The 72089-nt window shown below is 38.4% G+C and overlaps 3 protein-coding genes across 3 annotated transcripts; 2 read left to right on the forward strand and 1 right to left on the reverse strand.

Moving 5' to 3' along the window:
- Window positions 1-8282: 8282 nt before the first annotated feature.
- On the reverse strand, window positions 8283-32318 carry LOC140323237 (aldo-keto reductase family 1 member C1-like). The gene is made up of 9 exons (XM_072400139.1): window positions 32194-32318; window positions 22675-22842; window positions 19601-19717; window positions 18545-18625; window positions 16845-16967; window positions 16322-16431; window positions 15326-15491; window positions 12211-12293; window positions 8283-9557 (listed from the first exon to the last, which is right to left on the reverse strand). Exons 1-9 carry the CDS (start codon window positions 32278-32280, stop codon window positions 9515-9517), a joined length of 978 nt encoding a protein of 325 aa, XP_072256240.1. The 5' UTR covers window positions 32281-32318; the 3' UTR covers window positions 8283-9514.
- Window positions 32319-42047: 9729 nt separating this feature from the next.
- Window positions 42048-52045, forward strand: LOC140323238 (rho crystallin). Its single transcript, XM_072400140.1, has 9 exons — window positions 42048-42199; window positions 44045-44212; window positions 45263-45379; window positions 47857-47934; window positions 48312-48434; window positions 48942-49051; window positions 49843-50008; window positions 50956-51038; window positions 51799-52045. Exons 1-9 carry the CDS (start codon window positions 42113-42115, stop codon window positions 51839-51841), a joined length of 975 nt encoding a protein of 324 aa, XP_072256241.1. The 5' UTR covers window positions 42048-42112; the 3' UTR covers window positions 51842-52045.
- Window positions 52046-56451: 4406 nt separating this feature from the next.
- Window positions 56452-66529, forward strand: LOC140324978 (rho crystallin-like). The gene is made up of 9 exons (XM_072403085.1): window positions 56452-56559; window positions 58680-58847; window positions 60218-60334; window positions 61223-61300; window positions 62333-62455; window positions 64381-64490; window positions 65531-65696; window positions 66038-66120; window positions 66318-66529. The coding sequence occupies exons 1-9, from the start codon at window positions 56473-56475 to the stop codon at window positions 66358-66360; spliced, it is 975 nt and encodes a 324-aa protein (XP_072259186.1). The 5' UTR covers window positions 56452-56472; the 3' UTR covers window positions 66361-66529.
- The last annotated feature ends 5560 nt before the right edge of the window (window positions 66530-72089 follow it).

Genomic DNA, 72089 nt, shown 5'->3' on the forward strand with positions numbered 1-72089 from the left:
TTAGTCTTAAAGCGGAAATAAGGGCTTATTCACACCAGCAGTGAGGTTGTGCTGTGTTTACCGCTCCCTCAGGCCAGGAAATACTGTATGATGAGGAGATGCTACATGTAGCACATTCCACTATAGGGAATTAACAGCGTGATTTTTGAATCAGCGCTGCCATATGAGTCCTCAAGCAGATGTCAAGTGTTAAAGTGCCAGAAAGGTTTAACTATGCCCTAGACTAGACAAAAACACACAACACTGTTGACTACAAGTGTTTTTTTATTGCTTTTTTCAAATAATATTTACCTTTGCAGATTTAGTGATATTCAGAAGAGATCCCATGTTGATTTCAGCTTTGGTTGCTCTTCAATGCAGCCTGCAGCCAATCTAGCTGTCCTCCACTGCCCTGTTGCTGGACTGGCTAAACACATGTAAGCAAAGACATAAGCTCCCCTCACCTACAATAAAGTCTTGTATTCTCAGTCATACAGAAATGTCCCAAAGTGTAAGGTGCATTTAAACAGTAAAATTAAGCCTTTTCCAGGTAAAATTCAGGTGGAAGCAAGTTTTGCAAACTCAAAAGTTTTAAATTCTCTTTACACAGTGGAATATTGTTGTAAAATATGTCAATCAGATCTCAAGACCTAATTGTACTGAAATTCTACTTGAAATAAGCCTAATTCTACTGTGTAAATGCCCTATGGACATTAAAGTACAATTCAATTTGAATCAAGAAGAAACATTTTTGCCTAGCAGAATATTTCTTTTTTATGTATAACATTCTAGTGTTAATAGAGTGATCATTTGTAGTCGTACATTGCTGACCTGATTCTACCAAAATTATACTTTTTTTGGGCCAATTTAACCACTTTCATTTATTACTGGGGTATTTTTGCCACCATACAGACTCCAGTTACTTAATGCTACTGTAATTCAGCCTGAAAAATGGTAAATACACCTAATGATTAACGCTTTTATTGCAATTGGCACAAAAATTGAATCACCTCAAAAGTTTTCCTTTACATAGACTAGGGGAGTTTTTTGTCATTTTCTTCTAAAGTAAAAAGAGTATTGAAGTTCCTCTACAAAATTGATCTTAAGGCCACATCCCCAGTTAAAGCCATAACAAAAGATAACATATACGTTCGGGTCTTTTAGGGCCAATTCAATTCCAACTTTCAATATAAAAATTAGAAAACCTTTATTTAAATACAAAAAAACAATGATAAACACCACATAAAAGCATATACCACATTGGTCAATATCTCCTATATGGGCACCACATATTATGTTCAAGCTGTCAACACGTTTCGTGAAACATAGGTCTGCTTCTTCAGGACAAACAGGAAGATACTGTTATAGGATGCTTATAATTGTCCATACACCTCTTTCATAAGATGTGGTAAAACAAAGAACAAAACGAACAGGCAGCAGAGACAAGCACCAACTCCAAGGGGATCCACTTACAAAGAGTGTTCTTAAATGAGTATGTTTCCAAATTTCCTTGACCAGGAGGTCCAATTGTAATAATTAGTCCATCAAACAGACTATTGATATTGCCTTATGTTGATGCTAATGCAAGTACTTCTATATCTAGAACAAACCATCAGTTTATATTAAACCAAAATATTATGATTAGAACCTGCTGCTGCCAGCCATAAAATAGATTGTCCTGAGACAAATTCAAGAGGAGGTGCCGCCTGTGATGTCATTTGCATCTAATTAGAGAGATTTACCTTTCTTCATGTGCTGAAGACTGGAAGTAAGAGAATATCTTTCCAATGTTAAAAAAACAGAACATAGAACATATTTCCTATAAATGCTCTGTTGACAAATACCATTTTGGATTCAACCTCATTTTCATTCCTGGAACAAAAGTTCCACTTTTAAAAACTTTGGATCAGGCAAGGCATTATTGTAGAAAGGGACAGAGAATGTCCCCTCTGAAATAAGCATTCTTCACCTGCCTGATCACTCAGTGGAACTGTCAAAAATGCTGACCTGTAAATTTGCAGATCAGTGTTGGTTTCTAGGAATGGAGAAGTTCGCTATGAATTGCTTGCCAGCATGTGTTACTGGCAGAGGATCCTGCTTAAAATCCTGCTCAGATTGATATCTGAATTCCCAGTATCGTGGCACCATTGTTTTGGAATTGTGTTAGAACTTCGAGTGACAATATGCCATCATATTTGTCATTGCAACATTTTACCTGAATTACAAATGTCAGTGTTCCATTCTCCTGGAATCTCAAACATTGAATCAATATCCTAGAACTCCAGGTGTGAACATGTTATCATTCCAAGTATCTGTAAAATCTCATGCAGTAGTCCAACACATTTACCTGATGGCTATGAGAAACACCATATTACCTGACTTTTTATTCAGCTATTACAACCCTTTTCATTTAAGATTAGGATTAAGATAAAAAGAAGATAAAAGCATAGAAATTATTTTAAATGATTTGATTGCAGCATTTGTCCTTTAACTTTTTTTATTTACTTGCACTGTTCCACTAAACAGCTAGCAAATTTGACAACATTAGAAAGGGTCAGTTTTCAAACAGCCCCTCCCTTTTTGTAAATCATGTGATAGGTGGAAGTATTTGTGGGACTTCAAGTGTCAGGAAGGGTTAAAGTATGACAAAAAACACTCAGGCAATGCTTTATTAAAAGGGAGTACACATCTTTATTGGTTGCTTATAACAGTCCAAAACAGCAACACTTCCAACAGAAATATCACAGGACTCGGTTTACCCCAGGGAGCGCCCATTTTCATATCATCTAACTGTGGAGAGTCAGGAAGTAATAAGCTGGCCTTTATGTATCCAGATAATGTCAGCCTCAGCACTCAATACTATGATATCTGTAGTTAACAATTATACAGCGATCGTAACCATTCAAATTATTACGTGACCTTTGCTAGCTCACTTTTGACCAAACCTCCTTGTTACATTACAATGTGAAAAAAAATGTTAAGTTTTAGTATGATGTTATATTTTGTATATTACCAGATGCTCTCTTTTTCATGACCCTCCCGGGAATAACAGCCATAACTTTTATCCTATCAGATCACTCCCACCCCAACAAGTATGGGAAGGAGGACACAAGATGTTCACAAGGGCACAGACTACACAAATCCACCTGTATATCCACAACACATGTGTTCAGTGTCCCACGTTTTTATATTTAACTTGCTAAAAATATTAATTCTTAGGTGGCTCTCCAATGGAATAATCAGAAAGCTTCACCATTCCTGCTACACATTATAACCATCTTTTTTTCTGGGATTGCCTTATTCCATTTTCTTTTTTACAAATCCACCCTAACTCACGCTCCCTCTCTACATTTGTCTGCCTGTTGTGATCCTAAAGGCCATGGTCTGGTATTGTTTGCATTTCACTTCCACGTCCTCTCTTTTGCTAATCCCCGTGCCTTTGACTTTTGTTGGCTTCTGAGGACAGGTTGGCCTCCATTTTTGGGTGAAGACAGAGGCCTGATATGGTTGGATGGTGGTCTTATCTATTACCCCCTCAAATAAAGCCAGACAGATTCATTTTTTGCTTTTGGTAAATTATGAAAAGCACACCAAGAAAAAATGTATCCACTTTGACTTCACTTGTCTTTGAGATTTTTAATGTATTTGTACAGTGTACTCGATGTTATCTGTATTCTTTTTTTTCTGCCAATAACGAAATATAAAAAAAAGAAAAAATGTATCATGTTACTAACCACCCAAACCCATATTGCAAAATATTTATTGTGAAATATTTTTATCCTACAGGTACAGATATGCCCAGAATTTTGTAAATATACGACCTGCAGGCATTGGTTACCTCCCCCAGAATTCACAACTTCTCTAATCAATGTGTGCTTTTTTTCTCTTGGTTGGGGCCAACTTTGTTTCAAACAAAGTGAGGCTGTTATGAGAATGTTATGAATGTTAAAGAAACCCAAAATTTCTTTAGTTTTCCTAAAAAAAATGCTTTGGGATAGTTCTTCCATCATCAATAGACATGTACCCACTATAAACCCATTTAAAGATTATCAACAACTTTTACCTAGGTTTAGACCAGCAAAACATGGTGATCCTGGTCATTGGGGATGTGATTCCCCTATTTACATGATTGCAAACCAGGTTGTTTTGTAGGACTGGTTTATACAGGATCGGCTCCAGCTGTGAGCGGTTAAAGTTGGATACTCCATGGATTTGAAGAGTCCAGCATCTTTTTACTGTTCAATGTGCTAAAAAAGAGAGGAAATAAAGAGCCCCATGGGTACTGTAATTTGTTGCCCGCAGCTGGACGTGGCTTCTATCCAAGACATCTGATTAACTTGTTACAAACATATTTCTCTTCCAATACAAATTACTGAGAGTATATTTTAGTTTTAGGTAGAATGTGAAAAACACAACAATTAAGAAGGTATTGTATTTCTAGACAGCCAAACCCATCATATTGCCAAAAATAAGCTCTGTGATTTTCCACTTAAAGTAAACCTAGTTATAGATATTTTTTTTCATATTACCCACATGTATGCTCAGTAATGTATAAACTTTTTTTAAAATTATTTATTACAGTATTTATTATGACTCATTACTAATGCTGCACTGACAAACAATGCTACACTATACATGGGGAGAGAAAACTAAGGAAACATTTTATTTCTTGCCTGCAGCAAATTTATGACATCATCAGTCAAGCAAAATCAACAGATTAGAGCTCAAGAACATTCTTTTAATAATAAAAGGTAGAACCTTGTTTTAGTGATACTATCAATTTAGAACACACCAGCATCTCTTGCCTTCTTGTTCTGGTGAAAACCAATCAAACAGAGCCAAAAAGTAATCATAAATAAACATATTCACTTGTTGCCTCTGATACCTCTGTCTCAGAATCATCAAATCTGAAGTGAGATTTGGTGGGCATGCATTTCAAACATCCCCCTGCCCTTGCTTCATTTTACGGCTTTGTCTACCTCTTCTGTTATCTTACAGTCTTTACCTTACCATTTTTTGATTCATCAGCCCTGACCTGAGGAAGCACAGCCTTTCCTCAACCAAGATATAGTAAAATGCGAGTGGCCTAGATTGCGTTTTAACCTAAACCCTACTAAACTCCCTTTGGATGAACTGGAATGGAAATTGCAAGCCAGATCCTCTCATCCAAAATGTTATAAAAATCTTCCCAGAAAAGTTGAGGCGAAACATTGAGGCTGTGATAACCATGGAAGGGTGCAGGACAATGCCATATTACAGCCAACAATTTCCAAATAGGATGTCTAACAAGCTCAAATAAATGTGATTTCAGGTGTTTCAAACTTTATATAATAGTTTCATCTCTTTATATAATATTACTTGAGGAATTATTTTAGAGATATTTTGGTGTCAGGGGCTGCACACCCACTGTGGCCATTGTTAGGGCTTCCATATACTGCAGGATTTTTTGTATTTACTCTATTAAAAGATTAGGCTGGAACACATAAAATTAGGCAGAAACACTCAAACTTTCCAGGCAGACCAGAAAAAAATTGGAACATGACAGATAGAACTTCGAAGATGTATAAGAAAAAAGAGAGCTGGTATAGTCTACTAGGCTCTCCCTATATTACCAACTTTGGGTGAAACGACCCTTTAACAGCTGACCTATAACAAAAACTGTTTCAGATCATGTTTCTGATTTATGCCCAAGCATGCCAGGGCTTTTTCAGCAATATTGGAGGGTCCAAGAATAAGTGCCAGTCGGCACAGATTGTTTGGAGGGAGACACATGAAGAATCTACTCTGGATGAAATCACAAAGCATGCTTGTGCGACAAAGTCAGAGCTGAGCATTTTACTTTTAAAGCTTAACAATCTGCCATCAGACAACTTTGAGGCACCATAGACAGGTTACATTCAAGAGCCATCTTCTCTGATTCTAGGGCTTACTTGAGCATTTCAAAGGAGTAGCAGAGGCTTCTGTTATTGCTTTAAATTTACAACGTATTTTCTGCTCTTTGTGTGTCAGGGACACGTAGAGAAGAAAGTGAGAGGAGAAAATGAAAGTAGAGGAGAAAAGAGATCCTGGTGGGTTTGAAGAAGGCCAGATGTCTTCCTCTTGGATGTACTCAGTAAACATCTGTGTGCATATGGCCAGCCAAATATCTTTGATGATAATAGCAAAAAAAAATCTGCATTCAGAAAAATTAAACTAAAAACGAGCTACATTTTAAATTCTGCATCATAATATATATAGTGAAAATAAATAGATCATTTGCAGCTTGTCACAAGAGGTCAGTGTAAAACTAACCACACAACTTACAATCTGTCTATGAAAACTTCTTTAGATTTAACAACTATTAGGTTGGAGGGGTTATTAAGGTACCACATCATTCTTCTCAGCAGCATATTCTTTCCTTTTTTTACACACCATTGATATTTTCATCCACCAGCCTTGATTTCAGTTTTGCTAAATGCATACTGTTGATAATTTTGCCAGGTAAGGTGTCCATAGTGGGGGAATAACCTTAAAACATGAGAGGTAATGCCAAAGCACTTTGGTTTTTAAAGAGGTACAACAAAAAATTGCTTTGAGTTAGTCTTTAAAAAAAAAAAAAAACACATTACAATTTTTTTTTTGTCAAAAAAAGAAAAGAAAAAAACTTTTCTCTGGCTACTAGTTATTTTGTTTTCTCATATGTTTAGACTGTAAAGTACAATAAGTGGGATACTGTAGTGGCTGAAGTGGATAGGTAATGGAAGAAGTTGCTATAACAGACAAAGCAGCAACCTGATCCTTAACCCACAGGAAAACAATACAGTCTCAAGTAAGTTTACCATAATTTAGTTAGCTGTAAATGCTGCACATACCTGTGTAATAGATTGAGAATTTTCATCAGCCATGATACGGCTAGTAATGACTTATAAATCTTTTTAATAAAATTGCAATGTTATATTAGGGTCTTTCGTAGAGTCCCCTTAAAACATGAATTATGAACTGAAACAGCCCCTAGCAAGTATTTAACTACTTCTGTGGGTACATACCTTAGAGGAGAGGAAGAGACATTGAGCATTGTTTTTCTTGGTCTCCATACTTGTTTGTCCAAATTGGTCCCTAAACACTACATCCAAACTCCCTAACTACTAATATCAAGCTAATTCACTTCCCCACAATCTACTCTTCTTTTATGACCTGTTTAGTTTGTGTTTTCATTTTCCCATGCATTCATCTGAGGCCTCTTATTGAGTTCTTTTGGATGACTAAAACATTATCATAATTTCTTCTCCCATCAGCAAATAAGGCAGCTCTTGCAAAACTAGTTTCCCCGAGAAACCTTATATATGCCATGTGAATGCATACAGACAATCGATAAATCACGCTTATTATACATGCTTATTTTTGCCATCACCCTTGCTTCAGGGGTGATGGCTAGATTAGGTAAAACTCACACAAATAACAGTTTCTAATTAGGACATCATTTTCTGTGATTTTGACTTTAAATAAATTGCAAAATTAAGTTTGAAAATTTAATGTTGTGATTGATATGGAGTTTGGGACATTGCCCATAATTCCATCAGCATGGGTGTGGCAAAACATAGAATAAAAGAAAATAGGTTTCACCCATCAACTTCCAGAAGCATCAACTTCTTATGAGACAACAAAAACTTGTCGATAATACAGGTATCATTGTTATGATTCTGGATGAGTCCTGTGTTGTTTCAGCTAAAATTATTCTGACACAATTTTACAAAACTCAACTTTACTGCTTAGAAAACAATTCCTTCTTTGTTGCATTAAATATGTGATTTTTGTGTGTGTTGTGTTTTTTTGTGTTGCAAAAACACACTCTTACAATAAATGGAGTGGCTTCTTGTAAGATTTCACCTGCTTATGCTATAATACTGATGAGGTCAAGACCAACAATGTGGTGGATGTGGGTAAGGTAGAAGGAAGAGAAGGCAATACTTCCTTGTAATAAACCTTTACTAACAATTCAAATCATAATATTGAGATATTTTTTGCCTTTCCTTGTTATTTCTTAAATATTTGTTTTCATCACATTTTTTACACTTGAATAATCTAGAGAAAAAGCCTCAATGGAGCTTAAAATCATAAATGCATGAAAATTTCCAAGCATCAGATGAGACGGCAGATGGCTCACATGGTGGTGATTAGTATTGGCAGGAAGAGGTCATCTTCTAACTGGCGAGTTTAATGCTCTCGGGTCCTCCCTGGCTCTGATTCTTGATCCGGATTTGCTATGATACAACTCTAAAAACAAGTATAGATGTGATCCAATGTGCCCGCAACTACACTTTTACTTTTTTTTTTGATTTTTTAGCAGTTTATTTGTACCAGAAACATTTGTGAACACTGTAAAAATGTTTGAGTAAACATGTACTGTTACCCACTTAAAAAAATAAGGACACTTAATGCAACATTAGAATTGAGAAAGTGATTTTGACAAGCTTGTGTTTTTTTTTTTTTAGTAAATGGCGTAGAGCCAACCCTAATGCTAATCATGGTCACCCTAACCCTAATGCTAACTCTGTCTAACACTAACAAAAAAAAATTCTGACTCAAATACCCCTAAAAAACTCTAACCTGGAGAAGTGGGAGGCTGTGCAGGTGTGAACTATGACTGGGCCAAAGGCTCAAACATTGAAGTGTGAGGAACTGATAGCTTATCCAGCTGCGTCAAGACTGCATGAAGCTGATGGAATTTCTGGACTATACAAGGTGGCTTTATAGCGATCACGTCTCTGGTTAGAGTGAATGCATGACTGGGTTTTTTGGGCATGTCACTCACTGGAGTCAAGATCCACTGGACACGGACTTGTCCAGGCAGTGGTTGCTCAGTATTGAAGCTCGAGTTAGCTGCCGCTGCTGTTCATCCTGCAAGGGGTGATAGACTTTGCTGGGAATATCTCCTAGGTTGTACCTCACTGGTACACCAGAACAACACCAGGGATCAAAGTGTTTAAATGCAGTGGAGACCCTTCATATTCCACATGTTTACAGACTAAAAGAAGTTGGCTACACACTAACGATCAGCCTGTTTTAATGCTCAGGAATCTTATGTTGGACTTTTTCACCCAGAAATGGGCTTAAATAAAATGGTTAGTATGTTTAGGTCAATTGTTCATAGCCTTTTATAACTTCCTTGCTGTTATAAAATTTTTTCTATTTGAAAAAAATGTATAAAAAACCTCTACTCTGTTCACCCAGATAGTAAAGCTGCTGCTGCAATAGATACTTGCCAGTGCTGTTCCTGCCTCCTCTTTGTGCTTAACTTTCACTATGACTGTAGCCTTCTTAATAACATTGCTTTAAATGTACAAAATCATTTTTCTGTTAAAAGGGATTGCAATGTATCAAAAATGTATCAATACGGTGTATCAAATCTACCCCCATCCAGCCCAGATACAGTACATGAGTGTACAAAACAGTTTCCAGTGTCATAGTAGATATGGCAGTACTTCGATCCTGTCATACTGGCTTAAAATGTTCCATTATACATCTTCATGCTTCATATTTCTTGTGAAAATTTCCCTCAATACTCATCATTCAGGGGGTATTCTGGATGGTCAGCAAATCTATGGAGACAGATGAAACATTTTTGAGAAAGTCAAGTAGCTGTCAATGAAATTCAATCACATTACATGGAATAACGATTAGCCATTTTAAAGGAGACTGCATGTGTGAGGTCCAGTAAAGGAAAAAAATATTCTTTAATTGGAATTGTGTTTTTTTTCATATTCAAATAAGTAGAAGTAGTAACTTTCACTCTCATTTCTTGTCCATATCGATATCTAACTACAGAAACACGTACTATCTCAGATTATATCTTTAAAGAGTGTGCATGGCCAAATAGTTGGAAAAAAATGGCCGCATTCTTTTAACTTTCTGTGAAAAGAATATTTTGTATTACGTTTTTATTGCTGAAGTAACATTTAGGAGACACTAGAACCTAAGTAATAAAAATCAATTAAATAAAAGTCCCAATCTTTAGGGCTTTTTGGATGTGATAAATCTGTCCTAGTTGTGCGGTACCTTAAAAGGTTCCTTACAACTGCAGTTCTGGAAGACAGATCTAGGTCATTTTTTTCACCCCCTAAGGAACCCTTGAAATACCCTCATGTGTTGGTGGGTAGACTATTATCAGTATAGATAAATAAAAACATCATTAGATTCTTGCATATGCCCCAACTAAGTGGTGTTGACCCCAAAACTATGCAGATATCATTAAATGGGAGGTTAACCAGGCACAGTTTGAGGAATCTTGAGAAACCCTGGTTGAGAATGGCTGTTTTAGACTAAAGTACAAACAACAAAGAGTTCCCAGCCAAAAGTAATGAGTTCTAATCCAATTTAAAGCGTACCAAAATTCAAGATTTTTACTTTTCATAAAAGGGTAGACAACAATGCGATCAAGAATTAATGGGAGCACAGAGCCTCCCGGGATACCTAGTTCACACATACCGGGAGGCTCTGCGCTGCTCCTTTTGCACATGCCCGAGCATCTCGGGCATGTGCAGAAGGAGCCTTTTTTATCAATAGGGAAAAATGCGCAGTGAGATCGGGGAGATTTTTCCCAATCAATGTCACCCAATGTCACACGTCGGGTGACGTAAGAACACGGAGGAAGAGAGGAGGAGATGTCGGCACCTAGCGCTCCTGCATCGAGCCCAAGACGGATACAGGGACGCAGCAGGACCTGATGGAAGAAACCTCCCGACGGCTAGACTGATCTCTGGAATTGAAGGTAAAGTGTAATTTTGTTGTTTTCGGTTTGTTTTGGGTTTACTTCCACAATAATCTTGTCGATAAGAAAAAATATCCAATGCATTTTGGGGCTTGAGTTTGTTTGTTTGTTTACTAGATAAAATGCTCAAAACCCAATGAAAGGGAAATGTGTGGAAAATGTGTCTCACTCTTTGGTGGTATAGACAGGAGTACAAATATAGAAGTAACCCAGAGGTTGAATATTTGACACATCTGACATCTGCTAACTGCAGATTTGTACATGTTACCTGCTTAAGTAAGCCCTAGCGTTGCTCAATATTATATCCTTAACTTTTGGAACAATACAAAAACTTCTTTGTTACTTGTTTATATTATCAGATAGAATTCATTTTTTGCAGGATCCAGACTTGTGCATATCCTGCCAAAAGTGTCTCTGGAGGTCATTTCTGCATCATACTTGTCAGTATACATCATTGATAATGGATGATGCACGTATGTTTACAGTTGCTACTTGAGCAACATTCAATGTGGATTTGAGACACCCCAATTTCAACTCACATATTGTATGTTTTTCTAGTTTCAGCCAACTGGATATTAATGTTTTAAATTAGGTCTATTTATTTTTACATTCAGACTTTTGGTATTTGGTAATCTGGCAATTCAAGCTATTGGGAAAAGTACTCATAGAATAGCCAACTAACTTAAAACGTGAGTGTTGTATAGTCTGCATGCTTAGCTCCAACATATACACTACTTGAGACATTTTTCTATGTCTGTAACACATTCTAAACGCAAAAATGGAATATACTGATGCTTACCAGTGCAGTTTTTCCCTAATTTTCACCCAGTGATACTGCCAGTAACTCACTTAATGTCATAAAGTAACAACGATCCTTTACTATAGTGTACATATAGAGCAAGAGGCTAGTCACCCTAGACTGCTCCCCTTATTTAGACAGAAATTTACATGGACCTCAGATCATGATCACTGGGTAATTTTCTGTACTTGGTGAAAATGTTCTTATCCTAAATAAAGGGATTAATGCAGCCACCAAATCTAAGAACTCATATTAGGGAAAATATTTACACTTTTGTACATGGGCATAGATTTACTTTAAATAGCTTCTTCCACTTCTAGAGAATACACTTGAAAAGGCATGTTTAAATATCTCAACATTTTCAGTACATTTCGTTAAAACAATATCTAAATGCAATTAATCAATTACATGCAAGCTTTAAAATGTAAAAAGAATACTAAAGAAAAGTGTTTAGAATTTAAAAATGTGCAGCTATTAAAATATTCTCCAGCATTATTAAGGTACTTCTTGTGGGTGACAACTCTCACCGAATTGCTCTCTTGTGTTATCACCCTGTAACATGCACATCTAGGGAAGACTATAATAAATCTGCCAAAACACTACACTTGCTTGTTTACAACACCAGAAAAAGTCACTGCAGACTTTACAAGTGGACAAGACTGCAACATTCTATATGGAAACATACATCGGAATATCCACATAACGCAGGTTCTTGTTTAACCCGTCAATTATCTTCATGTCTTCTACAGTTAGCTCAAAGTCAAAGACCTGCAAACAGTAAAAGTTATAGTTTAGTAATTTTTTTTTCATATAAAAAAAATTTGTAAATTACAGTCAAATCCTTATTTCTAATTGGGCAAAGTCCACAATTGTGGAAGGTAAAGTGAGCCAGTACTTTTGCATACAGGGCAAATAAACATATTTGCTTCATAGTTTAGCCTCTGCTGTTCATGCAAACTTTTCTGTCTATCCCACCATCCTACCACAGTATTTTTTAGAATACATTGTAGTTAGTTAATGGGAAGGTATATACATAAATACATTTAAAAAATATACATATCTATGTGGAACTGAAACAAACAATTAAAAAATACCAATTAATAGGAAGAGGGCACATTTAATATGGTATTGAGGCTTTCTAAATAGACAATACTTTAATATAAAAATCCATAGGGTAGCATGCTTGGGGAATGCCTTTTAGCATACATATACATGACTGTAAGTACACCTTTTTTGTTTCAAATAGATGCATTACAATTTGTATTGAAACGTTAAAGCTGCATCAACACAGGTCATCACGCATGTAAACAAATGCATTCCGATATGCATAAATCATGACTGTGGCAAGACAGGAGTACCGCATTCAGCAAACACCACTCCCTGCCCCTTACACCCAGAACACATAAATGCACAACACCAATAGTAGTTAAATAACCTGTAGGCCTTTGATTACAAATGAAATAACCTCCTAAGTAAACATAGCATTAACAAATCAAATATGACAAAGTATTGACTACACATAACCAGTGGTACATAACATTCTCCTAGCCCTATTCTGAGATCCTTCTTACACTTTAGTTACTGGTCCTCAAAGGCCTCCCCTTTCCATTAACCCCCTTTAAGGGATCTGAGGCACCATGATATGCAACACCATCCTCTTCTCTGGTATTCAACTAACCTGACTTTCTCTTCCCCAATTTATTATGAATGCTGCAGCCAGACTCATACATCCCTCCCACCAATAAACATCTGCTGTGTTCCCTTCATTGACTTCCATTGCACCTGAGAATTATATTCAAGCTCCAATGCTTTGCCTTCAAATCCTCACACAGCTCTTGTCAATTTTACCTTTCTGGCCTGGTGGAAAAATACACCCCTAGCCGCTCTCTTCACTCCTACAATTACCTACTACTGACTTCTTTACTCATAACCTCATCACATGCATGGCTCCAAAACTTTTCTAGAGCTGCCCCAACTTTCTGGAATGGTCTTCCTCATTCTATTAGGTTTGCTCATACTTTCTGCTCATTTAACCCCTAGCTTTCTAATTCTGTCCGTATTTCTGACCGTATTTCTATATTAAACTTTAAATTAAAAAAAAAAAAAACACAAAAATCTGTTAAAAAAAATAAACAAAAAAATAGTGAAACCTGTAGTATAACTGTACAGTAGCATGTAATTATATATATATATTTATATATAAATTATATGAAGATTTCTTTGTATTGGACTCCACCTTGAGGGAGAAAGGCCAGTGCATAATAAAGAGATCCAAATAATCCAATCCAAGCTATTTTGTATTGAATCCAATACAAAATTACCGTATTTTTCGGCGTATAAGACGCTCCGGCCTATAAGACGCACCCAATTTTAAACGAGAGAAACCTAGAAAAAAAAGATTCTGAACAAAATACTAAAAAATCACTCTGTGTCAATGTATCGCCTTCTAATCACTCTGTGTCAATGTATCCCCTTCTAATCACTCTGACACAGAGTGATCAGAAGGGGATACATTGACACAGAGTGATTAGAAGGGGATACATTGACACAATGTATCCCCTTCTGATCACCCTGTGCCAAAAAATCATACTCACCCGATACCGCGATCCCGCCATGCTGTGGGCTTCTTCTTCTCCTCGCTCCCCTCCTGGCTGCAGCGCGTGTCCCCTCCTCCTCTGAGCGAGGAGAAGCCGACACGCATACCCCAGCGATCCCATAAGCAGGCTGATCCAGCCTGCTTACCGGATCGCGAGGGCACGTGTGCCGGCTTCTCCTTGCTCAGAGGAGGAGGGGACACGCGCTGCAGCCGGGAGGAGAGCGAGGAGAAGAAGCACGCAGCATCGCGGGATCGCGGTATCGGATGAGTATGATTTTTTTTTATTATATTTAACATGTATTCGGTGTATAAGACGCACCCACTTTTCCCCCCCAGTTTTGGGGAAGAAAAAGTGCGTCTTATACGCCGAAAAATACGGTATTTGCATTTCCCACTGATCCTCCCGCCCGAACCGACATCATTGGGAAAACCTGAAGAAAATCTCTGAAGTTCGTGGCTGAAGATCGAAGAGGAGGGACGTGTCCTCAGGACCTGCGGAGACCAGCAGGACGCCGAGGGACACCAACAGAGCAAGATAAGTGGGTTTTTTTTAAAAAAACACACTCGGGATTACCAGGATTACCGCTAAGGTGGTTAAAAGAGCACTTAACACTTTTTCAGACTCGTCTAACCGTCTTTTTCTGTCTTTTAAACCCCTCACTACTTCCCATCACTCCATATCCCCCCTCTTATTGTGTGATGCTTCCCCCACCTAGATTGTAAGCTCCTCGGGGCAGGGTCCTCCTCTCCTCTCCCGTCACTGTCTGTCATTTGCTACCTCTAATGTACAGCGCTGCGTAATATGTCTGCCAATATGCTACCTTAGGGTACCTGGTACCCCATAATGATAAAAACAAATGCTTGTTCAGGCAATAAAAGAGGTAGTGAAATACTTAAAATTCTTAACAATTGGAAAAGATCACACGTAATACTCATAATACTCATACTCATAATACTATGTCCTGCTGCTTGTGGACCCCATTGTGAGCTTTAGTTCCTTCTATCAACCCTTTTATCACTATACAGCATGGTAATGATTAGGGACATTGGAGCTCCAAACACGCGTTGTAGGGACCAGGTATCAAACACAAATGGTGTGGAAGATTCTTTGGCAATAGTAGACTGTGTTGAATTATTTTTTTTTTTGAGGGGGGGGGACAGAATCAAAGTGTGAACATACACTTGCTTTACTTGCCACATTTACCTTGAAGTTTTCCATAATTCTGTCTGGGTTATAACTCTTGGTTATGGCCACCACACCACGCTGGATCTGGTAGCGGATAGCAATGTTTGCTGGTGTCTTGTTGTATTTCTTGCCAATTTCAGCTAAGACTGGATCTTCCAGCAATACTGGAGAGCTCTGATCCACCCTGAAGGAAAAAAGGAGAAAAAAGACCTAGAGAAGAGTTTGATTAAACTCCAGGAAGCCACACAGGAATTACTCAACTATACTTTTTTCACTTTTTTTTGCTGTCTGACGTCTGTACCCTTTGGATGATTTTTCCTCACTCCATGTCTTACACTGTGTCTTTGGGATAGATAGTGGGGACAAATCTCTTTAGTGTGGTTGGTAATAGGGATGAGCATGAATGCCTCAATTTCCTCAAACTTACAATGGTTCCGCAAAATTTCGAGAAACCATCAGAAGAAGAAATTAAAACAGGAGGATTCCCAGAGTCTAATTCAGCCCTGGGAATCCTCCTCTTTGCGATTAATTAACCTCCTGTTTGTGGTTGATTAACTTCTAGTGCCTGGGGATTGCAGGGGATTTCCAGGGCAGTCCTGGAAATCCTCCTGTTCAGCAATAACTCGACCTCGCTTACATTTTTGGAAAGCGAGAAAGGCCTGATGAGATATTCGTCCAGAAGTGTATCTCCTAATGCCAAGCTATTTTTTATAATGCAGAGACATCAGAGGTTCCCATATCAGATTTTTTGGTTGGTTTTCACAGTTGGGGCTGCATTGTACTCCACACACCCACTACCAATAACATTTTTCCCAGGTTGACATCTATGCTTGTGAAGGTTTGTATATTGACAGATGTGATCAGAACATTAACATGCAAGTTCATTTGGGGTCAGGGAATAAGGTGACTAATGAAAATTTCTGAAGAGTTTTGCAAAAGAGCATCAGTGCTTTAAATAAATAATAAAACAAGGCAATATGGCCAACTGAAGCCACTTCCCCCACCATGTCATACCAATCCTTGTGTCTATGTGAGCCCAGGACGCTGTATGCGGTCAGCAGTATGTCATTTGACTTACAGAACTCCAACAAATTGCTCTGATTCAGGTACGGGTGACATTCAACCTTCAAAACATCATAAAAACATCAGAAAGTCAGTGGCAATGCTTAACTTAACAATGCTTTGATTTAAAATGGATTGAATTGGATTCCTTGGAAGATCTGTTAAAGGTGAATGGGGCTTGGAGCTCTGACTTCTAAAAATTCTTCAGAGAAAAGCCAGGACGTGATAAAAGCTAAAACAATGTTCTTGGAACTTTCCAAACAAAAACGGGATTCACATGGATCCAAGTACCCAATCAGCCCTCATTTTTGCAGTGCAGACATGATCATTTAAACCATAATCCCAATTGATAGCAAGTGGTAACAAGAATTTTTGTAACATATATATATTTTTTTTTTAATATGTATATTGTCAGATTGCCATGATAGTAGTGTTCTTGCATATAAATGTATCGAATAGTATATTAGGTAATTACCTGGTTGCACACTGGCTTATACTTCAGTCCAGGCTTGTTGAGAATCCTCTCTAGCTGGCGACGATTAAAGTTGGAGACTCCAATAGATTTTACCAGCCCGGCATCCTTACACTTTTCCATTGCCTATAGTAGGAGAAGGATAATGTTTGAATATTTAATATGGGAAAGCCTGCTTTAGGATATTGCTACAAAGGTACAGTCAAATCACTGGGCTAGAGAAGACAGGGGAAATGTTTCTACCTACATAAAGGCGACTGATGATATTATCTTAACCTAAGTAAAGTTACTGACCTAGAGTGTAAAGAATGATTTTTTAAAAATGATTTTGTTCTTGTCCAATGTGACCTGCCAGCCATTGAAATTTATTAAAAGATCCACTTTAAATAGCAGAGAGCTGTTATAATAAGGAACCTCCAGGAAAATATTGTATATCTGAACAGCTTTCACCCGCTGACACCATTAGATATAGCACAGAGATTATAACCCATGGTACTCTTATTTTAAAAATTTGTTTTGGCTCAAGGTTAACCAATGAAGCAAAATCACATCTGACATATTACTTGAATTTAGGTCTTGTAGTCAGAGTGTCTTCTCTGTAAGCAATTGAATGAGCAGGATGTGTTTTATTGGGCATACAGGAGGGAAACTGCATAGACTACAGCTATGTACAGACACTAGATCAGGGGTGTCAAACTCAACGTCTATTTTTTTTTTTTTTCGCCAAAGGAATCCTAAATATGAATTGTAGCTGGCCCTCCGCTGCACTGAAATAGCTCTGCTTTTACGATTCCCGACATCACCTGCGTCTATAGACCAGCAGGCTCTCTGCCTATGTGTGGCCCCGCAATGGACTGTTTTATACATGTAAGTAATGCCGGGAATTTCAATCTCTCTCAAATATAGGCTTGTTCCAGATCGAATGTTAAGCAAAACCTCTTTGTTTCCATATGAAAAGGTTTTATATTTAATGAGAAGGCAAAACTTCCCCAATTTTTTCAATAAATTTCAAGGTTGGCCCACGACTGTATAAATTTTTAATTTTGGCTCACTGTGTATTTAAGTTTGACACCCCTGCACTAAATAATTGTCTTGCTTACATATAGTAGTGGTTCCCCAAAATTATTTATTGATTTGTATTGGCCTATCAAAAAAAGGCTAAGTGGGGACGTCTGCTGTACTACTGTAGAAAAAGACACAGCAGGGTGCAATTCGCTCATCCTACCACCCCTCTCTAAAGAAAGTGAACTGTGCTGTGTGTACAAAGCTCATTCCTTCTCCTGTCACTGGAAATGAACACGAAAGATCATTTCCAGTGACAGAAATCTAATGTGTGTATGTGGCCATACCCTTAGGATCAGTTAAGAAGAGAATCAGTGGCACAGAGTATGTAGAACTATTGATTCTGAACAGCATTGATCCCCATTATGTGTTCAGCACCCACATGGCAGATAATGGAAGGATCACATAGTTGCAAGTTACCGGTATGTTACAAATCATCTGGCATGCAAAAAGGTCTCTGTACAAGATTTTAATGATTCAGTCACTTATCTGGCTTTAGTTGTGATTTGTTAGAACACAAACATATTTCAGCCAGTTCTAAGATTTTAAAAACTTAATATTGTATTGAAAACATAGAAGCATTTATTATCTGTTACCAATTACCATTGCTGCAGATGAGCCAATAAAAATCAATTGCCTACCTCCCATATAGCACACAGGTCTGTTGTGGTATCGAGTTGAGGTTTTCCATTTTCATCCATAGGGAACAGATCTCCTCCTTGCTATAGAAGAATAGTTTGTCAAAGCTTGTGCATGCAAAACACCAGCAGTGAATGTCAGCAATTAGACTGCAACGCGAACCTCCGCTCCAAGTGGCAAATTCCCAAAAAGTCAACAGAGGCAAAGGGCTTATTTTTAATTAATATTATGAGCTGTTCCTGAGCTACCAATAACATGAAAGTTTATGAAAAATTTAAAGATGCTGAAAAAAGAACTCTAACCAAGTAAAAGTATGCAATATATTTTAGTAATAAACTAAGTCTATGAATATTTCAACTTTGTCCTTTTCCCAAGATAGAACAGTCAGTAAGTGAGAACAAATTAGATATGTATTGCAGCAGTTTATGCAATATGTACTGTAAGTAATACTTCCAGGTTTGTATTACCTCTAATAAATATCACAGAACTTACTCTAACAATGCTTGTTTATATAAAAGCATAGAGCCACATCATTTAGGGTTCCTGGACAAGATGCCAACTCATCTCACAATCGTGTAAATTCTAGTGTATGCACAGGTCTTGGATGTGTTAATAAACATCTTACACAGATCTGTTCAGCTGCTTTGAAATTGTGACTTGATACAAAGTTACAGCAATACAGTCTAATCACTGTGTGTACAGGAGAATGTCTGGATTACTGGTGCTTGGTGATTTCCTGCTCAGTTCCCCAAACCAACAAACTAGGGCAAGAGGGATTAAAAGAAGGGTAAGTGTACCCCAACCTAGGTGGGGCAACTTTAAAGTGAACCTATTGCTTTGTTCTGAGTAAGCAAAGCAGAGAAGCACTTTAGGAACACAAAAGCATATTTATTCTTTGCACTTAGAACAGCCATGTTCAAGGTGCTTTCATCCTGCATCTTGAAAACCATTCATATTATTCAGTTCTAACAAATGAAGAAGGCAAATCTATAATGGGAGTTATAATATAATGGGGAAAAACAGTTTCTTCACACTTTATGTAAAATGCAGATTCTTACCTTAAGTGAAAAGGGCCAGTGGATGAGGAAAAGGTCCATGTATTCCAATTGGAGGGTTTCCAGGGATTGCCTTAAATTAGGTTCTATCAGCTCTGTTGAGTGAAATGTCGACCATAACTGAAAAAGGAAAAAAAGTTTGCTTTCTATATTCACCAAAAGATTATGTATGCATAGGAATCTGAACTCCAGATGAAAATAACTAGAGAAAAAAAAAGTATTTATTGAAAATAAAAATAACTAAATGTGCTTTTGCCTCAGTATTCACCCTAAATCTAGACCTGTCCCAACAGTTATTTTTCCTTTAGATGTCCTTAGCCTGATGGCCAGTATCATTCAACCCACTAGTTTCAGCCCAAGTGACCCTCCGCCTGCCTCTACATTTGACTGGACAATGAAAAAATTAACAGCATAGTTATGACCTCATCTTTCTGTCACTCTACTCTCTTAGCAATAGCCTTGCTGTACAGAGACTACATCTTAACATAAAGGATTTTTTAGAAACTGGAACTTTTACACTACATATGCTTTTTTGCTCAGATAACAAACAGAGCTCAAAAGGTCAGTAAGTAGTATGCAACAAAGTATTCAGGGGTCACACTGAGTGCAAAATTTGGTGGTATGTAATGAAGGGACCACTAGCATGTAATTTAAAGTGCAGAGGTTAGTGGCGTGTAATCCAAAGTGCAGAGGTCAATAGCAGGTAATGTATATGCAGGGCTCTGTAATACATAGTGCACAGTGCATAGGACACTATTGTTTGATGGACAGTGTAGGGATTAGTAGTGCTTTCCACAGAGTGCAGGTGTCAGTAATGAGGTATGTAAGTAGTATGTTACCCAGAGTGCAGGTGACAGTAGTATGCAATGCAGAGTACAGGTGTCAGTAGTGTTTAATACAAGTGCAGAAGTCGGTAACAAACATGCAAAACAAACATATGTTATATGTTTCAGGCCTCAGTAGTATTTATTGATTTTTTTTTCCCTTCCATAGGTGATCTTTTACAGAAAATGTGCAGAATTTAACACACATTACAAGGCAGAAGGCAACAACTAGGCACACTCTCATAGCTTAATGTCTACCGATTACGCAAACAAGAATTTTGCTGAATAATTATGGCGAATGGTGGATCTGGGCGAATTCAGGAAAGAGAATTGCCTCGGGGTTAGCCTAAGTTTTAAAAATAGGTTCCATGTCCCAATGTAGTCATAAATCCACCACCACCTCTGGAGGAACACAAATTGGACCCGAGTGTCCTGATTCAATCCAGATATCCGACCTACAATAATACATTGGCTTCAATTTTAATAGTATTATAAACAGTAAAACTCAATTTTATTTAAATTGTCCCTTGATGACTTGGCCATTTATTGAAACCATATGTGTTTGTCACTTCAAATCCAAAAACTTTTCAACAGCTGAAGTTTGCCAGTAAACTAAAGCCACCTAATTTATCACTGCGGGGACTTTAGAAGAGGAAAATGAAATGAGGGAATGTTAGCAAAGGTTTCGTAACATCATACAATATCGAGTTAAAGAACAACACAACTTCCTTCAATTTCATAAACATAAAGCTATTATAGTGAGAAAATATTTCTTTGTATTAAAGTGCCAATTTGTTATTGAAGATAACCACCAACTGTAATTTTAATGGACAAAAGGACAAAGAACATTAAGCAATGACGTTAACTTCAAAGAAATATAAATCTCAATTATCTCTTCTGCTTCTCTGCAAGTAGGCATCAGCATTTGTACTGTATTTGTGATTTTTATTGGTAATACCAGTATCTTCAGTCAATAGAATATATGCAGTAAGTAAAATATTGAAAAGTAACATACAGGACATATATAGGGTCTCTTTTATCTGGAAAATGATTTGTACTTCAGCATGAGCAGCACAGTGGCTGAGAGATATGCAGCGCTAGGTTCCAGGTTTAAATCTTGGCCAAGACACATGGAGTTGGAAGGTTCTTCACGATTTTTCTCCGCGTAGTCAAGTTTCCTCCCACATTCCAAAAACATGCAGTTAGCATATTTGACCTTAGACTGTGTTAATGACTATGGTAGGGACGTTGTATTGTGAGCCCCTTTGAGGGACAGCTGGTGACATGACTACAGACTTTGTAAAGCACTGTGTAATATGTTGGTGCTGGATAATAATATTTCCATCCTGTTGTAAGAAAAGAGCATGCAGCTTGGTTTGGGCAGTTGCAGACTGGTAAATGTATGCAACCATGCTCATGCATACACACATTCCTCAACTGATGTAAGGCTCATGCTTGCTGCCTTGCCATCTGGTCTTTAGCCCTGTATGCACCCCTCCCAGCAGCAGTTGCTTCCTGTTATCCGCACCAGGACCACTAAGGCTAGATTGGCAAAGGAGGCTACCTTCATCATTTCAGGCTTCTACCAGGTACATGACACCTGTACTGAGATTTACACAGACCTATTTGGTAGGGAAAGTAACCTGTTTTTTTTTCTTTACTGCAATTCAGTAACATTTACAGATCCTGTCCTTCTCCCAACCTTTTTAGGGACAGTAAAGACCGATTAGCTCATCTCTCATCCTTTCTCTCCTCCTATTAACATGCTCCTTGTCAGTACTGTCTGTTCTTGTTCTAACAAAAAAAAAAATTGTCTTTTATTTTTGCATGGAGTTTACACTTAAAAAAATGTAATCGTAATATAATTAAAAATGAGTTGTTAACATCATGCCCACTGATAAAAGCAAGTGTATTTTAATTTAAAGCTCCTATTATGAAAATCACTTTTTTAAATCTCTTATTTATTTTTAGTGCAGAAGTAACTATTTTGTAGTGCTGGCATGTCCTATAGTACTTTACAGAGGATTTGGAAAATGTCACATAAGCCCCACCCCAGGACAGATTAACAGAAACAATTGTAAGGCCAGTTTGGATAAACATTAACAAATTCACCAAATCATTTTTTTAGAGTGGTGGAAAATTGCAAAAACATCCAGGAAACATGGTAAGATCAACTCTGTGTAGGAACCATATCTATCAGATATTGGATCAAGGAGTAAAATGAGGACCTAAACCACAGAAAAACATCCCCACCTTTCCTGTGTAGAACAGATCTTCCCTTTTCACTGTGCCATCAGCAATCTTCTTCTGGATGGCCTGACCCACCTCCTTTTCATTCTGATACAGGTGTGCCCCATCAATGTGGCGAAAGCCAACCTTAATGGCAACTTCAGTGGCTTGCTCACTGAGAGAAACTGGTATCTAGAGAACAAGAAGAAATATACACAAGGTAATAAGTATAAGTAAAAAAATTGCCTGAAAACTGAGAAGGTTTGGGATTTACTGGAACCTGAAACTCTGTTAGAGGTAATTCTTGTCAATTCACATACCTCCCTGATGGTCCTGAAGGAGGGATAGTCCCTCCAAATAAGGGACAAATTCCATCAGTTTTTGGATTGATATATACGCTTTATAAAATGTATTATTTAATAATTAAAAAAAAGTGTTATTTTGCACTAATTATTTTATCAATCCTATTAACTATTTCATTTGGTATTTGAAAAACCAATTTAAAGCAAATACTTGTTTGTTTATCCAATCATTATTTTAATTTTTATGGTCTGCAAAACAGATATTTAGTGTTGATAAAAATCTATATTTTTATATCCAATATATAAATATATTGGGGATGTGTTATATTTTAGGTGTGGCTTATACAAATATATATGGATACTCTACCAAAAACTCTGATTGTTTGACTATGTGGGGGGATTTTCTTCTTCAGCAGGACAAAATGTGAGGGGGAATCTCTATTACAGATCTGTGGCTGACTTTTAGCTCGACATTACCATTAGGACTAATATGAAAGGCAAAAGTCTGCATAGAATGCAACTTACCGGTAAATATGTGTAAAATATTCTATTTGTCTCTTTTTGTTCCATTCTGTTGTCTCTGACAAACTACAAGTCCCAGCATGTTCATCTGTTTTCTCTCATATATAAGTCCTTACAAGCTCCCTTCTCACACGAATAGGCAAAAATCACAACATTTAGAGTGGTCTTCGAAGAAGAAAATTCATTTTATATATATCCATCAACTACATAGTTTTTGGGGAGTTTAAAAAGATTGTACAATCAGATTGTATTATGTATGCCCATCTTTAGATATAAGAAGGTTAGGGACTGTAACTTTATAATTTTTAAGTATTTGTATGAAATATTTAATGTGATTTGTGCCCCCCGGTCATTTTAGATGACACCAATGATTATTAATTTGGCTATCTGTAGGGGTGATATTCTTCCCACTGGCCAGCAATATAACAGGTATTCTACTGACCACCTAGCTAATGTACTGGGAGCTGCTGATATATTTGTTATATTAGGGGTTCCCTGAAGACCTGCAACTTATTTCAAGTGTTCTCTTTGGTAAAAAGGTCCAGAACAACTAATTTAAATGAAAATCTCAGCAGAGCAGCGAAGTTTCTAATTTTTCACCCATTAAGCTTTCATATGAGATACTGATATTTGAGATTATGATAAGACTGAATGGAAGTCCTTCTCCATACAATGAACCTGAGAAATGTTGTGCATACAAACTGACAGAAAAGTGAAATCCAAAAAACGTTGTCGGCATCATGTGGCAGAAATGCATCACTACAGCTCTGCTGACTGAACTTGCAAATAACTTTTGGGTTGATTTAGTAAAAGAATATTGGCTGTTCACTTGTTAGTTCATATAGTAAATATATTAATAAAAAAAAAATCACTTTGCACAGAATTAAATTCAAACCTCAAGCAGTGGCATTAACCCTGTTCAAGTTCTTTCCTTGCTGGACTACAGAACACCCTAATTTATGTAATGGCGATGAGTAGATTGCAAGGTGTTGTGTTAGGATTCAGCAGCCTAGGGTGACAGATTAAGGTTAATAAGTGTTTTTGCGGTCTGGTCTCTTTTAAAAAAAAAGATAGAGAACAGGCAGGTAAGTATGCTTGATTGCTACATGCTCACCTGTCCTTTTCTGTAAGAAAGACCTGCCACAGATTTTTGAAGTGTTAAAATTGTTATATAATTCCATATGTTATAAATTTCTATAAATAAAAACTGCAAGCAGGCAGGATTTTTTATTGCAGAACGGACAGATGATAACAATTTTAAAATAAATCACACTTACCTACCTGGTAAAGAACAGGGAGCTGTGCGTGCACAGCTCTGTATAGGATGCAGGGATATGCCAGATCTGAATGCATGTAAGATACATTTTTCTGGCCTGGCCAATTAAGATGGCTAAAGATCTGACACCAGGATTCTGTGTTGGAGTTAATATAAAAGTTACTGAGGTATGTCATGATAAGAGTAAGAAATTAACTGGGGTACAGTTTATAGAAGCCCCAACTAGAAATGATACTTTGTTGAACCTAGTTTTTTCTAACAATGCAGAAAACAATGCATAAAAATCTGGATAGCAGTGACCATATGATTTCCTTTATTGTAATTTGGAAACAGGAAGCAAAAACAGGAAAGATAAAAACATTCAATTTTAAGAGAGCAAATTTCCATTAAGGGCGGCTCTACATGACTTGGACTAAAAAAGAATATTGTCCTTAAAGAACGCAGAACAGAAATGTAAATGTTAAGTCTATTCCACACAAACCCACTGCAAAATATATTCCAATGAGTAAAAAGTTTAAGAGACTAAAATTAAAAACCTATGCGGCTCACACCAAATGGTAAAAACACCATAAAGAATAAGAAAAGGGCATTCCAAAAATATAAAAAATTAAGGATAACCTTCAGTTTTTTAATGATTGTTTTCTATGCACATTCAAATAAAAATTAACAGTATTACAAACAAATAAATATAATTAGGCCCAGGGAGGGGGAAAAATGAAACAATTCACATTTATGGTGTACACAGAAAGTAAAAATAATAAAATAAAAAAAAAATTACTGCCTAAATATCATTGAACTGAAAATCAATACCAGATCAATAAAATGTATACTCTAATTGGTCACACCTGGACCGTGCATTTAGAATGAGCAAGCCAAGAGAACCAGTATGCATTCAATTTAAGCCCCTGATCCAGGTTGTAAGCAAACATTTTTATAAATTGTATATTAAATTTCTGTATGATCTCTGAAAAGGTCGGATTTCTGTACTTCTCCAATATTCTGCAATACCCTGTCTAGTGGTACATAAAGAATGGATAATATTAGGCCTATATTCTACTGGGTAATGTTCAATATCTAAATTAGGCAGAGCCAAAGAAGGATTGGGTTTAACAATTATACCAGTCAGCTCAAAAGTGACTTAGAGAGCCAATATGGCTGCACAATCTTCAGCATTGCTGTGACAGTGCAGAATTATACTTTTGTCACAATATAGGGTGTCCTATACCATCTTAACAGCATTTTAACATATGATTCCGAATGAGTGGCACACTTTGTATATTCATATGCAGATCTTATAGCTCTCATCCACTGTTCCCCCGAATAAGATACATACAGTTCTATTTCCCTATTTCAAAATATGGGCATTTTTACCAAACTGTCATTTTTCCTGTAAGGCTTGGTATAAATATTGGGATACCATGATTAACCTGAATCAGTAAAAATTATTCTACGGGGAATACATTTGGAAGGAGTAAAAAATAGAAAGGCATCTGGGGGTTTTGGTAGATTATAGACTTAATAGAATGCAATGCCAAGACGCAATATCTAAAGCTAGCAAAGTACTTTCTTTTAATAAATGAGGAATAGACTGCAGAGATGGAGACATAATCCTGCCTCTGCAGTCCAGTTTTGGACACCAGTTCACAAAAAGGACATTGTGGAAATGCAGAGACTCCAGAGAAGAACAACTAAACTAATAAAAGAAATGTAGGACCTCTATAAGGAGAGATTAGCTGAACTGAATTTATTCTCCCTTGAGAAGAGATGTTTAAGGAGGGATATGATCACCCTGTATAAATATATAAATAGTCCTGTTAGGAGATGCTTATCTGTTCCAGCGATTCCGTGCTGTGTGCCATCGCAGAATAAAACATTTTTTTTGTTCAGCGTCAAGGTAGAGAACATGAAAAGGCTCGCCTAACACCAACCATCTCACATTCCCCAACCACAACTCCCTTTAGGAAAAAACACACTACACCTTTTTGGTATACATTTGGTCAAAGCAGCCCATATAATTGCTATAACCTTTTAAATCAACATTTTACATAACTCAAAAAAAAAAAGAATGCAATTTAAAACCATTTTAAACATTTGCCACACTTTTTCAAACATTTTAAAAACAGTTATAATTTTACTTAAAGGTCCATGAGAGTAACCCTTCTTCTACTAACTCTTCCCAAAACTACAGCTCCGCAAGAAACAGGCTCTCAGCAACTACCAAGCCGGCTGGGAAGCAGTCAGCGGGCATCTTCCACTCTCTCCTTGCCCCCACGACAACCAAGTGTCCTGTGGGGCTCCACTTGGCAAGAACTCCATACCTTGATGGGTTCCCAATCCTCAGTTGTTCTGCTTTTTAACTCCCATGGACCAACCAACGAACCTGCACCAGCCACAAGCATGACCTTATGCTTACGAGCAACGCCACACCCTCAGTGCCCTCTGCACTCTGTCCTGTAAGCTCAACAACCATAGTTCCGTACCCCACAGCATTCAGGTGTACACCATCCCCCCTCAAAAATAAATGCGAGTCCTTTTCCAGGTCCTGATGTCTCACCACCATGCCCCCAATTCTGGACACAAACCTCCCCACTTTATTAACTTTAATGCGTGCCTTATTAAGCCACTCCACAGACCTCGCATTGCGCAAGACCACTCTCACCACTATGTCAGACCACACAAACAGAGTACTGAGAAACAAACTGTGCAAGCGCAAAAAAAAAAATAAAATTTTTTATCCCGTATGAGTTCTCGCATGGAACGGGACCCAATGTCATTCCCCCCAACATGAATCAAAACCATGTTGGGAGGCCTGTCCAAACGAGCAAATCTGCTAATCTCCAGCACCACCCGGCTCCACTGCATACCCGGGATGCCGATCCATAGGCTAGCACTGTCTCTGCATATCTGCCTGTCTAGAACCCCCCCTCTTCCGATAACCCCACAAAGCCTGCCTGACCGCAAATCTTTTCGTGCCATCAGGCTAACCCATCAACTTGAACAAAAAGGCTAATGCCGTAAGCTTTAAGCCATAGCCGCCTCCGATATACCCCGCTGAAAATTTGGAACTAATAACAACAGGACCGCCGATTCGTCACCTTTTAGATCCCTGTCCTCGCATACCATATGTTATTAGTTTGTTGAGCACCATATGCCTGAACAAACAAATAACAGGAGGAGAAAAGGTCGAATTGTTATCCTCTCAACAACCCCCATGTTTCTACCGAAAAAGCGAACCTTACGATCTCTCAACAACAAATCCCACAATAGGGAACAATTCAAGCAGTACCAGATTTTTGAAAAACCCATTTTACTTCCACTCCACAGGCCAAGACTGCGCACTCCAATTACCCTTAAAATAAATGCCATAACCGAAAGCTCTGACATATCCGTAATCAGATCCAGAGCTTCATTGTCCACCGACTCCGTCCACAAAGTCCTCCCATTGTACTGCCGCAGGAAACTATTTCACACCTCCAGGTCTTCCTTCAACACCTTAGTCAACCTGATGAAATGTCTTGAAGATTTACCCCCGCAGTAGCTGCGGGCAGCCTGCGACTAAAATCCTACTTATAGGCATAATCCTACAAGCAAAATTCAATTTTCCGAGCAGGGACTTCAGCAGGCAAGCGAGCGTCCTCCTCTTCACCTGACCCCGGGTGCTGACCAGTACGTCTCTTCCAGGTCGCCCCTGCAACCCTGCAGGCCTCTTCTGCGTTCATTCCCGCTGGAACTGGAGACGGCAGGACAGGACCCAATGCCTCCTCCCGACTTCTGCAACGAAGAAGCAGGCTCCTCCAGGACACCGATGGGGTCACCAGCCTTCCCTGCTCCCTCGCCGAACTCCTCGCCCCGTGGGAGGGAGACCCACAGACTTACAGGCTGGCAATCTCCTAGGACGCACTCCAGATAAAGAAGGACCAGGAGACCTCCAAGGTGTCTTAGCGGGGGGGGGGGGATATGAAGGGTCCCGACTGGGGCTCCACTTGACACTTAGGCGGGGAACTGGGGCTGATTTACTGTTGCTGACTCTGCCCGTTTCTGACCCTGCGAGTTTATGCTGCCTGGACTGGCCATTACCTGTGACCCAGACTCTGCTTGTGTTTTTCCCTTGTGTATTTCGTCTGGTGGAGGGATTATCTGTGTATGACCTCTGCTCTGTATTCTGGACTTGTCTGTTGGAATCTAGGTACAGCTTTATCTGTGGGCTCCTGGTCCTTTGCCAGCCCTTTCCCAGACACCACCCCTTGCTCACTATGTTTAATCTCTAGATAAGGAAGGGATTCTTCAATGTAAGGTTTGTGAAAATGTGGAATTGGCTCCCTCAGGCAGTAGACTCAACAACTGCTATAGATTGCTTAAGAAAAAGCTGGATGTTTTCTAGAAGCACAGAATATAACTGGTTATTAAAGCATACCTAAACTCAGAATTTTCACTTTTCATAAAAGGGTAGACAACACTTTTTTTTTTTTTTTAGGTGCAACGCCTAGGGTACAGCACCGCCCCCTAATTATCGGCAGCCTAGGCGGTCAAGAATGAATGGTAGCGCATAGCCTTTGCACTCCCATTCATTCTTTTGGGCGCTGCTTCTGGGCATCTCAGGCATGCGCAGAAGGAGCCTTTTTTGCGCAATGAGAAAAATTTGCTGATTTGGCGGATATGCAGTGAGATTGGCAAAATGTTTTTTTATCCTACGTCAACCGATCTTGCGCATGGGTGACATAGGATGAAGAACCCGGAAGAGAATACGAAGATAGCGGCACCGGGGTTTAAGTGTGTTTAAGTGTGTTTTTTTATTTTTTTGAGATTAGTCCCTCTTTAAAGCAAAGGTAACAGAGACTGTGGATCCAAGGAACATCTGATTGCCTCATGGAATGAGGAAGGATTTTTTCCCCTGTTGAAGCAAATTGTACCAGGATTTTTTTTTATACCCCTTTGGATCAATTATGTCCATAGCGTTTTTATCTGGGGTATGTTTATTTCCCTAGTGGTTGAACTTGATGGACTTTGATGTCTTCTTTAAACCTAACTGTAACCTAGCCTAAAGATTCTTGCTGTTAAAGCTGGTATTCACAAAGCATTCCTTTGCAGTGGGGCACTGATTAAGATTAATAAAGTGAGCAATGTTTATACATTTACATCTATCAATTACGCAATAGACATTGGACCTAGAAAGGGGACAGGAGTGGAAAAAAGATAGGTAAATGGGTTAAGGTTCACAGGAAGAACAGTTCTTGCAAAAAAAAAAAAATCTATGAGCTATATACAAAACCTTCTGTAGCTCTTACTATAAATAAGTGCTTCAACAAACTTTATGAAATCCTGATAACCTTTCCTTTATTCAAGTCTTATATATTCTTTGGTGTGCAAAGCATTAGATAACATTTCAGAGGCTGGAATGTGGATAGACTGGATTTCCATAGAGCACAAGGATCAGGGCTGATATAGTGTACAAATATTTTCCACAAAAGTCAAATCATCCATTTATTGTGTAAAAGGAGCAAGAAACCATTATCCACAAGATATTTCACAGAAAAGGCAAGATCTGCAAATATGATAAAATAGGTTGAACAAAGAAGCAAAAAAAAAAATTTAAATAAAGGCCATCCTAGCTAATTTTTAATCTTCTCCTCATAAAGAAAATTGGAAAGAAAAAGTATAGTATTGCTGGATCTAGGACTAACTAATCTAGGACTATCCAAGTTATAATCCTATAATAGACTTTGACTGGTTGGATGGCTCTGCTCACAATGCCCTAAGTTGGGCCAAGCTGCATTTCAACTTTTTTGTGAAACACAGGGTTCATAATTAGGGATAAGCAGAAAATTTTGCATCATTTTTTAATTAAGCCTTTCATTTCATCATGTGTCACTCATGGGGAAAAATTATCCTTAATGTGTGACATAGCTTTGTCTATAAACAAAACCACATTAAACCTCACTGTCGACATGTTGATCTGCGGCCTTCATTTGATTATTACTACTATACAGTATTTATAAAGTGCCAACATATTGCGCAGCACTGTACATTAAATAGGGGTTGCAAATAACAGACAGTGACACAGGAATAGGAAAGGACCCTGCCCAGAAGAGCTTACAATCTAAGAGGTGGGGGAAGCAGCACATACTAGGAAGGGGCTGCTATTTCAACTTGGGTTATTTCGCTGCTTGCATAAAAAATATTTTCCACACATGACTTTATTTATATCTCATTGGAGTTTATTTTTAATCCTTTAGCTGTACACGAACGCTGTAGCACAGCTAATTGACCCGCATTGACCTGCATTAGGCCGCATACACACGTGAAATTTTCGATCATGAAATATTGTTTCCATCGACAGAGAATGGCAGATAAATGAACAAGTGCTGAACAAACCATGCCCATTCTATTCTATTGGGAGAACCCTGCTGTGCTCTACTCCCTTGGTTTGTATTGCAGTCTTCCCATTCGGTCATTCATGGATCTGTCCGAACAGATCCATGATTGACGTTGGGCAACCGCCATACATATGTCAGATTGTCGCCCAGATGAGTGTGACCCTTCGTCTTCATACATAGTATTAGCACTATTATACAGAGCTGCATTCATTTGTGCAGAGTTCTGTTTTGGCATCACCAATATACATCTAGGAAGTAGAATGGCCCATTATATATGCCTTGGAAATTTTAGCAGGCATATCTAGGGAGAAAGAGGGCATGGACCAATTGCAAAATGCACTGCTGGGGTTATGATACATACTAATCTGGTATCACTTGCTATCTGTGTGTTTTGTTAGACTAAACACAGCTGGCTACCTCCTTGTGCTCCTTCTTCCTCTCCCATTCTGAGATTTACTGTGCAAGAGACTGATACCAGATCAAAGTCAGGTCCTTACACTGCTTGAACATGATTAATTTAATTCATTAGGCTGGGCTAGTTTAGCTGGAAACCAAATTGAATATGATTAATTCTTTGAGCAAATCAAACCCATAAAGTCCATTGTTAAGCCATAATTTGAAAGTCAAATTTATTCAATTGAACCCAAGATATCAGAGTTGCAGGACAGTATTGGACAATGTAGAAACCTCTGTTGCTTTTTGACACCTTTTACTACCACAAGTGGAAACGTTTCTGTTAGAAAGACATGCACAGCAGGAAACTAACAAATAATGAAATAAACACATGTGATTGTACAAGTGTACTTGCATTCTTCAGAACTTTGAAAACAAGCCATTATATTATTCAACCTAATGGGGTCCAAGTGCCTAAAACTAAATAAACAATACTTTAGAACATTCTGTAACTTTTTGCTGAATGCCTTTCTTTGTACTGAATTCCTTTTCCCCAAACCACAAAGGGGGCCTCACAGTATCCTTGGTCTTCAACTGATTTCTCAGAGGGTTTTGCATTGCAAAAATTCCAATAATCCACAAGTGTTTCAATGTTCTGCATGCCTGATATACTCACATATTCTGGAGCGTACGTCCCAAAGCCAATAATTGGGATCTTGTTGCCATCATTCATTAGCAGTGTGAGAGGAGCTGGGTCTGCCATGGCTGAAGTCACAGTAACAAAGAGCCGTGTATTATAGGGTTCTGTATGTATAGAGAATAAGGAGGAGTGTCTTTATAGCTACAAGGGGTGAGGCCTTACATTGAAGATTGGTAAGAGGAATCCTGAGAGGCTTAAACTGTCCCTATTCCCAGGGAAAAATTTTTAATGAAAAGATTAACATGTAATACATGTGCTGACATGATTTCACATACAACAGACTGACAATAGACTGGCTATGAAGAAAAGGTATTATGTGGGTAGGGCAAGGCTTTATTATATTACATGTTTACATAATACATCAGTTCAATGAGTTCATAGAACAATAAACTCTGTTTGCCGAGTCTGCTGAGAGATCCCTCTGCTTTCTCTGTGGCTTAAAAGCATGCACATTTATCTCTCAGCTGATTGATCAATGCAATTCATCTCTGGCTGATTGATCTCACATTTGATGCCTGCATGGTCCGGGGGCCAAGACCATTTGTTAGAGCCAGCTGTATGACTCCAATGATGTTTTTAGTTGTCTATAAGAGTGGTATTGCAGCTATCACTGGTAAGGGGAATCTGACTGTACGCCCCATTACTACCACCCCTTACTATATAACTTTTACTAAAGAAAATTGCAGCAGATTTATTAAAAACACACCAAGCTGATTGTGGTAAAAAGTTAGTCTGTTGCCCCTTGGTTTTAAATATACACTTTAAATAACCAATATTCCTTTTTTAAACATACACGAATATTATATTAACCAATAATAAATGAAAAATACTTGGTCATTAAGACTCAAGTGTAAACTATAACCAACGAAATTTATATTTTTATTGTTTTTTCAAGGGAAATGAGTACAGCATTGGTAACAACATATTAATTATATAGAGATTAGTAGTATCACACAGTTATAAACAGTGTGATCAATTATTTATCAGAGTTTGACAATCATAGGAAATATAATAGAGTTCAATTACATTGGAATTACTGATTATAGCCATGTAGTAAATTGAGAAATATAACGGCTTGTTTAATAGCACAAAAAGGGAGTCTCAATTGAACTCAAACAAAAAAAAAGGTAATCAGGTTGCAGTAATCAGGAACAGTAATAACATTCAGTGGTAACCTTCAGTGCAATTATTATTGCTGTGGATGATTACTAATATCAGATAATTGAAAACTAGGTGACAATTAGCATATACATGTAGTCCCTGGGATAAGGACATCCGACATATAGACGGAGGACTCCTAGATACAAACGGGAGGGGGGTGGTTTACATGACTTGCAGTAGAAATGTTTTGCTAAACACAGCTGAGGTTGTGGGTGATCTTAGGGGGGGTGAGCTCTTTCTGCAGCCTAATGTAACTCTTTAATGACCAAGATAAACTCTGCAGTTGTTTCTTTTTGCATATCAAAGCCCAGCTTGCTCCATAAATTAATGAATGTCTCGGCTCCATAAAGTTTTTTTTCTTTGATTGTGATTAACTCACAGTGAGGAATTTATACAGTAACTGACACCACACTGCCTAATATTATGTTGAGACATCTGTCCCTATGCATTTATTAAAATATTATACCTGTTCCGACTCACATACAAATTCAACTTAAGAAGAAACCTACAGTACCTATCTCATATGTAACCCGGGGACTACCTGTAATTGGAGGGTCATTATCTATAAGACCATAGGCATACCATGCTGTCTGTGTAAAGCTGGAAAGAACTCTTCTTCTTGTGTCCATTGTCAATGTGGCTATATATGATTTCCATACTTCAAATAAAAACCTTGACTCGTGATTCCTTAGCTAAGGCCTCCACCCATTCCATCTGGAATACAAACCATAGTTTTTCCAGAAATAGTATGAGCGAGGGAGATTTTGATGTAATCCAATAATGCAATTCAGTCTTTTTTGCTACCCGGGAAATTATCATCAGAAATTTACTACAGCCTTTTGTAACAGTCCTTTTTTTTAAGTATATCAATATACTGTCCACCCAGAAATGAGGACATTACCCCATAATAAATGATTGCAAAAACCAGAAGAGGGTTGGGCCAAAGAAACTGGAAAAGGCCATGTAGCTGACAGTTCCTGAGGTAAAATGTGAGACTCCCTCAGCTCCACAGGCATATAAAGAGTAGAGTGAAATATTACTGGACAGTTGTTTTCCCTCCAAAAGCCAGGTTGCCAATCAGCCACAAGATTGACAGCAAAATCGCCCAGTGATAGGCACCTCCACAGATTCCTCTGCCTGGCAACTCAGAAAGCCTGATGCCTGAAAAGAAAAAGCCAGGAAGCAGTCCAGAAAAGACTGCCACCTAAAGGCAATAGTTAAATGAAGCTATAAATGTCATTGATGACAAACATTTAATCAGAAAGATGGGTGCCAGGGGTGACAGTCCCATTTGGTTACTCTTTAAAATTTGTGTCCTGGCATTCTTTTCACTGGCCACCTTTTTAGAAGGCTTTTTCCCATTGATCACAATAAATTGGTTTTAGTAGGGGTTGCCCAAGACCTGACATTTTTTAGGGGGTTCCTTTAGGGGTAAAAGGGCTGAATGATTAAATGTGGACTATTTAGAAATAATTAGATTGTAAGCTCTTCTGGGCAGGGTACTGTCCTCCTGTGTCACTGTCTGTATCTGTCATTTGCAACCCCTATTTAATGTACCGCGCTGCGTAATATGTGGGTGCTATATAAATACTGTTTATTAGTATTAGTATTATTATTATTAATAATAATAATAATAATAATAATAATAAAATTAATAATAATAATTTCTGTAGTAAATTATCCTTTCAGCAGGACTCATTTAAAGCTGTACATGTAATATATGAAACTGACCACTAGAGAGCAGCATGGACTAATTTTCCATGTATGCCATATACATTCAATACATTTTCTCACATTTTACTTACATCACCTGGGGGCATCCACTGTTTTCAAGAAGTTCACAGCTGACTCTAAATTGTACAATTCCACCTGGCACCCTGTGGCTCAAACACTCACAATGCATCAATGGTTTTTAAAGAACCTCTGTCTGTAGATTTGACAGCTGGGGGCAGTGAGCACTGTTATTATTGTTCACTGCATAAAAATACAGATTCCGCTGGGTCATTATTTATTAGAAAATAAGTTAGTATGAGGTGTTTTTTGCCAAATGTGCATTATAGCTAGACTTCTGTACTCATCCGTCCAAAGCACATTTTCCCAGAAGTCTTGTGGTTTGCTCAGATGCAGCTTTGCAAACCCCAAGCATTGCTACTGTGTTCGTTTTAGGGAGAAAAGGCTTTTTCCTGGCATCCCTTCCAAACAAGACGTATCTGTTTTTTTTCTAATTATACCATAATGAACGATGAGATTTATCCAACTAACTGAGTACTGTGAAGTCTGAGATGGACCCCTTAGGTATTTTTGCTGTTTCTCTTTTACTTCTGCTTGTACAGAGGTGGTCACATTGAAGTGATTTGATTACTTACCCTATATAGAAGCGGTACAGCGCTGCGTGATATGTTGGCGCTATATAAATCCTGTTTATTATTAGTAATAATAATTATAATAAAGAGTGTACTTAATTTTTCACACATTGGGCCTGATTGTTTAAAGCTCTTCAATACTGAAGAAAATAGCCCATCATGGGAGAACCTTGCTGATCCAAACCTGAAATGGATCTGGTCCAAGACTGAAAACATTTTCCTAATAAGATCAAATGATTTCTAAGAAATCCATTCAGGGTTTGCTGTATTACCCAGGTTCTCCCATGATAGTCTATCCTTTCCACTCTGGGAGGGCTTTAATAAATCAAGCTCATTGCTTCTTTGATATTAAAAATGCAGGGTATAATATATCATGTATTATTGGTCATCCAAGGTTGTAATTTTTTTGTTTGACCTGATATTTAAACCTTAGAACTGAAAATGGTAATAAATAAATATATATATATTTTTAAATGCCTCCAGAGAATGACTAAAAAAAAGCAGAAGATCCATTGAAGATTTTGGGTAACTTGGACATCTATCAGTGGATGAAATTTGCTTCTATATTCTGTTTATATTCCTCCTTACTGGATTCAGTTAGAGAATTTGCTGGTGGCAGCCAGCAGCTATTGGTCTTTCAGCATGGTCTGCTATTTATTCACCACAACATGGGAAATTGGGGGAAATGAAAAGGCAGCACCTAGTTTCATCCTCCTGCAGGATATTTATATTTACTAGGGCATAGCAACATCTGCTGACCAAACCCAAGATTCATACAATTTCTGTATTTCAGTCAACTGGGAAATTTGTTAATTTTGGAAATAAAGTTATGTGTATCTTACTGTCCTAGAGTGAAAAAGCTACTCCTCCAGTAAGCTAGCGTTGGCATAATCTCTAGGTAAAAATGAAGGTAAAATAATATAAAGGTAAATAATGTTGAAAAAAAAGCACATAATAAAAATGAACACAAGACACTAATTATAAAGACTGAAAAAATAAAAAAATATTTTTTCTTTGGGTTAAATACACTAATCTAACTGGGGATCAGTAAAAAATGTAGCATTTATCACTTTATGCAGATCTTACTCTTATTGTTGGCTGAATTGTAAGGTAACACCACTTATGTGCTCCAGTCTAATATATCTTATAGTTAAAGTAAGCCTGGAGCTGAAAAAAAGAAATGAAACGGAGGGCTGGCATGGCCAGGGTATCAGACAGGGGAGAAAGGCAGTGAGACAGAGGTTAGGGATTGGTGGTTTTGAAGGTAGGGGGGTGGAGAAAGAGAGGGGATAAAAAGAAGGGAGACAAAAAGTTTGGGGTCAGATTTTTGGTTGGGAGGTGTGAGATTCTGGTTCACCCACCCATGAGCTGGGAGTTCATATGGTGTGATAAGTATGGATAGGGGGGTGCTTGATGTCTTTGAGGGGCATCCTGGGGGTGGTCATTGACAGGTGGGATGATCTATTTCAGATGGGGTATCTTCAAGTTTACAGTAATGTGTCCCTTGTAGGTGGGATTAGAAGAGGTTGCAAATAAAGTGGAGTTCTTGAGCCAGTATGGGATTTGCAACTGGAAACAAATATTTATATAACAAGTGGGCGCAGATCTCATAATGTTAAGTGTAGTGAGCAGTGCCTTCCAAGGAACCTGCAACCTGGAGGAAAGTAATGATACTGTTTTATACTAGGGGGTAGGACAATTACTGTGGAGGTATTAAAATGAGGAGATGTTAATTTATATGCAATTATTATTATTATTATTAATATTATTATTAATTATAATAATAATAAAAATAATAATAATAATTATATCAATATTATTAATAAACTGGATTTTTATAGGGCCAATGTAATTCATAGCGCTGTACATTAAATAGGGGTTGCAAATGACAGACAAATACAGACAGTGACACAGGAGACAGAGAAGACCCTGCCCCGAAGAGCTTGCAATCTAGGAAATTTTCTGACATGGTATTCTTTACAGATGTTTTAATATTAAAGGTCATCTGGCTATTTTCTCCAAATTTGCAGTGCATGTTTTATTGATAGGGGCGAAAGGGAGGAGACAGAGGGGGACTGGTGTTAGAGAGGGGGTTCAAGTTAGCCTGATCCTAGGTTCCTGAGTCATAGCCCAGTAGACAAGTATTAAAGGTTTAGGAAAAAAGTTCACACTAGAAATGAATATTAAGTGTGTCACTGCAAGAAGGTTTTTTATCTCCTAGCACAGAGCTTAAGAGCTTAAAGGAGATGCCAGGACATGGTCCTTTACACAAGGAGAGCTAGACATAGGGCAACAATCCAACAACAGGTAACGTATCTGCACCTTTATATGAGGAGGAACAAGAGGAGCACAGCCAAAGCCCTACAAGATGACCAAACTGTCAGAAGTAAACTTCATTAGTTGGCATGTGGGCCTGACATCCTTTAGTGGCACCAGTGACCACAGTCAGGGCCCATGCAGCTCGAATGGCATTTGCCAGAGCACACCAAAATTGAGAAGTATGTCATTGGTGCCCCATTTTCATAACAGATGAGAGCAGGTGCACATTAAACACATGTATCAAACATGAAAGAGTCTGGGGAACATTCTGCTACCTGCAGGATCATCCAGAATGTCTAGTTTGGTGGTGGATCAGTGATGGTCTTGGTGGGGAATATTCTTGGAGGGCCACACAAACCTCCACGTTAGGTAATGGTACCTCGACTGTTGTTAGGCGCTGGGATGAAATCCTCAGACTTATTGTCAGATTGTCAGAAGTTCTTTCTGATGCAGGACAAGTATCAAAAGTCAAGACAAGACAACATTATTGATGGAAACTGTTCATTATTTTGTTTTCGTAGTATAAAAGTATAATTTTTAGTATTTTAATATATGAATGTTAGGAGACAAGCGATCCCTTGCTGCTGGCTGCCACAGGACAATGCATCCTGTTTATTCCCTTTATCGGCGTCGCTTGCAGCAGCAGGGAAGATCAAGCAAATAGCTGTCAGTCCCCTGCTCTGCAGCCTGTGGCATCCCCGGCTTCCCTTTGGATGTGAGTGGTCCCTCTGCATCCCCTGCTCTGAGACTGTGCAGCTGAAGGGGATTGTGCTGCGACCAATGAGCAGAGTAATTCCTGATTTACTCCTGCAATGCCATTGGCTGCTGGGGTTTCATAGGCTCTCTGTTCCCATTGCTCTATGCCTGTTGTAGCCTTAGCTGGGCTAATCTGTGCTGCAGAGATTTGTTTGTTTTGTGTTACTGACCTTTGCCTTGTTCCTGACATTTCGTTGTACTCAGCCTGGACCGACCTCTGCCTGTGCTTACTTTCTTTGTACCTTGCTTAATGGTTGACCTTGGTTTGTATTCTGGATCACCTGGGATTCTTGTACTGTTTATCTGAGACACCATGCCTTGCGCAGTAAGTCCTAGGGACAACCAAGTGCTAGGAGACACAACCAGTCTCTTGAAGGCTGAGCGGGGGCTTACTAAAAGTGTAGACTACCGTGTAAGATTGGGGGACTGGTGTCTGGTGAGGACTGGTGCTGACTGGGTCCTTACAATGAACTAATGAGTTTAGAATATGAATTATCTTCTGTTTACTCCTGAAAAAGGAGAAGGCATCTGTGAAATGCGTTGAGTACATATGAACATGTGGATTGTATTTATGTATTGGCAAAAAGTATTGTGTGTTTGAATAAAAATGTTTTTTTATAAGAATTAATATGGTGTTAATTTGTGGCCTAAAAATTCCCTAGGTTCTCTAGGATGTTTTTGGAGACAAACCTTCATGATTGTATAGATAAATTGATGGGATTTTTGCACATCACGTCATAAGAGTTATACTATAATACTATAATCTTTATACTATAATCTTTCTTATTTCTAGTGGTCAGAGGTAGATGGATAGATACTTGACAGAATGTGCCACATCCCAAAAAATGTAGATTTTCTTTGTATCACAATATAATCACAGGACTTTTAGGGCACACTTTTAAAATATTCAAAAAATATAACTTTTATTCCATACATTAAAAAGCAAGTAAAACATTACACAAGTAATTGTAAAAACAAATTTTCATGTATAATATGGTCCCGCATGATTGGGTGGATTCATGCATTTCGTGGGAATTTCCCGCTTTTTCAGGAAAAATGTCGAGATCAATCAATGTTAATACGTGTACATGTACATTTTTAATAGAGTGCAAGCAAGTCAAAAGCTCCCAGAGCAGCACAGAAAAAAACAGCACAGGAGGGATCTGAGATTGAATATGCAATAGAGCTGCAGGGCACGCAATAGAGTCCAACACCACACTGGGGAATTGCGTGCCCTGCAGCCCTATTGATGCTGGGTATTGTACGCTGATTCAGCTGTCTCTAATGTTTGCTGTGCTTTCTGATATGGAATTGTCTCTATCCTGACAAGTGAAACCCGATATTCAATCTCCCCCATGTGCTGTTTTTTTGCTGTGCTGCTCTGGGAGCTTGTGACTTGTTTGCACTCTATTGGAAGAGGCTTTCACCTGGAAGTGGTGATGTACAGTGAGGGAAATAAGTATTTGATCCCCTTTTGTACGTTTGCCCTTTGACAAAGAAATGACCAGTCTATAATTGTAATGGTAGGTTTATTGTAGCTGTGAGAGACAGAATAACAACAAAAGAACCCTCCAAACCCAGTGCTCCAAAGTCAGAACTTGATGTGCATTGCAATGAGTAAAATAAGTATTTGTTCCCCTTGTATTTGTTCAGCAAGATTTCAGGCTCCCTGGTGTCTTCTCTGTATGCAGGTAACGAGCTGAGATTAGGAGCACCCTCTGTATGGGAGTGCTCCTAATCCAAGTTTGTTACAGTACCTGTATAAAAGACACCTGTCCACAGAAGCAATCAATCAGTCAGATTCCAAACTAGCCACGTTGGCCAAGACCAACAAGCTGTCCAAGGATGTCAGGGACAAGATTGTAGACCTACACAAGGCTGGACTGGGCTACAAGACTATCGCCAAGCACCTTGGTGAAAAGGTGACAACAGTAAGCGCGATAATCCGCAAATGGAAGAAATACAAAATAACTGTCAATCTCTCTCAGTCTGGGGCTGCATGCAAAATCTTCCCCCGTGGAGTTGCAATGATCACGAGAATGGTGACAAAGCTACCTAGAACTACACGGGGGAACTTGTCAATGATCTAAGGGCAGCTGGAACCATAGTCACCAAGAAAACAATTGGTAACACACTGCGACATGAAGGCCTGAAATCTTGCAGAGCCTGGGTAATCCAGCAAACCTGGAATGGATTTCCTAAAAGTCATTAGCTATTTGATAGCAAATGTTTTCAAATCTGGACCAGAAATAATAATATTAGTAATATTAATAAAAAGTGTATTCTCTCCAGCCTTGGGGAACTATAATGAATCAGGGCCATTGTTGGAAGTGCATACAGAGACATGGGGGCCATACAGACTACTGAGCCAGTCTATTGTTTGTTGTTTTTTACTTGGCTTTCACTGGTACACAACAGTGGTACATAACAAACTAAGTGGTCCAAAACTTTCATACCAATTGTTAAGGTTAACATACCCTTTAAAGTAAACTCCTGCATAATATTTTGGTGCAGCCATTAACTGTAGGACAGCAGCCATGTTAGACTGAAAAGGTCACTACAATGACTAATGATGTGTGGCTACCAGACAGGAAGTGTTTAAAACTTTGTCGTCTCAGTCACCCTTACCCTAACTGATACCATTATATCAGATCACTGCAAACCTTTCTTTTTTTTTAAAAATTACAAAAATCAGCATGCAGTTTTTGCTTAACGTCAATTTAACAAGCATTTTATATCATGTTTAAATATTTTTGAAATAAAAAAAACTTGCAGAGTAATTTTTCATTGTCTGTTGATGCAAAGACTAATGCTAACCCCTGATCTCCTTTTTGTTTGAACTGAAAGCTTTGGCAGCATCCCTCTTTTTACTAAACCCAACAGCTTTTGCAAAAATCTCTGGGGATACAGAGCTGTCACTACAGATCTGGATCTTTAAACTAGTGCGATAGACAGTTCCGGATTCCTTAGTAGTTTTGACAGCAGCTGCCATCACCTTGTTCTGCAGTCTGTATAGAGCTGGTGCCAAGCCCAGCACATGGCTGTCTATTATAGATAATCACCCTGTCCAGTCTAGACTTCTCTCTTTTCATAAATACACTGTTGAGTTTGCAAATTGGAATAAACCCAGTTAAGCTTTTTTTTTCATTTGGCCTAGAATTCTCAGACAAGGGGTTTAACTTGTCATTGGTTGCCACCTCCCCCCCTCCAATATGTTACCCAACCAATGGTCATGGCGATGAGTATATAACTAGTTGCAGGGCTTAGAATCCTCACACTCCCCTAACACAGCAGCAATGAATTTCACCAAGGAAACCCGTGTCACCCTCAATGATGGCAATATGATGCCAATCCTAGGATTGGGCACGTATGCAGCTCCTGATGTAAGTAGCGTTGTTTTTTGTTGTTTTTGTTGTCAAAATAAGGGTCAGCGATGAGACAACAAGCACATGAAAGCTTCCACAGCAGTGGCGCCATTGAAAAAGGGATTCAGCTTTTAGCACTATACTGTAATGTCAACACCAACCAACGGCATGTCTCGGCATTGTGAGATTTAGGAAGGATGGGTCAACTTGTTATCCTTCTATCATTCATTGAATGAAGATAATAGGAAATTACTGGAACTTGTTCTGCACACTCTTTTCCTGCACAGGACTTTTTTTTTCTGTCTATGTCCGGTTGTGGAGATTTGGTTTTACTTGCTGTTCTAAAGATATGCATTTTACAAAGATATAAAAAGTGGGAGCAAATTACTCTAAAGTGAGAGTTATCGCTGAAACAGATGTCTTGTTTGGGTAAAAAATTCTCTCTATTCCTGTTTAGGTGACCATAGTAGGGTATTGGATTTGACATCAGTTCAGTGGGGGCACAAACAGCGAAAAGAAAAACGGGATGGGTTTAAGTTCACTTTTAGTACTTCTAGAACAATGTTTTTAGTTTAGATGCACTTAATCTAGTGCTAGATATAAGATGGTTAGAGAAAAATAGGGTAACTCACTTAGGCTGTGTACACGTTAGATTATTGTCATTAGAAAGCATCTTTCACAATCCTTTCCAACGACAAAAGACTGAAAGATGCATGAACAAGAGCTGTACATACAGCACCTTTCTGCTCGATGAAGAGGGGATGGGGAAGAATGAGCGAGCGCCACCGGCTGTGCTCTCTCCCCTTCACTTCACCAGGATGTATCCATAAACGACAACAGACAAGCGCTGTACACACATTAGTTTCCCGTCTGATACCAGCGATAATGGATAATGGAAGCAATAATTGGACGAGAATAATCTGACCTGTGTACATAGCCTTAAGCATAAAATATTTTGCTTACATTTTTACTAGTATTATTGAAAAACATTTAGTGTTTAAGGTTCTGTTGGTTGATTGCTTTGTATACATGGCGTGCTGACTAGTGTTGGCGCTACTTAACTTACCTGTTAAAAGGAAAAGAAAATAAATCATTGTGCTTTGGGCAGCAGCACAAGAAAAGCTGCTACAGCCTGGAGTATGATAATTGCATTTCTTTTTATATTGGTTTACTGGTGTGCAATGATCTAGATCGACACTCGGGAATGCTGTCTGAGCCATTCACCTTGAGTGGTATACATGTAATCCTATGGAATACAACTGTCAGGCCAAAGCATGTATGCCCTTTCTCATTTATAGTAAGAAATGACATATTTTGGCTTCTGCAATGTTTTAATTATGTTTTGTATTGTCTTAACCTTTAGCACATACGCATATACCTAACAACTGTTAGAGACAACCTGCTATTATTATTAGGGAACTAGAAATGGGAAGAAGGACCCATATTCTACTAACCACTACTCGTTAGATTTAATTAAAAGACAGATTCAATGGGCAATAACGTATATCTAAATCCAAAAAATTTTTTTCAGTAGCTAGGTAGGAAATAGCTAAAACCCATCATTTCTTTCTGTGTCCCCTTGTGGAGCTCTTTCTTTAATGAGTAAAAGGGGATTGCACCAAAATAAGGAAATCTTTCACTTAGACACTGAAAGATTTCCCCTCCTAATGTTCTTGTACCTATTTTTCCATTACAGTAATAATCAGGGCAAAAATACAGCAATGCCTGACACATACAGCAATGCAAACCTGAATTTTTAACTATTTCCTATGCTATAAAAAACAAATTGGCTTTAAATACTTTGATATGAGGTTGATATGAAAGTGTGGCATTATTTAAAATGCAATCCTTGTCTCATTTTAGGTGCCTAAAAGTCTTGCGGAGGATGCCGTGAAAGTTGCTATCGATCTGGGTTACCGTCACATTGATGGTGCCTTCATCACCGGCAATGAGATGCAAATTGGTAATGCCATTCGCTGCAAGATCGCTGAGGGAGTAATCAAGAGGGAAGATCTCTTCTACACGGGAAAGGTGAGCAAGTAAACCAATGTTACAGACATAACCGGAGATATTACAAAAACTTGACATTATAGAAATTCTCTGATGATATTTTTATGCATTTAATCCTTTAAATTAATCATTTAGGCTGTAAAATGTCCACACCTGGCTGGTAAAAATGATTTGCAATGTGAATGTGATGCAGGTATAGTATCTGAAATGTCAGAGGGATCCAGTCGGTACTTGACTTTGCTTTAGATGTCACCCCCTTGGGTCATCAGTGACAAATAAATGAATGAGCACTGTATACATAGAAGGGGGGAAGATAAGCGAGCAACTTGCCTCTGTTCTCTCCTGCATAGGGAAGCACAACAGTTATTCCCGATGAGTCATTCAACAATTCACCGTGGCAGTGAGCAGATCTTGAGTATGTAATAAGCAACACACTACAAACTATACATAACAATTACTTATTTATTGTGCAATGTTTATAAAATAAATGCATAATTAACTATTAAAACTAAATTAAATGCTACACATTCTCCTTCTAATAGAAGCTTTTCTCAAACAGATTTACATACCTTTAATTAAAAAAAACTCCACAATCCTTCTACCCTTCTACATGAATAACTAGGGCTGATTTATACTAGGCCAGCTTCCTTTACCATATACTCCCAATCCCTTACTTTCTAATACATTGTCACATTAACTCAAGAATTATATGTATACATAATAAGTAAATATGTCTACAGAAAAATGAGTAGTACCATAATGAAAAAAATAACGTCCACAGAAGGAGAGATAGACAATGCTGAACAGACATAACTAGTCTGCAGAAGCGCAATACTTAGACAACCCGTTAGACAACTATGTATCAAGCTGGCTGACATTCTGCCATGTATCAGGTTGAGGTTATGCCAAGCTGAGCCACTGTTTTCATTATCAAAAGTCTCAAGGTGACAAAACCCATAATTGTATCAATATTGTGTTCCATATTCAACAAGTTGACTACTATATTTTTGCATTTAAAAAGAAATGAATTTTACCAGTAAAAGTTATAACTGTTTGGTATTCTTTCTCCAGCTATGGTGTACATACTTTTCCCCTGAAATGGTACGCAAAGGCCTAGAGAGGTCTCTGAGGGATATGGGATTGGATTATCTGGACCTCTTCCTTATGCACTGGCCTGTATCCCTCAAGGTAGGTAAAATATACAGATATCTTAAATTTTCAAATGAATAAGTAGAAGCTCCAGTAAAGGTGTTTTAACATTTTTAAGCAAGGTGGGGAAGGGTTTAAACCTCTGGCAGTATTTTTATTATCTTTTCATGCCCCTGTTGGGGAGATTCCACCCACGTTCTGTGTAAAAAAAAAGAGGGAAGATAATATTAGGAAAAGCAATAACAGGATCACTTTGCAACAAATGTGCTAATCAGAATGTTTAATGAAACCTAAATATGTCAACTGTTGGCCACAAATTGTAACTGTTGCTTAATAGCTACATAAAAGTTCTAATAGGAACTCAGATGCACACTCAAAGGTGAACTGATCTCTTGCTGGTAAAAATATGCCCCATATTCCAACAGTGCATTTCCCAGCTAGGGCAACTTCAAGAGGTTTGTAGAGAACTTCCTATGGGACATCCTATTTTGAGCATATTGTTGAGCAGTTAGTCCTATTCAATTATAAGCAGAAACTACAGAAAAAGACACATATTAATACAGCATGTTTTTTGTTAATACTAGAATTACATCATCTAATGCTCTCTACAGAAGAGCTCTGACTGGTAGAAGGAGAAACAACAAAAGTAGCCAACCAGTTGTTTTGCTCAGGTTAAAAAGCAGCTTGCAGATAGGAGGAGATAGCAGAAAGCAGTTTGCTGTTTCTCCATGGTCAGGGACAAGATCAGTGCTAGTTTGATTGTATAAATCTCCAGAATGGAAGTGAAGAATTACAAATTCTATACAAGGTAAAACAGCTCTTCTATATATCTATTTTTTTTCTGTGTTCAGCTTTACATAAAGCTTGAAACATTTATTTCCCTATCAAAACTGTTTTTATGGTGACCCGTTGACATGAAAATTGATTTGATATTGCTTGCATCCCCTGCAGTTTCCAGTACAGGAGAGAAAGCAGATTATTAACGCATAACTGGTCAGTTTGTTGACATTTGCTGACAGCGCTGGTTTTTTATCCTTCTGGATACTTTCCACAAACGCTGTCATTGACAGAAAACAATGAGACTTTGCTGCAAAAATGATCGTGCAAGCAGAAAATGAAACACGTATCTTTTGTATTGGTGAACTCATCATTCCTACAGATTAAGCATCTTTTAAAAAACAAAAGACAAATGGGAACACAGGGGATTTATATAGGAAGCAACATGGAGTGCATTGTTTTAAAAAGGATAATACACTTTTAGAATAAAATTTGTTAAGCTCAGCCTTGGTCATAAGTGGTGAAGAAAAAAAAAAAAAATATATATATATATATATATAAAATATTTGCATATATAGTTATCTATAAAAGCTTGCCAATGATCAAGTCCTAATGCAGTATTGACAAAACCTTACATATTAGATGGGAGACATCACCACTCCACAAATATTTTGCAGTTTACCTGTATTACATAATTATTTTCTTATGTGTATAGGATAAAGATAGCCAAGACTTTATTATTAGATTTGGACAGATTTTTTTGCTATCAGTTCCAAGCTGGGTAGAATCCCCCTCTCTATTTGTTCTGTTCACTTGTTACTGGGAAAGAAAGTGATAATATTAATAAATGTTACAGCTATTACCAAAATAGAAGGAGGTAAAGAAAAATATAATAGAATTACCTCTTGCTATATGATGATAACTCTGCTGGCTTCCTGTTTCCAGAAATCCAGAAAAGGCATAGAAAATATCATGGATATTCACCCTTCTCTACTCTATGGAAAAACGAAATGTATACTACGCATACACTTTACACTATTAATGTCACAGTTGCTCAAATATTTATTAGTTTACAGAGATGTTTCCAGAGATTATTTCCAATATATTTTGAATTTGCATGGATAAAGGACATATCTGATAGGTGACACACTGATATTTAACATTATTACATTTTACAGAGATGACACCATTACATTGCATCTTTAAAATATTTACCAAAGCAATAGTATTGATTTGGATGATGGGGAAAAACATAAACATGTAATAAATATGAGAAAGGTTTTAATCCAGTAGTTGGCAATTTATTAGGTATCGGGACCCTCAAATATTGCCCCTGACATCACCAATATGGAATTCTAGAGGATACTGCTATGGACTGATGACTTACACAAGAAAATGCCCAAATAATAGATTCATGGTGTAGGCAGACAGAGACTAGGGAGTGGGACATGTTACATGAAATTTCAACAGATTACTTCAATTAAAACCCCCTTTATAAATCAATGTTCCCATCACAGACCTCCCAGGCCCAATGATTCCATTTCAATCACCAAAATGCTACATGGTCCTTAGACTGCCTTTCAAGCACCTATTCCCATTCAATCATAAAAAGTTTTGTCTAATTTCACAATATACCTTTTGAAAATGGGACCTATGATCTATTAATATATATTTTCACACCATAATACAATTGGGACTAGATTCTGCCAATGATTTTGATTTATTTCCATCCTGTGCAGCCTACTGGAGCAGCTGATCCCTCCGATACGGACAAGCCATTCATCTATGATAATGTTGACTTTTGTGCTACATGGGAGGTAAGTGAAACCTAAACCACACAGGGATTATAGGAAAAAAAATTGCTTCTGCTTCAAAAATAACACAGATACTGTGTTCCCTTTAGCATCTGACAAGTTTCTAGAGTGACAATCAAATGGGAGGCATCATAACGAAGACCAGGGCATTATTCCAGAATGTGATTGATTTACTGATAATGGCTCTGTTTTCACAAAAAAATACTTTAGGTTTGGATTTTGAGTTTCAAAAAACTCTAGTCCAATATGCTTTCTTAGAATTCAACTGCTGGTTTCAGCTGCTAGTGATAACATCTTTGTTGCTTGGCTGCCATTATTTATAAGTTTGCTTATCTGTTATTTTATTGTATTCATTCTGATTTAGCAGTCTTTATTTTCAGGCACTTGAGGCATGCAAAGATGCAGGTTTGGTAAAATCCCTCGGTGTGTCAAACTTTAACCGCAGGCAGCTGGAACGACTTCTGAATAAACCAGGACTGAAGTACAAGCCAGTCTGCAACCAGGTACTCAGACTAATCTTTTATTGTATTTATCAAAAATGGTTCTGGGGCTACTAGGGGTGCTGCTAGCATCCTAAAATACCCAGAGTACCCCTGGGTGCCCATATTGATTGATATATTCAAAAAAAATTGAAGATTATGGATTTGGAGGTACAAGGCACAACACTAAAATCAGTCAGTTTTTCATCCTACCTAAGAGTGGATTGAGTAGTTCAGTAAAAGACAACTAGGCATAGCTGACTCAAGTCCACAAAAATGCTTTGTGTTGTCTGCCTACACCAAGGCTGGAGACCTTGAGTGCCTTTCAGGTAGATTAATCAGTATTTTCTGCCAGACTATGACCTGAATGGTTTTAAAAAGAAAAATCTCCTATTTAATACTAAAGGATGGTGGGATGGTGCTCCAAATAAATACTCACAAATACAATAAAAATACAAACAAATTTTGATGAATTTTTACTTTTGTGTACCACTTTTATCCATGCATAAAATTATTGCTCATAATTTGCAGGTGGAGTGTCATATATATTTAAACCAAAACAAACTTCACTCCTACTGCAAATCCAAGGATATCGTTGTGGTGGCTTACAGCGTCCTAGGCTCACACAGAGACAAGAATTGGTAAGTGGATATATGAATGTGTCTGCTTTAAACTAAATTGGTTTCGGACTCTTTTGATAACTTTTTTGAAGACATTTTTGATAACTGTCTTCATCAAGTGGCTGAATTGGCTAAGGTCTACTAAGCTGACGATTGGGGGATGTCATCATCTGGCAACTAGATTGTCTGAACCTTATTACACCTGTCATCGTCAGGTATAGTAGCCAATCCATCTTCTTGATTATGACAGCTGTAATAGTCCTGCTGCCAGATTGGCAGAGCCCTACTATACCTGTGTATGGTAGCTATACTCATTATTATCAGATATAGGTCAGTTTAGAACTCTTTGATTGCTCATATTCTGATTTCCAATGTCAGTGAGAGTAAAAAAAAAACCCAGGGTCAGAGGAAGTAAAAAATGTCCCAGCATCTGATGGAATGATAAAACCCCTGTGTGTGTGAAATTAATAGACATAAGTAGTACACTATCATTAGAGTCAGAGGAAAAATGACTCATTAATGGTGTCAGTGGGAAAACAGTGCTGGTGTCACTAAGAGACTTCAAATAATATCCTACATTGTATTTTATTGGTTGCATGTCATCACAGCCAGAACTCTAAAGACACAGTAGATCATTCCACATACAGTACCTTGTAAAGGCCCACCATGCAGGTAGTTCCTAAACCATAATGCAAAGTCTAAAATGAATTGCATTTGAATATGCTGGGTGTGTCAGGGTTAAAGGGGTAACATGACAGTGTTTGAATATTTTAAAATATTTATTATGTATTTCATATTCACTCTTTCTGTAGGGTGGACCTGAGCCTACCAGTTCTGCTTGATGATCCAATTTTGAATAAAATTGCTGCTAAGTACAATCGTTCCTCTGCAGAGGTCGCCATGCGCTTCATTCTCCAGAAGGGAATTGTGGTCTTGGCCAAAAGCTTTAGCCCTGCTCGTATCAGGCAAAACCTTGGGGTAATTACAGTTTCCTACTTAATCTCTTTATATTTTTATCTGCTGTGAGATGACATATTCTGTATGAACAGTTAAACAATAACTTGAATAATGTGTAATAGTTCTTTGTGAAAATACACGACAATTTAATTTATTCTCTCAAGGGTGTAGTGGAAAAAAAAGAAGAGGGGGCACAATACTATCCATGGCCTGCCCCTTAAAGGGGAAGAAACTTCCCCCAGAGTGACATCATGAGATCTGAGCTTGCGATGGAAGAGTAGTGGGTTGTGTTCAGAGAGACAATCCACCCACCGCCCTGAGCCTGCAATTCCATTTGGGAGACATGGTCCATGGCTCCGGCCAGTGCCCCACCAATGATTTCTTTGCAAAATAAGAGTGGGCACACGTCCCTATTTCCAAAAGAGTGAGGGCACAGCCCCCCCCCCCCAATACACCCCTGCCTAAATGGCTGTAATCCAAAAATTTCCTGTTTGGCTGTAATCCAAAAATTTCAGACATGCTAACAGTCTGAAAGTTCCACTCCACAACTTGTCACATGCTGGAAAAACACTTCATTGTTACTAACTTAATCAGGCTCAGGAGCATATTGTCCATATATAATGTATGACTTTACAGTTACTTCCTTTAGATCTTCAGTTTAGAACTTCTAGAAGTTCTATTATTGACCCATCTTCGATAGGCCAGATTGGGTATTATGTAAAGTCCATTTCTAGCTCCTTTTTACCTAGATACTATCCTGTAGGTGCAGCTTTGTATACAGAATAGTCTCTTGTGCACAGCATTCTGTAGACATACGTAGCAAAGATCCATGTTTCCTAAATGTCAACAATGAATATTGAATCATCTTCTACTAGTAACATGTAGAAACGTTTGGGAACTGTTGCCTGTTCCTTTTTTTTTTTCAAAGTAAACATTCCTTTGTGTTAATATATTAATACTTTTCTCAGGTCTTTGAGTTTGAATTAAAACCAGAAGACATGAAAACCCTTGATAGCCTAGACAGAAACCTTCATTATGGACCCTTCAAAGAGTAAGTGTTATGTTCTAGAAATAAAGAGCAGAGAAACAAAAAACAAAGATATTTTAAGGGAAGGGATTTATAAATGTGGCAGCTTGAGCTCTCATATCTGTACAAACTTTGATGTATTTGACATTGCATTTGCTGTGTGAAAGATAATATGATACCAGTTTTACTTCAGCTCCCATGGGGTGCCTAAAAAGAACCCCTTTGGGGGAAGGGGGTTGCATAATAACCAGTGTCACAGCCCAGACACATTTTCCAAACTTAAATTAACTAGATTGAGTTTCTATTGATAAATCAAAACACCACCAAACTATGCGATGTCAGAATTTGGTGCCCATGATGATGTCTGTAAAAATGTTCTGCTACACTATATACAGCTTAAAAGCTCATCCAAAACATCTAATTTTAAAGAAAGCGTTTTTCTTAAATTTTGTCCCCAAAGCCTAATTTAAAAGACTCTCTCTCCCTCTCTGCTGTATGACATTTAAAAATGCATCTGTTATTGACCCTTACATCAGTGCCCAGTCCCCTTATGCCTTTTTTGGGAAAAAAATCTTATCAGCTAAAAAAAGGCCATAAATTACCAGCCTGGTTTACCTTCCTCCCTTCCCAATAGACCTCAATGAGATTAGCTGCAATTTTGGCTTTCCCTGAATCTGTGAACTAAACCAAATGTGTCCATCACTGATCTGATTATATAAATTAATAAAAATATGTACAATCTATTAATATGTAGTCACACTAATTATGTCATTTCCTTCTCTAGGGTTAAACAGCACCCAGAATACCCTTTCCATGATGAGTACTGAAGACCAACTAATTGCTGACTCCAAAAAAAAAAAGCTTTCTGTATTGTAAATGTAAAGCTTTAGTAGAGCTGTCAAATACAGAAAAAAACTAACATTTAGTCATTTGCTCGATATTTATAAAGCATTAATGACTGGATGGATGAACGTTATGTCTCTTATTGCCTCATGCATAACTACCAATAAATTTATTGCTGAACATCAAAACATTGTTGTGAATGTTTGTCAAGTAGAGATAAGGCATGATGGATTTTCATTTTCGTGGACTCTGGTGTTTTAAAGTAAAAAAAAAAAAAAAAAATCTCACAAATTCTTTACCACATAATCTGTACTTTTAAAAACACAGAGATGAAATTATATTTTTTTCCTGTAAATTTATTTTGGATCCACACTCCAACACTGCAGGCCTTCCTGTCACCCTTTTATAGAAAACTATAGTTGTTTTAGACAGTCTTTATTTATTTAGTATGGTTAAGAGTATTATTTAATATGTATGTTTGAATAACAAACAGCTAAACGCTCCTGCATGACAGTTTAAGCAAGTGTACACAAGTCTTACAATTTCATATTCTCATACACTTAGATACTGGGGAGGAAACATTTTCCCAGCACTAACAGACAGCAATAAAAACCTGGTAGGGGTTTAGTAGCTCCAATACACATCTGCTTTTTACCAAGCTGCACATGCATATTGTAGCAGTGGTGGCCCGCCATTTCCCCTATCATTTACTAGAGAAGGGTTTGTGTACACCTAGAGGGAGCTAAATGAACTAGTTTAGGAAAATACCAGCCACTTGTAGAACTTTTTGTACATTCTCTCATTGTCTGATAAGGTTTACTATGTACTCAGAAATGAAGTATGGTGAAAGTATCAAATTCCTAACATTCATTAAATTTTCACTCAAAGATGTCTTTCTGATAAACTCCAGGCACAAGGATAATCTGTTGTATAATATATAATGTGTTATATAAATATGTACTTATCTAAAGCTTAATATTTTGTCCACCACACATTAACCCAACCCTGCAGGCATCATTAAATGTAGGCACTACAACTGGGACAACACTAACTAATTCTGTTCTGTCACCTACTAACCTACATACCAACCTATTTCTGTTAATATGATTTATGGTCAGCATAAGTGCAAACAATAATTCATATTTGGCTCAGATTACTTCTTCTACTCTCTATCTCACAGTCAAAATGCTGGCATATCTATATATAAAAATTGTATGTATGTATGTGTGTGTGTGTATGTATGTTCCACCATCACTCGAAAACGCATGGAAACATTTCAATCAAACTTGCCATACATATGAGTGAGACTCATGCGAGTGCACCAGTCATCTTTGTACAGCGCTGTGCTATATGTCAGAGGTATATTTTGATGTATGTATGTGTGTATGTCATCACTAGGAAATGCATTGAGACATTTAAACCAAACTTGCCAGACATATGACACCGCTGATCTTTGTACAGTGCTGTGGTATATGTCAGAGGTATATAAATGTATAATAATAGTGCGTGACCTCTGTACAGAGACTGATGGGTTTAGCTCAGTGTTTAATTGTACAGCATTATGGTATATGTCCGAGCAATATAAATCTATATACTGTATAAAAAAATTGTATGTATGTATGTGTGTATGTTCTACCATCACTCAAAAAGACATGGAGACAATTCAACCAAACTTGCTATACATATGACTGAGACTCATGTGAGTTCACCAGTCATCTTTGTACAGCGCTGTGCTATATGTCAGAGCTATATTTGGATGTGTGTATGTCATTACTAGGAAAAGCACGTAGACATTTCAACCAAACTTGCTAGACATATGACTCAGACTCATGTAACTGCACCGCTGATCTTTGTACAGTGCTGTGGTATATGTCAGAGGTATATTTACATGTATGTATGTATGTATGTGTATATGGATTGCTCAGTGACAGTGTGCCTTTTGCTTATATTTTTTACATATTTTGTTTTGGACTCTTTTACAAATTTGTGGGTTGTAATAATGCTTTCGAGAAAACGTAAGGCAATTGGCCGAGTGCAATCAAAGGCAAAAAAAATTACACAACACCGTGGACAAGAAAATCAGTATAGCTTTATTTGAGTCCTTTTCCTGTATAATATAAGATTGCAAAAAATAAATACCCGGGCAACGCCGGGTTATCAGCTAGTGCTTGAATAAAAAAGCAGGTGTCAAGACATAGTTTTGTTAGATACATTTTAAAAATAATAATAATCATCAATTAGTGATTATATAAGGGCTAATTTGTTATGGCAGTAAAGTTGCAGTGCCCAAACTTATCCTGCACACCAGAATTCCCTAGCACTTCTGAAGGCGCTACATGTAGTGTCTCCATGTGTTTTTGTTTGTTTTTTTTTTTTTGAACCAGTGCTGCCATGTGAGTGCTCGAATCGTGGTAAGGTGCCAGCTGTGGGGAACCGTGCAAAGTCCTGCGATAAAGTAGCAGGTGTGAACCTTCCCTAACTGTACTATTATTAGTTATTGCGTTTTTGTGTTTTGGGTACATTCAAATAGTTCAGAAATATTTATTTGTTCCCATATGTGAATTATTTTTAAATATATGTTGGTATCTTTATTACTAAAATGCATATTTTACCAAATTTAATGTTTGGCCAATTTATACCTATTGTCATTTACTTTTGTGTCTTTAATTCCTGCGTAATTGGGGGTGAGTTACATTAACAGACACATTCCATTAGTCATAATTTGATGGCAATAAATTAAAAAGTCCAAAGAGTTTAAATCTTAGAACATTTAAAATGTGTACTTCCTATGTTAGGTATAGTATGCAATCCTTGGGTTATGCCTGACTTGACATATATGCGGCTCCTTTGATGGTAAGTAAGTGATAAGGGTTTACTGATAACTTTTCTCAAAGAGAAGCCTCAAAGTCATGAAGTGATTCAGCAAAATTTGATTCAGAAAATCCTGGGTAATAATGGCACTGCTGTCTCAATACCAGATTTAAAGATATTGTCTATATTACATAAAATTGACAAACTCTATAGTTCAGTGTCATATATATTTATAGCTAAAAACAAAAAATTAATAAAGTACCTTTTACTAGTCCTTAGTGGTTGCATTCTTTTTTTAAAACTAATCTACACTCTGTACACCATAATTACAAAGTGAAAACAGAATTTTATACAATTATGCAAATTCATTAAAAATAAATTGAAGTATCACATATACATTCAAAACTTTACTTTATATTTAGTTGAAGCACTTTTGGCAGCAATTACACACTTAAGTCTTTTTGGGTATGATGCAGCAAGCTTAGCACACCTGAACTGGGGAATTGTCTGCCATTCTTCTTTGAAAATCATCAAGCTCAGTCAGGTTTGCATGTGAGTTTTGGGTCATTATCATTTTAAAAGGTAAACCTTTGGTCTGAGGTCCTGAGCAATGTCGTGCAGGTTACTGATAAGGATATCTCTTGTACTTTGCTTTACTAAATTGTCTAAAATTTTGTTTTCACTTTGTCCATATGGGGTACTGAGTGTAGATTAATGAGAGAAAACCTAGGACAGGGCTACAAACACATTTTTCTCTCCTAATTTCGGTTACATATGTGGTAGTATTTAACAGACATTAGGCTAGCTCTACATTATGCAATATTTTTGTTCAATTAGATAATCAAGTCTGTGTTAAATTGGACAGTGGGGGATCATGGACATCACTGGACCCTGAAAAACAATAGTAAAAATATTTTTCTGAACGTTATCAAAATTTCTAGAAAATTTCTGGGGACTGGTAGGATTTTTTGAACAGGTCTCTCTGACTCTCCCAGGAATTTTGATTATAATACTATATTTAGCATTTACTTTTCTTTCCACTGACCCCTGCATTGTCTGTTAGTGCAGACTCTTTGCCCCTGATTCATCAATAAAATCCGCGCTCGCTGGAAGCGCGAAAGTACGCGCGGCCAGCGATCGCGGTTTACCGCAGTCCGGACTCGAGTGTGCGCGTACACTCGCCTCACTGCCAGCCGGATTCCTGCCTTCATAATAATGGCTCCGGCCGCGAGCTTTTTCAGTTGCTGAATAGCGCGACGGCGTACGATTTCGGATCGCGAATACGAATGCGCGAGCGATAATCCGATTCTGCTTGATGAATCAGGGGCTTTAACTCAGCATTACACATCACTATCTTCTTAGACTCGGTTACATGTCGTTTACCTCTGCTCTTGGCAATAAATGCTACTGGCCCCTGCTCACTGTAGAGCATTACTGACCTCTGCATTACATATTTCTGACCCCTGCACTCTGCATTACATGTTACTACTCCTTGCAATTTTTGTTGCACACTACTGACCTCTGCACTTTGCAATACATACTACTGATTCCTGCCATCGTTATGCACCCCTGACCACCATGCCTTGCTCACTTCATAAAATAGAGCATGCTGTATCATGCAATCCTTTTTTGTATGTTCAGGTACATCTCCACCTGTAAAAGTTTGCCTACAACCGTTTTACAGTCTCAGGCAGGGTTCAGCTTGTCAGCCACACCCAATGTGTTATCTAACCAATGTTCAAAGCTAATCGCTATATAGACAGCTAAAGCAACTGAACATTTTCACACTCCCCAACAAAGCAGCATGGCTCTCACCAAGGACACTCGGGTTCCCCTTAACGATGGCAATGCCATACCTATTCTAGGATTGGGCACTTATGCCTCTCCTGATGTAAGTACGAATTATCTTTTAACTAACAATTTTAATTTAATGACGTTATTTGTGCAGTAAAAAAAAAAAAACTTTGTAAATTGTATCAACAACCTGAGTAATATATGCTGCTGAAACATAATTCTCAACTGTGCCTTTTGGAGAGATAGTTTCTCTGTATGAACCAAAGCAACTTTTAGATCTGTATAAACAAATGTTCTTCTTATTTAGCAAAAGTAAATATCTTGATTTGTAAACCTCTGGTACCCAACTTGTGATCTTGGGAGCCTTTAAATTTTAGTGTGCAGCCCCCGGGGGCCCCTGAAATCAGTACTCTCTGGATCCCTTACATTACACTGTTTAATAAGTAAGCAAAAAAAAAAAAAATAGAGCATATTTTCCATCTCTAATCATCTCTTGCAGTAGGCTTGAAGTCTTTAAACATCTCCGGGTGCCATCAGATGTCATCAGTGTCTGACAACTTTTTGTAGCATTATATGTAATGAATATTACATTTTTGAAAACTCTAAATGATACATTGATCTAAAATTTAAAATTTTAATAATTTGGTTAGTTTTACTTATATTCTACTTAAATCAACCTTGCATCACATATTTAGATCTAGATAGAGATATGTTTTGATGTTACCTGCATGTATGGTGAGCAATATTTTTTTGTAACACTCCCAGGTATTTATTACCTTTCGTATACTCCCTCCAATACTCCCTCTGACAATACCTTTATCTGCTCTTCTCTCAAGAAGGACAGCCCATCTTTTTTTACACATCATCTGGGGTCCGCATTTATTTCCTAGACCTAAATTTTTTTTTACAAATCACACATTCACGCAATTCCTGGTATATGAGCAGTTTCTGACTGCATTTGCAAATATCTGTCTCAGATCAGTTTCTGAACAGCCAATTTTTTTGTTACTTGCTAGAAAACTACAGTGTTGAATAATTGGGAGGAGACTGATGAAATGTTTCTTCTTGCCTTCACCTTTTGGCTGACATCTTCACCTAGACAAGGTCAAATAAAGAAAGAAAGAAAGAAAGAAAGAAAGAAAGAAAGAAAGAAAAAGGAAGATATCCAAAAAAACTATACTGTTTTCACCGTCTTAAAGATAGTTATGCCAAGGTGAAAATTGTTTTTGTGTAAGGCTGGCCCAATTGAACCCAACAGATGCAAGCAATTCAATTGCTAAAATATAGTTTGCAACTACGAGCCCACGGAAGATTGAAAATGAAGGGCATAAAAAGCTGCAATCAGCCATGACTAATCTCTAATTGCTTCTTTTACTCCTATAAAAAGGGAATAATTTGCTGCATTGGGGCGTCAACTTGGTTAGGGATACTTTCAGCAGGACACAGCAGTGTGTGAATTTTGGAGGATGAAGATGAGCAGATCTTAGTGTAATTCAGCCCCAACATTTTTTTTTCAATCTTACAAAAAGCAGGGAAAAGTTGCTGTCTCTTCTGTCTGAAACCTCATTAGGGAGGTTTTCCCTTACTTCCTTTTTAATGACAATTAGAAAAGAAGTAAGCGGAAATCTGCATCAGTAGTACAGACAAAAATGACAAAAGTTCTTATCTTTCATAACTTTACATTAAAAATGTTTTCTATTGCTGTTTGTGTCACTGTCGTTGAATTCTCCTCTTGGTACCAAAAATTTTGGTCTACCTGCAGAATGGCAGACTGCAATAATACAAAGGCTGTTTGTATTCAACTGTAAAATCAAGGCTGTTAGTATGTCTACATGACTGTAATCTATTTTTGTGACTTTAGTTGGACTTTGAGAATGCCTTCACAGATAAGTTGAAATGTATGCAGCAGGTCAAATGAAGGGTGAATAAATCAGATGACATGTATGTGTGTTGTTTTACATAAGTAAATTGACAGGAAAAAAGGCAATTTACTACTACAAAAAACTTTCATGCAGTTCTGGACTTAGAAATTCTAGGAAATATCACACTTATAGCCACCCCTAGGCAATACATTAGTTTTTAGGGCGCTTTGGTGACCACTGGTGCTTTTCTTTTACTGCACAAATAATTGCTTTGAATTGGATTTTGTACGGTGCTCCTAGTTCTGGCAGCCAGTGCAGACAATCTTCCTATCATTTCCTTGCTTTTACTTTCTAGGTTCCTAAGAGCATTGGCGAGGAAGCCACAAAGGTTGCCATTGAACTTGGCTACCGACATATTGATTGTGCCTACATATACGGCAACGAAGTCCAGATTGGAAATGCCATTCGTGCAAAGATTGCTGACGGTACAGTTAAGAGGGAAGACATCTTCTACACAGGAAAGGTATTGTCACACATGTGAAGACAGAGCCACTAGGGGGTGCTACGACTTGCACAAAAGTGGTGTTAGCTCTGAGAAGGGCCAAAGCACAGAGTCTAAGCAGTAAACAGGTCTTCTCCAGAGCCTCTAGTGGTGAGGATGTTGCACTGCTGGTTACCGCCAGGTTGCTGTCTTCGGGCACACCAGGTTGGGCAGGTAGATACACAGTACCAAATCACAAGGCAGAAGAATTGTCAAGGAGGGCCAGGGTCAAGGAAGGCAGTAATCAAGAGAGGTCAGGTCACAAGCCAGGCATCAAATACCAGGGATCCAGGAAAAAGACAACACTGACAAAGGGACCACCGCAGACAAAGGGAGCACAGGAGACACTGGAAGCAACAAGAGGCACATGTGACACTGGGATAACCACAGACAGAGAGGAACACACGAACATCACAAGGGAACTGGCTGGGAAACAACAGACTGGGCAACAAGGGGTTACACAGGAGCTGGACAAGGAAAGCACTGAATAAACCAACAGGTGTACAGGAAATGCTCAGCAGAGCTAGGGGGGTTGACATTAGTGGAGAAGTCTTGCACGAATGCTGAGTGCTGTGTCTGAGCTAGCTAAATAGCCAGGCATGAGTAAGAGGCTGTTTTGGGATTGGTCGGTGGGATGGACTAAACTGATAAAACTTGGAAGAGCAGGTGCGCCCAGAGTTAGAAGGTGCCTGCACCTAGCGAGGAAGAGGTAAGTGTGACAGGTATACATTCTTAATAAAACAATATTATATTCTTCCTAATTCCTGAGGCTTCCAGCAAACCTGGAATTATTTGTTATTAGTTGGCAAATGTTTTTAATTCTGGATTAGATCTATTTCAGCTTTGCTGGATCACAGAGGTTCTCCCATGATAGTCTATTTTTTTCTAGTCTTGGAGACCTTTAATAAATCAGGCCCTTTGTGTATATAGGACTATGCTAACTAGGAATGGGCAAATGTTTGGCAAAAAACAGGACAATCTAAAGTCTACGTGAAAGGCAAAATTAGAGTGGTTGTTAGGAGTTTATAGGATTTAAATGGGTTAAAAAGAGTCACAGAAGCTCATTTAACCTAGTATGAACTTTATACTAGTTCCAAAAAAGTAACCCTAACACTAAACATAACTGTGTCATGACAATAACATGACATTTAGGCCATGTCATGCAGTTGAAAAAAATACATCTTGGTAAATTGGATCTTGATAATGAAAATGTAGATTTACTATCCATTGAACAGCCTGGAGAAGGAACAAGAAGCTGAAATTTGCTTTAACACTTAACCTGCCGCCTAATAATCCCCAACCATCAGTTCATCTCTAACTAGTAATTTCTGTATAATTTTTTTTCTTTGAAGCTCTGGTGCACATTCTTTTCCCCTGACCTTGTGCGTAAAGGTTTGGAGACGTCCCTGAAGGATGTTGGATTGGACTATTTGGATCTCTTTATTATGCACTGGCCTTTCTCCCTCAAGGTGGGTGAAATTTGAAAATAGCCTATGTTTTCCACATATACATTTTATTTTGTTATCTCAGTATATCCAGACTTCCCTTTGTACAAGCAAATTTGGACAGCATTAGAAGAAATAACTTACCCAGTCAGCTTGTCTTTTGTTGTCCACGTAAAAAGTTTTTCTTTACTTCCTATCTCAGAGACATCACAACTCTCTAATTCTGTTATATTGTACAAATGTTACATTACTGTTCCAGAGATAAGAATTATTTTCTGCTTTCTAATTATGTTATTGTAAATAGAGATAAGAAACTGTAAATTTATAGATGTGTCAAATGACTATATTTTATGGCAGTGACATCACAACTCTTTATGAGATATATCCTTTTTTTCAAATAATTTTTAGTGATGTGACCTCTCTGTTCCCCATATGTGCTATATTTTATAGAACCAACACTAAATTCTTACTTCTCTAAAATTATAAAGTGTCATATTGTATTTTTTTTGTGAAAAACTAAAATATATCTAAAGCCAAAATGGAAGGGTAAAATCAGATTTTTGCACAGGTTGTGCACAGCTTTGCTTTAAAAAGCATTCTCTTTAGGCTGCACATGCCTGCTGCTTATTCCTGTATTCTACAGGACCACTGGAAGCTACCATAAATACAGCTACTTAAAACAATGATCAAGCAATGCTGTGCTGCACATTGAAGATTGTTTTTTGATTACTGATTATTGGACAAGGTGGGTTGCACTGGGACGAATAGGGGCTATTCATCAAAGGACAACTTGTATCAAAGGTATAATGAGAACAGGTAGTATTACTTGATAATAAACCAAAAAGTTTTGATTCCAATTTCAAACATTTAGAACATAGCACTTACAGAATTTTAAAATACATTTCTGTGTAGCCCGCAGGAGCAGAGGAACCCTCCAACCCTGACAAGCCTTTTGTTTATGATAATGTAGACTTCTTCTCTACATGGGAGGTAAGTGACACATTCCAAAAAGATATGAAATAATTATATATTTTTTTTTTTAATGAAGCAGTGTTAAGAGCAGGGGAATCACAGCTCGGATTAACCTGTGATTCTCAAATGGAACAAATGGAATGGTCAATCCGAGTAGATGTTCTTTCATGGAAAGTTATTCTGCAAAAGTTTGTTAAGGACATCTCCTATGTCTAAACTTGTTGATTCTGAAATCCAAATGGTGTTTCAGATCAAATTTCATCAGTTCAGATGTTGCAATCAGAATCCAAATTTTAGTATTATCTAGATTCCCAAAAGGTTTCTGGAAGAAACCATAGAGCACTGTAATAGCTTTTTTGCCTGACATCTAATCCTGTCGTTACTTGAACACCCGGGTTTGACCCAGTGGAACCAGGTTTCCCTTTTTGTCTCTTCATTTCTAGTATTGTTTCCAGATTGGAAGTTATCAGGAGCTTTCCAAACTATTCTGTATAATTTGTATTATTTGCTGTTCTGTACTGTTTTTTAAACCACCAGAATTTCCCAACCAAAATATAGTAATGTGCAGCGTTCACAGCCAACTACAAAATGAAGAATATGGAAACTTTCAGAGGTGGTTTACTTTCAGTTGTAGATAATAGGTAAATTATTATTCAATATTTCTGTCATTATCATTATTTAGCATTTCAGTTTTTATGCTATAATAAAAGTTATAGTTTCCATGCCGTAGCAGGGTCACTGAAAGAACTCCAGGCTCATAATGTATAAGGAAACTAATTATTTTGTATGAGATCACATTTCTTCTGCAGGATATGAGATATACAGTGCAAGAGAGAACAAAGGTTAATTGTTCCAACACAAGCAGATTTTTCTTAGAATTATTAGCTGTGGGCTATGCCATGCAAACTAAGATATGTGTGTCAAGGATGAAGTCAAGGTCTTCTATATTACAGAGTGCATGATAATGCCTAAAAGTGAGTCTGTGTTTTCTGTAGTGACCATTACATTAGTTTCTAATATATTTAGTCTTTATGTTCTTCTTACTTGTAGGCTCTAGAAGCATGCAAAGATGCGGGTTTGGTAAAATCCATTGGTGTTTCAAACTTTAATCGCCGGCAGCTGGAGCGTCTCTTGAACAAACCAGGGCTTAAGTACAAGCCAGTCTGCAATCAGGTAATAAATGGAAGCAGATTTCATAGGGCATAACTGATTTAGTAAGGGAAGTCATGAGAAAGTTGAGGTTTAGGACTTTTTTATGCAGAGGTGTGAGTACAGTCTCCTAATAAAGGACCACATTTTCTGCCACTGTAGTCCTAACTGTAATGTCATACAATTCTTAAAGTGAACTTGTTGTCAGGCTTTAGATATGTACATATTTCATATACTTTACAAGCATTAAATACGACTGTTAACAAGCACCTACTGACCTCTGCACTGTAAGCACTGTGGAACAATTCATATTCAAATTTCAAAACAGGAAATTATTTTCCTATAATTCAGAACTCCCCAGTTGAAACTTTACTGCTCAGCTTCCCCTGCACTTCCCTTTCAGAGTGAATCAGCGGCTCAGCTTCCTCTGCATCCCCCTATTTATAGTGACTCCGCTTCTCCTGCTTCCTCTTTCAGCAGGTTGACTCTCTTTTCTGTGCTTTCTCAGCTAGGTTCACCCTGTTTTCCCTTCCAGCAGCAGCACAGAAAATCAGCTCTCCCTAAGCCCCTGCTCTGCTTTTACAACACAAATTAGAAGGTTGCTACATTACTGCTAGAATTATTTGACATTTTACTCTTAACAACTACCAACAATAATAATGATAATCATTATACCAATTAATAACTAGTTTTTAATAATAATACTACAGTATAAATCATTTTCTAACCTATGTACATGGGCTGAACTTTTAAGATTAGAATGAGTTAGCAAATATTTATCTAACAAGCAATTTCTCTGCAATATTTAAAATGCATCAACTTTTTTATCAACATTACAATTCAAGCAATTGTATAATGCTATAGTATGTAAACACCTGTCATTTACTGCTATGTGTGCAATTATAATGGGGTCATTGAGTTAAACTAGCTGTGCATGTGGAGTTTGGTTTAATGATTAATGCTTCAGTATATATTGTGTAAGTGTAATGTGTATGTCTGGGCAAAAAAAAAAAGAAACATATTTAATCCACCTTTACATGTTTTATTCCTTTAAAAAACTGTAAATACAATTAATTACCTGATAATTGGCTGGAAAATAAATGTGAGCCAACCTTCCAGTTAGGTCTGACAACACAGTGCTTCACTTTACAGAAAATCCCAACCAGCATCATCTACCTTGTCTGCTAGATTGTAGAACTATGCCCATACCTTCTTTTACTTTCCCACTAAATAATGCAGCTGTCTTGACTTGATGCCACAATGTGTTGGCATGCTCTTGGGTATCAAGACAGAGCAAAGGAATAAGGTAAAATTACTTACCTATTTGCTTTGCTCCTTCACTGTGCTACTGGACTTCCACAGCCTTTTCATATGCCACAGGCACTGGGGTCATCCCCTAAAATTCAAGACCAGTAATCCTGCTTTGTAATTAGAGGATATTGTGGGGCCTCTCACAACCCAGGTATTGGAATAATGATGAGCCACAGAATTAGTTAGGGAAATTAGCTCTTTACTTAGCAGCCAATCAGTAGGAAAACCCTCGGCTTTACTTCCCAAAGCTAGCTTTTACATATCAGAGTGTGTTAGGTTTTGGGAGTACCAATTTACATCTGTGATTATTCCAAGCTTTTTAGTACTGTTCCTTCTCACAAGACTTTTACCTGTTATTTAATTTGTAAACCTGAACACCACTCCAAACTTTTGCTGATTATGGATTTGATTTATGGAGTTTTCTTTAGGTTATACACATGGATAATAGGTAAAATGATGAATTTGTTTATTTAATGAACTTTGGAGGAAGTAAAAAACAAACATGTTGAATGGTGCTGGCAAAGATTGAAAAGGCAGAAAATCCATGTAATGGATTGCAAATGTATTTAACCTAACAGTCTAAAGAAAGGCCTGTGCTCCCATTTGATCCAAGTTTATCATTTGCCTATACTGTGCAGGTGGAGTGTCACATATATTTAGGCCAAAGCAAACTGCAAGCCTACTGCAAATCCAAAGACATTGTTTTAGTGGCATACAGCGTCTTGGGGTCCCACAGAGACAAGAACTGGTAAGTAGGAAAGGTTTTGGATCATGTAATCATGATTAATTGCTTAACTTTAACTTTTATAAACTGGCTTTTCTTGAATATATCCATGTAATAAAGCTCAGGCTCATTCATAAATATTATTACTCAAACTTCTGAAACTACTGTTGCTACAATACACATAAGACCAGATTCTGAAGCGGTAATGTAGAGCAATGGAGGACTTATTATTTCTTGGTTTCACTATTTGAGAAATTTTCCCTCACCTTCCGGTACCTATGACACTCATACAAATAATAGAGGGAGTGTCTGTCACCAAAAAAAGGCAGGACAATGTCAAAAGCATTGCTTTCTCACTCATTCAAAAATGTGCTTCTCTCTTTGGCTTAGTCACCATTCAAGATATTCTAATCACTTCCTTTCCTGGCGTGAAGGAAGAATAAATATGCATTTTTCAGATAGGCCAACACATTTAGTGCTCTTAGTCTGATCAGCTGCTTTTTAGAATTGTTTGATTGTATCTTGTTTCAGTCTTTTACCTATTTTTTTTTTGTTTGCTCTTCACATGTCATATGATATTTTGTGCAATATATTGGACCTGGAATACATACCAGGGAACAATTTTTTTGGGTATTACCTGTTGGCTTCTAGGATTTTCCAAGATATGATCTACTGTGTGCTAATGTCCCTAAACAATATCTAAGTAACTAGTGGTTGTCACCCACAAGCCCAATCTCTGCAGCTTATTTTTTTTTTGTGAAATTATTTATATATATGTATATATATGTGTGTATATATGTGTATAATATATATATATATATATATATATGGCAATATTACATATATCAAGTATAGTTCAAGTCATAGTCTTACAGTGTACCATGATACATTTAAAACTGTTGGAACCTTGGTATACATTGGATAAATTGCATTTTCAAACTCCTGAATTAAAATTCCAGTTGGGTACTGAATCAGTGTTTTCTGTAACAACCACAATATGTGAAAAAGAATGTTTGATAGGTTGATGCCTTTAATTCTAAAACAGTGTAATATGCATTCCACAGGGTGGACCTCAGCTTGCCAGTCCTGCTTGAAGATCCTATTTTGGCTGAAGTTGCTGCTAAATACAATCGTTCCCCTGCTGAGGTTGCCATGCGTTTTGTTCTTCAGAGGGATATTGTGGTCTTGGCGAAAAGCTTTAGTGCCGCTCGTCTTAAGCAAAACCTTGGGGTAACTATATGGTCTTACTGTGTCTTTTTTTAAATCCTCTATCACTGCCAACTTTTATTTATTCTGATATAAAATGCATTAAAAATCAATTTCTGGATCTGAGAAAGGTAAGTAAAGCTGAGAAGCACAATCTACATTTAAATAAAAAAATATTGGGCTTCTTTATTTCATTTTTGACACACATTGGCTTCTTAAAGCATGCTATATGTCATAAAATCTCCATCAACCTCTGTGCCTTCAACTAATTCATTATGCCTGTGCATAAAGAAATGGTGACATCATGATGCAATTGTAATGTAATTGTAATTGCTCTTAATAACAACTCTGATATTTCTTTGCAGGTTTTTGACTTTGAGCTACAACCGGAGGATATGAAAACACTTGAGGGCCTAGACAAAAATCTACATTATGGACCTTTTAAGGAGTAAGTGATAGAATCTAGATACTCTATGACTATTGTACATGGAAAGAGTGAAAGAGGTCACTTTACACCTAATTCTATAAAGTGTCTGGAGAAAGGGTCTTTTAAATGTATACAGAATGAAGGTTTATTTTATTAATACTATTCCTATGAATGAGTACAGGATGCTTTTTACATTATATGTCATTGCTTTTTTTTAGAATGAAAGAGCACCCAGAATACCCATTCCATGACGAGTACTGAAGACGAATCAAGCACTGCTAGAGTAGTCTGCTAGAAAATGAAGAACAACTGCACTCTATTCGCAATCATCAGTATTTAAAGAACAAACTTAATGTTGTGTGCTATGTTGCCTCATGCAGGCAATGCTGTATATTTAATGTTAAACATCAATAAATGAATAAAATTGTTTAATATATGTGAGTTTTAGGAATTAAAGTAGATTTTTTAGTAACTTAATCTTCATGAATAAATTACAGACATATTACAATATATACTACTGGTATCATCAACTTTCACCGTTGGTAATTGAAAAGCCATTCTAGAGTTTTTTTTTTTTTGAAAGCGAGCCAAAAGGGGGGGGGGCATAGGAGGGGCGGATGGTGTTAAAAAAACTCAGGAAGATGAAGTAACGGTCTTTTCAGAAAGAAAAGCTTACAGGGAAAATTTTTAGCCAGCGTGCAGAAGAGGTTTTGCAGTTCTATCAAAAATTTTGCATATTTTGCAAACCTTTTTCACAGATTAGTTGTAATCAGTGACTTACCATAATGGCTGATGTTGAAACCCCATTGGTTCGCTTGAGGGACACTGCGGCGGCTCGAGGTCCAGGCTGGATTCAAGATCAGGTGAATCTGACAATTCGGGGACTTGATGCCAGGCAGCCGCGGAGGTCTGGAACCCTGGAGATTCCTAGGGCACGACGCCGGTTTAGGAGCTCCTCTGGCTCAGCATCCTTGGCTGAGGCCTTGGAGGAAGCCCGGAGAAATCCTTGGCCAGGGAGGAGCCTTAGGAGAGAGGCGACCAGATAGGGTAGGGATGTCCAGCCTACCTCTTTCCTTGTTGCTAGAAGCAGGAGTGAGATGTCGGCGATCGGTGCCTGGACTGTGGGTCCTGGTGGCCAGGCAGAAGATAAAGCAGTACCTAGGAGGATGAGCCATGGGGCTGCCCATCTCAGAGCCCGGATGCCGGGCTCGCTTCACAGGGCTATGAGGCTGCTGATCTCTGCAAATATGGCTGCGAAGCCAGAAAGTCTTCCGCACATGCGTGAGGCTCTTCAAAATAGGCGGTGGAGTCATTGGGCTCTGCCAAGATGGCGGCCAGGCCTGTGGGCTCCGGAAACATGATGGATGGACCCACGGGCGCCTCTGATGTATGACCGATGTATTCGCCTTGTTGCCGCTAGAGCGATTTAACTTGGATCGTGGTTTGGGAGAGCGGAAAAAAGGGGAGGAAGAACAGAGGTGGTTTCACCTTTTAGCAATTAGTTGCAGGCATTTGTCATTTTGGCTAGTGGGATTGGCGAAAAGGCGCTGGAGCGTTGCTCAGCACTGTTTTGCTATTTTGATGCAATAGGCAAAGCTCATAGGGTTTATGGCGGGCTAGCATGGCTCTGCTATGACGAGCAGTTTAGGCAGCGAAAGGCAGTTCATCTATTCATTCGATGGGATCACTAGGACATTAGTCTTTGGATGAAGTTGATGATGCTGGTGAGAATAGTAGATTTGCCCTTTCTTGGGGGGGCGGCGGGGGTCAAGTTGCTTTGAGGTCTTCGGCCCTTCGCAAAAAGGGTATCTGTTGGCAATTCAATGAAGGGTCGTGCAGGTTTGGGCCAGCCTGTAGCTTCTGGCATTCTGGGTTTTCCGGGTGCGGCTGGGCCCACGACCTTGCCAGATGTTTTAAATATGGGAAGGGTGGGCCTGGTGACTACACTGGAAAAAGGGAAGACACCGGTGATGGTAGGAAGGATGGTTGCCTTTCTAAATAGATATCCGGACAGGGCCGCAGTGCAATTGTTGGAGGTGGGCTTTAAGGAACGTTTTCAAATCCCTTGTTCATTGGAGACCCCGCTCCCCCGGGCAAGGAATTTGAAGTCAGTGCTGAATTGGCCAGATGTGGTAACTCAAAAGTTGTAAAAGGAGGTGGAGTTAGGTCGAAATGGGTCCCGTTTGCCCGGCCTCCACTGGAAGGTTTGGTGGTGTCATCTTTGGGGGTGGTCCTAAAGAAAGAGCCAAATAAATTTCGGCTCATACATCCTATCCGGTCCTGTCTTATCTGGGAGGCTCTGTGAACGTGGCCATTGATCCAGAGCTATGCTCCGTATCTTATACCTCTTTCGATTGTGCATTGAAGTAGGTGCGTCGCTATGGCAAAAGTGCTTTGCTTGGAATGGCAGATATCGAGGCGGCATTTAGGTTCTTTTAGGTACACCCCGAAAGCCAACGTTTCTTGGGGAGAATTTTGCAGGAATCGTTCTATATACATAGTTGTCTGCCTATGGGATGTTCGCTGTCTTGTTAGGTTTTTAAGACGTTTAGTACGTTTCTCGAATGGTTAGTTAAGGATGTGATGGATGTTCCCTCCGTTATTCACTATTTGGACGACCTCCTCTGCATTAGCCTGGCCGATTCGTCGGTTTGCCAGGTGCTATTGGCAACATTACAGTTTATCGCAGAAAGATTCGAGGTTCTGTTGGTGGCCGACAGGACGGAAGGGCTGGCCACAGAACTGGGTTTCCTGGGTATTGTAATTGACACTATGGAAGGCTATGGAATGTAGGTTGCTGGAAGCGAAAATGCGCGCGCTGGTTGACGAAATTGTCCAGGCAGCTGCAAGGAAGAAGCTGCAGCTGAATGATCTCCAGTCTCTGTTGGGTAAGGTATATTTTGCGTGTAGAATTATGCCAATGGAGCCGATCCTTGCTAGAAGGTTGGCTGCTGCAACTGCGGGCGGATTTGGCAGTCTGGAAGGAGTTCTTAGAAGGCTACAACGGGAAGTCGGTTTGGATGGATGGGTCAGTTGTCAGTGCGGAACTTGAGCTTTATACTGACGCGGTGGGGGCATATGGTGCCTATTTCTATGGGGCATGGAGCACGGAGGCCTGGCCGGTGGAATGGGTTGAGGCAGGCTTGACTTCAAATTTGGTGGTGCTGGAGTTTTTCTCCATAGTGGTAGAGTTCGCAATCTGAGGCAGTGAACTGGCTAACAAAAAGATTTGGCTATGTTGTGACAACATGGGTGTGGTCCAGGCAGTGAACTCCTTTACGGCCTCGTCTGGCCCTATGATTCACTTAATGCGCCGGTTGGTGTTAAGGTGTTTCAGGTTGAGTATAGCGGTGGTGGCAGTGCATGTGCCTGGTGTGGAAAATAACATTGCGGATGCCTTATCTCGGTTTCCAGCAGTTAGCGCCAGGAGGGGCCCGGCAAGGAGTAGGATGCCTGTCGGAATTGTGGATGATCACATTTGATTCTCAGCGGGTATGGTTTGGCAGTCTGTGAGTCAGTCCACTTGGGCAGCTTATTCAGCCATGTGGGCCGATTGGTCTCGTTTCTGTTCACAGCTTGGAGGGGGGAAGGTGTGGACCACCTTGTTACTGTATTTTTGTGTCTGTGTTTTGCTGAAAGGGGTGTCCGTGTCACCAGTCAATCCGAAGTTGGCAGCTCTTGCCTTTTTGTTTAAGTTGTTGGATTTAAAGGACGTTAGTAAGGAGTTTTTGGTTCGGCAACTCCTCAAAGGTTACAGGAGGGAAAGAAAAGTGGGGCATAGGTGACAGCCAGTATCATTTCCCATGCGGATAGGGGACTGGTGAGCCCGTCGACTAATCGCCTGGGAGGGTTACAGGTGCGAGAGGTGGATTGGTGTAGCAACAGAGTAATTTATGGATTGCCAAGTCCAAATCGGATCAATTGGGGAAGGGTTTTGGTGTGGAATTGGCCCCATTGCAGCTGTGGGGGAATTTTTGCCGGTACGGCTGGGGGGTGAGGGTCCGCTACTGATATACGAGGATGGGCAGGCCCTGTCAAGCTTACAGGTTTTGGCGTTTTTTTCGCAAATGTTTAAAAGGAGAATGTTTGAATGAAAAGGAGTTTTACTCCCGTTCATTCAGGATAGGAGCGGCCACGGAAGCGGCCCAGTGGGGGTTGGGGGATGAAGTAACTAAACGCATTGTGCGGTGGGAATCTTAGTGTTTTAGCCTGTATATTCGCCCGCATCTTGTGGTGAAGTGAGGGGTGTTGGGGGAGGCAGTTGTACAGGGTTAGGTTGTAGTCGTTTTTTTCGCAAATGTTTAAAAGGAGAATGTTTGAATGAAAAGGAGTTTTACTCCCGTTCATTCAGGATAGGAGCGGCCATGGAAGCGGCCCAGCGGGGGTTTGGTGTTGAGGCATAGGGAATTGGAGGTCGAGAAGGGATTGTATTTAATGTGCACTTGACCGATGTGGGTACGGATTTATGGTTCTAGGTCCTTCAGGATGGGATTCAATGGGCACTGCAGGTTTTGAGGGGCGCACAAGCGTGAGGTGTCTCGCTTGTGGCGCTGTGGCAGTTGAGGTCCTCAAGGGTAGTGTGCTGGTTGGTAATAATTATGGTTTTTAGGGACTCATCTATGTTATGGAGTCCTTGGTTTGGTTAATGGTTGGTAAATTGTTTTGGGGGGTCTGCACAAGAAAAAAGTATATATATGCATTCCCGATCTGGGAGTGTGGGCAGCTGGGAGCAATGGTCTTTTAAGGTGCCGATCCCAAAAAAGTGAATGTAGTGGCCTTCGACGACCAGCAACCAGTGAGCAAATAATTCAGGGTAATCAGCATTGTTATGGTATGGTTATTGTTTATTTGGTATTTAATGGTACTATTACGTGTATACTAATTTGTTGACATTTGTATTTGTTATGTTTATATTGGTTATTTACAGTTAGTCCATAAATATTTGGACAGACAACTTTTTTCAATTTTTGGGTCTGTACATTAGCACAAATATTTCTAAATGAAACAACTCAGATGCAGTTGAACTGCAGACTTTCAGCTTTAATTCAGTGGGTTGAACAAAAAGATTGCATAAAAATGTGAGAAACTAAAGCTTTTTTTTACACAATCACTTCATTCAGGGGCTCAAAAGTAATTGGACAAATTAAAAAACTGAAAATAAAATGTTGATTTATAATATTTGGTTGAAAACCCTTTGCTGGCAATGACAGCCTGTAGTCTTGAACTCATGGACATCACCAGGTGCTGGGTTTCCTCCTTTTAATGCTCTGCCAGGCCTTTACTGCAGCCGCTTTCAGTTGCTGTTTGTTTGTGGACCTTTCTGTCCGAAGTTTAGTCTTCAACAAGTGAAATGCATGCTCAATTGGGTTCAGATCAGGTGACGCACCTGGCCATTCAAGAATATTCCACTTTTTTGCTTTAATAAACTCCTGGGTTGCTTTGGCTGTATGTTTTGGGTCATTGTCCATCTGTATTATGAAACGCCTCCCGAACAGTTTGACTGCATTTAGCTGGATTTGAGCAGACATGTGTCTGAACACCTCAGAATTAGTTCAGCTGCTTCTGTCCTGTGTCACATCATGGATAAACACTAGTGTCCCAGTGCCATGGCAGCCATGCACGCCCAAGCCATCACACTGCCTCCACCATGTTTTACAGATGATGTGTTTTGCTTTGGATCATGATCTGTTCCACACCTTCTCCATATTTTTTTCCAATCTAGCCTTTTTATTCTTGAGGCTTATGAGTGGCTTGCACCTTGCAGTGCACCCTCTGTATTTACTTTCATGCAGTCTTTCTCTTTTTTGTAGACTTGGATATCGATACGCCTTCCTCCTGGAGAGTGTTGTTCACTTGGTTGGCTGTTGTGAAGGGGTTTCTCTTCACCATGGAAATGATTCTGCAATCATCCACCACTGTTGTCTTCCGTGGACGTCCAGGTCTTTTGGGGTTGCTGAGCTCACCAGTGGTTTCTTTCTTTCTCATGATGT

The sequence above is a fragment of the Pyxicephalus adspersus genome, chromosome 2 (assembly GCF_032062135.1).
Source record: "Pyxicephalus adspersus chromosome 2, UCB_Pads_2.0, whole genome shotgun sequence".
In the NCBI taxonomy this organism is placed as follows: Eukaryota; Metazoa; Chordata; class Amphibia; order Anura; family Pyxicephalidae; genus Pyxicephalus; species Pyxicephalus adspersus.

Bases quoted from the DNA above. Each gene is read 5' to 3' on its own strand.
- LOC140323237 (XM_072400139.1), bottom strand. From the start codon at position 32,280: ATGGCAGACCCAGCTCCTCTCACACTGCTAATGAATGATGGCAACAAG. The intron at 16,968-18,544 runs GTAGGCAATTGA...CTCCTACTATAG, and splicing joins ACCTGTGTGCTATATGGGAG to GCAATGGAAAAGTGTAAGGA. The intron at 9,558-12,210 runs GTATGTTTCCAT...CTGTCTCCATAG, and splicing joins CGTTATGTGGATATTCCGAT to ATTTGCTGACCATCCAGAAT.
- LOC140323238 (XM_072400140.1), top strand. From the start codon at position 42,113: ATGAATTTCACCAAGGAAACCCGTGTCACCCTCAATGATGGCAATATG. The intron at 44,213-45,262 runs GTGAGCAAGTAA...TTCTTTCTCCAG, and splicing joins ATCTCTTCTACACGGGAAAG to CTATGGTGTACATACTTTTC. The intron at 49,052-49,842 runs GTAAGTGGATAT...CTCTTTCTGTAG, and splicing joins TCACACAGAGACAAGAATTG to GGTGGACCTGAGCCTACCAG.
- LOC140324978 (XM_072403085.1), top strand. From the start codon at position 56,473: ATGGCTCTCACCAAGGACACTCGGGTTCCCCTTAACGATGGCAATGCC. The intron at 58,848-60,217 runs GTATTGTCACAC...TTTTCTTTGAAG, and splicing joins ACATCTTCTACACAGGAAAG to CTCTGGTGCACATTCTTTTC. The intron at 64,491-65,530 runs GTAAGTAGGAAA...TGCATTCCACAG, and splicing joins TCCCACAGAGACAAGAACTG to GGTGGACCTCAGCTTGCCAG.